Raw genomic sequence first — 71,016 nt, forward strand, 5'->3', positions numbered from 1 at the left:
CAGCCTCTGCAGTTTGCTGGGTGCTACGGTGGCTTTAGGTCTGGGCAGATAGAATTGGGTATGCCTCTCTGAGCAGTTTATGCAGCTCACCAACCATGCTGATTGGCTCTGAGATGGGCATATGACCCAGTGAGGGACCAATGAGTGTCATCCTGGGGCCAGCATAAAGAGAGACCCCAGAGGCTCCAGAAGCAGAGACTGAATCATTTGGGATGCTTGAGAACATCTATTTGTTTTGTGGGTTCTTTGTTTGTTTGTTTGTGTGGTTTAGTTTGAGATGGTCTCACTGTATAGTCCAAGCTGGTCTTGAACTTGGATCTTTGTGCCTGTGATTAAAGACTCTGTCCTCCATCCCCATGACTGGTTTTGCTGAAGTCGGTTTGACTGTGCAACCTAAAGAAATAATTGGGTGACATTGCTGAGGGCCACAGGCCAATGCTTGTGGACAACTTGGGAGGAAGTGCATGATTCCCAAGCTGGCCTAGGATTTCTGGCCTGCCCGAAAGCTCTTGGCTCTCAAAGCAGCCAGCTTGCCCTTCCCATGCCCCAGGCATGCTCCAGGACGCTCCAGCTAACTCTTGGGATAAAGAACAAATCTCCATCCAGTGTTTCCTCTCTTTATTTTTCCAAACACAGCATGCGTTCCCCTGGCAAGCCTTCTTACCTCATGTCCCCTCCCAAAATCTGTTAACAGAGGTCAGCCATGCTGACTAGGGCAAGGTCACTGGTCTGGGACACTGAAGTGGTGAGGACTGAGAGGGAAGTGGCCTGTCACCGAGAGAGGGGCTCCAGGGGTCTCTGGAGCCCATCTATCAGGCCAAAAGACGACAGGGCAAAAGCTGTGGGAAGTGTGGGCAGGAGCCAGGCAAGTTCAGTATTCTGGCACCAGCGTCTTGACCCTATGTACACTCAGCCTGGGACTGGCCAGAGGCACATGGGCCCTGGCTTGGTCACCTGTGCACCTGGCTCTTTAGACAAGGCCTAGTAAAATGAGGCCCTGGCAACGGTTGTGACTTCAGTTTCAAGTTCACCATCTGCTGGGTGGGGGGTGGAGGTCGGCATCTAGATGGCCTCAACTTCACTGTCCGATTCCAAGGTGTCCAGCGGCTGCAGCCTCAGGGAGTCATAGTTGGGAGGCGGGGTGCCCGGAATGGGCACGGTCTGCTGGTCAGGGTAGACCTCGGCATGGGGACTGTGGCTGGTTGTGTCAGGCTGGAAGCCGAAGTTGGTGTGGGCCTCCACCAGCTCAGCCACGGTGGGTGGCGGGCCGGTGTATGATGCTCGAGGGCGCCTGCCGCGCAGGCCTTTGCAGGAGGCCACCAGCTTGATGATGGTGATCCAAATGAAGTCGATAATGATTTCCCCAAACTCAATGAGGCACAGCACCGAGCCCCCCATCCAGAAGCCAAACTGGCCGCCCAGGTTAGAGAGCAGCCACACGATCTGTAGGAAACAGGGAAGTGAGGGCCCAGGCCTGCCAGGCTTTTGGGGCCCTGATTCCCACCAAGGGACCCAGGCACCCTCACACTCACATTGTTAGCCGGCGATTCTTCAATGGTGCGGTAGTTGAACTCTTGGAAGTAGATGTTGAGCTTGACCACACCCTTCCTGCAGGAAGCAGCAAGGCAGGCTGGGACATGGCCCACCCTCCCTCCCAGGATGGGTGTACACACAGTCCCCCGTGGGAAGGGTGCTCCAGGGCACCCTGCCCACCTCCAGTCTGAGTCGCTCCCAGGAGTGGGGAGATTCAAACCAGACCTGGAATTACTGCCCTTGCCACTTGCTGTGGGCCTCTGAGACATGACGGACATCTGTGCTCAGCACCTGACCTGTGGATCTCTTCTCCATCCCCATGTCGGCCATTTTCCTAAAGGGCCTTCTGGCCTAATGGTCCCAAAGGTCCCTCTGCAGCCCTTCTCTGGGCCTAGGGTAGCCCTGCCTATATGCCACACACCCAAGAAGTATGGCAGCCTCAGGCCAGGGCACCTGAGGCCCAGAGGGTGGCAGAGGAAGGGCTCCTCATTACACTGGGAGCCCCTGGAAAGCCTGGGCCATCTCCTTTCTCCAGGCCTTTCCCAAACTCCATCTTTCCCTTGGGTAGCTCCAACTCCTCAACTGTCAACTATTTACAGACCCCCTTGTCTCTCCGATACACTGCAGCTTCTCTCTGTTCCTAAGGGAGACCCCCCTGGCTGGAACGCCCTTCTTTGCATCTCCGCTTAAGGTTCCTGGGGGTGTAGGACTTGCCTGTCCTGTGTTGAATGATGGAGGGAAGGTGGGTGGATGGGTGGATGGTGAAAAATGGAAGGATGGGAGCTGGCGAGACAGCTCAGCATGCAAAGTGCTTCCCACACAAGCCTGATGGCCCGAGTCAGTGTCACAAACCCATATAAAGGTGGACGGAGAGAAGGGACTCCAACAAAGTTGTCTCTGACCTTTGCATGCACACCATGATGTGTGTGCATACCACACACACTATATATATATATATATATATATATATATATATATATATATATATATATATGAATGGAAGATGGAGTTATGGAGATGTGCTGACACATGGAAAATGGGGACCCTCCATTAGACACTGAGTCCTCAGCTGCCTTTTTTCCTCTCTTAGCCTCTCCACCCCTCCTCCTCCAGGCTAAACTGGATTTGAATAGAAGAAGGAAATTGGGAAGCTGTTCCATGTGCAAACCCTGCCCAGGTCCCCGGTTCCCCCCTTTCTGCCTTCACCAGCCCTGGCCACACTCCAGCCTTACCTGCTCACGGTGATATTTGTGCTCTGGTCTCGTTCCTGAGACAGGACATGTAAGATCCAATCCTAGAACCCAAGAAAGCAGCTGAAAGAAGGGAACGTGCGTGCACGCACACACACACACACACACACACACACGCACACACACACACACACGTGCACACACACGACATAGCCTCTGTTGCTCATGGCCAGGGCAAAGAGCAGCCGTGCACCTCCCAGGAGCCTGAGTCTTGAGCTGAGAGCAGAAGAAAAGCCTGGATGTTGTCAGGCGGGGGTGCCTCAGCTCTCCAGCTGTCTTGTCTCCTGGCACATACTGTCTCACTCTCATTTCCCTTCTGGCCAGAGCACTTGCTCTTTCTTCTGCCAAGAAGCCTCCCTGTCCTGCCTGGGCCAGCTCTGCCTCTGGCTATGGCTTGCATGTCCTTAGAGAGGCCTTCAGACCTGTTCTCTGAAGGGTTTTCCCTTGCTCTTTACTCCCATTGTTTCTGTCCCCCACAGCCACGACGATGAATGGATCTTACTTTTGTGTGTATGTTGTCTCTCACTGACTGGGCTGTGGGCTTGGTAAAGGGAAGACCACACCTGTGCCTGGCATGGTGCTTAGGACAGTATTGATGGAGTGGAAAGAAGGGGCGACAGAGGGAGGAAGGGATGTAGAAATGGGTGGAAGGGGATAGGGAAAGAATGGAGGAGGAGGAGAGAAAAAGACCCCCTCTAAAGCCCCAGACTTGTTCTCAGCCCAAAGAGAGGAGAACAGGAGAGAGGCCTTCCAACATCTCACCTCAGAGGCCTCGGAAGGCCAGTCAGCCATGGAGATGGTCATCTTGTACTGGGTGTCACTGGAAGAGAGAAGCCAGCCTTGTTTCTATCCCAATAGACCTGTGCCCTCCTCACCAGCACCTGCAGGTCCCCTGGGCCACACTCACTTGCAGGATTCCTTGCACATGCTGAGGCAGGTCTCTCTCTGGGCCACACTCATCTGTAGGCTTAGGTAGCAGTAGGCTGTATGGGAGAGAGGGGATGGTCAGGAGCCAGGAGGGTCCTTCCTCCCCCACGGAGCTTCCGCTCTCCTCCTAGGTCACCCCGAGGGAGACTCAATCCAAGTCCCCCGTCACTAAAATCATTGCGCCATACCCCAGCCCAGTATGGGATGCTATCCCTGAACATCCTAGATATACCGCTCAGCTGGTGAGAGTGTCTGCTTTGTCCCTCCTCATCCTTACCCAGAAGATGCTTTCAAGGGGTTGTGTACAGAAGGACGAGTGACCAGAAACAAACAAACAAGCCATGTATGTATGTGTGTTTATTCATTCGCATATTGTATTGGTGGTAGAACCCATGACTGCTAAGTGCATCCTTGGACAGACTCCACTACCCCCGAACCCTCAGTCTCAGGCTCCATCTCTCTGGGAACCCATTGGGGGAGGGGGGATTTGTCCTGTGATAAAGCCACCATTACCCTGGCAGCTTCTCCAGTGTCTCTTCCAGCCCGGTTCCCTTCATGTGTGAGGTTAGATCCGTGGTTTTGTGTGCACATTCACACAGGCAAACCCCGGAAGCAAGGTGTCTGCTCACGAGCGCACACGGTACTGCAGTGACACAGCGTTCTGTGCATGGAGACACAGCCATGCCTTTCCTGTGTGCATCTGAAGAGGGGTATATACATACCACACACTCTCCAGCAGCTCCATCCATTCCCTAGCTCATGTCTGTGCAAGGATGTACAAAGCACACACATGCCTCGAAGGACAGTTTGTCCCCACACCTATGTGTCTCAAGCCTGTACTTCGTGGAATCAATATGGGGAGGAAGGTTTTTTTTGAAGGGGTGGGGAGGAGCCCCCAGGACGGAGAAGAGGCCTCCTTGGCTAGAGGCTTTCCCCTTACTCATGTCAGTCTTCCCTGCTCTACTCACCCCAGTCTGGAAAGTCCCTGTTGTTGCAGTATTTCTCCCCAACAGGCAGTGGGTACAAGTAGTGGCCACAGCTGCAGTTACGGATCATGTGGTCTTGGAAACAAGAGTGAAGACAAGCCTGGGGGTGCAGAACAGATTTCAGACATGGTGGGATGGTTCCACTCCAGCATCAGGAAGAAGGAGCCCAGAGAAGTTACAGCCAGGTCAAAGAGCTGGGGGCTAGAAGGCGTGGCCTTTTGGCTAGGAACCTGTGGTGGGCAGACAGCTGCAGCTACAGGCTCTGTGAGTCAGGCCACAGCTGTTCTTGCCCAGTGGACCCCAACAGCAGCTTCTTGGGCCCTGAACAGGCCAGATCCCAGCAGCCCCGAGATGGCACTATCAGGAGTAGCCTGACTCCAAAAGAATGAACTAAAAGCTCCTTCAGTGAAGTGCTAGCACTTTTCTGAGGTCTGTGCACAGAGACAGAGAGAGATGGCAGGCAAGCTGGCCCAGACCTGCTTTCTTATGGCTTGAGGGAAGTGGGGGATTACCCAAGGGAGGCAGAGGGGTGACCTGGATAGATCTGAGGGGAGATGGAGTAGAGGAGACACAAGAGTCCCCAGCCCTGAGCACTGGATGTAGTGAGGATACTTTCAAGGCCCCAATGTCCACGGTGTTTAGGTCATTCTAACCTGGTTCCAGTTCACTCACAGACCAGCTATGTCTCCTGAAGCAAATGATTAACTTGTGAGCCTCAGTTTACTCACGGGGAAACAGGATTCTAGTCACACCTGCCTTCCAAGGTTGGAGGACTCAGTGCAGTGTCAGGCGCTTAGTGATCACACCCATTCCCTCCTTCCTGTGTATGTCTTAAGTGTTCGCTGCTATGGCCTCCTGCCTCTAACGCATCCCTGCTCCTCTTGCCTCTGCCTGCTCCTTCCCTCTCTCCTGGCCCCCTCTTCCAGAACAATGCATCTGACCTCTTCCCACCCCCCCCAAGGGACCCCTAAGGTCCCTACTGCCAGGAGAGGGTGTTAGGTAGCTTATTCAGATGTGTTGTCAAGGGGAGACAGCAGGGATCAGAAAAAGCATCAAGTTAGAGTGGCTCTGGTTCAGGCGAGTGGCTCACGCCAACCCCATTATCTCATCCGGAAAGCAGATGTGCTCCCTGAACCCGTGCCTGAAGGTGGGCAACCCAAGCATCTCCTGGAAGGAAGTAGCAGTAGGAAGAACATCTGACAGAATCTAGGTTTCTACTCTTGCCCTGAAATAGCAGGCACCAAAGTTTCCCGGGAATGTAGCTGGTCCTCCTGGTCCGTGTTCCCTGCCTCGCTGCGCTGCTCTGTCTGTCCATTCCTACGCAGGCTGCAGAGGTGCCCATCCTTATCCTCCCAGGTAGGCTGGGCTGGTGCAATAAGTTAGCAAGCTATCCATTTGGTCCCTTATTCAGGATTCCTTCTCTTGTCCCAAGGCTATAGAGGGAAGGTTACAGATTGACCTCAGAGATCAGGACAAGAGAAAAGTTCCCAGCTACAGCAAGAAAGCTTGAGGGCAGCTGCCTGGCTTTCTGAGGTTAACTGATGAGGTTTCTCAGGTTTAACTGTAAGATGCAGTTTTTCTCATTCCTACACAAGAGCCAGTAAAGCCATGTGCACCTAGGGGCGCCTGGAGGATGTAACACATGTAAATTGCTTTCTAAGCACATGGCCAACCAGCTGCTGTTAGTACATTCATAAATGCTGCTGCTGTTGGCATGCTGATCAGCAGAGGGGCCCGGAGGAGGAAATACACACAGATCATCACCGGATCTCACACACAATGACAATTCCATCCTGAGTGTCCCACTAGGGGCACCCGCTGAAGGGATGTAAGAGTGGCTAGCCCTGGGCCAGGGGTGAGAACCCAGGACCCTTGTCTTTGCAGCACCGTGGCCCCTGAGCTATTTACAAAGATCCAGCCATATCCGCCTGGCGCCGCGTGCCTATAATCCCACTACTGAAAAAGCTAAGGAAAGAGGATTGTGAACTTCAGGCTAGCCTGGGCTAGCCTAGACAGGGAAACCCTGTCTCAAATAAGTAAATAGATAAAAAGAAAAGATTTGCCAGAGCCAGTCCAGCTCCCGTAGAGAGCGGAGGTAAAGGGGACAGGGCCCCGAGGTCGCCAAGCCGGCACAGCCTTCCCACCTGGATGGAGTAGGTAGTGTTGTAGCCGCTGTAGAGGTTCCGAATGGCAACGTCGGAGCCGTTCATGGTGCAGGGACTGTAGGGCTCCCCCTTGCGCTGCAGCTTGTCCTGTGGAGAGAGGTGGCCCCTTCTCTGTGGAGCCAACTAGATGCTGCAGAGCGATGGGAGTTCCAAGACCCAGAAAGCGCCAGAGGGGGCGCCAGAGGACTCGGCGTGTCTAGCGCATGCCCGAGGCTGGGCGGGTGGGGTGGGGTGTCATGGCTGCTACTTTCGGGTGTTGGAGGACAGTCTGGATATCCCTCTCCTTATCCCTCCCGCTCAGGCTGCCTTGGGGACCCTGTCTTTACCACCAGCACCCCGATGGACGTCTCTGTTCCTGCCATGGCGTAGATGCCCTCTTCTCTAATGAAGGGATACGTCCTCTGCTCATGGAGCAGCAGCCTGGCCCCTGCTGTGGACGCCAGGAAGGGGACGTAGTCCTCCTGGCCGATGTCCAGGATTAACTTGAGACCTGTTGGGGTAGGACCGAGAGGACTGTTGAGCTTGTACATCCCCAGGACGGAAGGGAGACCGTCCACGCACGTGTTCAAGCCTTGCTCAGCCAAGGAATGCCCTGGGGCCCATAATGGTCTCCTGGGCTCATGAGCCCCACCTGTCGCCTTCATAGCACACCCTGCCCACCCACGCTGCCCAGCCCAGCCCAGCCCACTCGACATGTGACCTCATTCAGTCCGTTCCAGTGACGTTGCTCCCTTCCTGCTGTGCCTCTAAAGCTTTTCCCTTGCTCTGGAATGCTGTTCACGCCCTCCCCTTTCTTCTGGAACATCCCACTCTTTCTTCAGGCTGCAGCCAGTATCACTTCCTCTTGCAGCTTCCCTGACTGTCCAAAGCCTCAAGAGGCCCCGTGTGCCCTCTCCTCCGTCTGGAACGTTCCTGCCCAATACCTGCATCCTCATTATCAGTCTTCTTCCCCGATAGGCTGCCTGGTTGGGAGGCAAAGGCTTGCTCCACTACACCCAGCCCCGAGTTTGGGGCACTTGGGTGCCCATCTCTGCCTGAGACAACTGGAGCCATCACTCACTGAGCAGGGCTGAGCACTGTGTGCTGGTGAGGTGCTTATTTATTTAAGACAGGATCCGGCTCTGTAGCCGAGGCTGGCCTCAAACTGGTGATCTTCCTGTCTCTGCCTCTTGATTGCTGAGCTTACAGGCTTATGTCACCATACCTGGCTATAAAGTGTTTTATTATAACCCATTCTATTGGATGCTCACAAAAACCCATGAGGTACTATAAGTATGCCCGTTTTACAGGCAAGCAAACTGATGCATGAGGAGGTAACGGGACCTCTTTAAGGTCACACTGGGAGGAAGAGGGTTTGCTGCAGTTCTAACGAGGCCCACCGGCTCCTTATTGTAATGATGCGTCTCTCAAGGGAATAGCCCAGCCGTTTGTCAACTGTTTTCACTAACAAGGGCTGGATGAAAGCAGTCAGCTCCACGGCCCCCTCTTGGCCAGTAGCCATGACAGCCAAGGAAGGCCGTTCTGCCTTTTGACGGCTAGGAGTGCCACAGCCTGAGACTGTCTGCTACCACCCCCCCCCCCCCAAATGTGGATGTTTGGGTGTTTGTCTCTGTCTCTCTGAGGTCTCACTTTGTAGTTGAGGCTAGCCAAGTGATCATCTCACTTCAGCCACCCAAGTGTTGGGATTACAGCTGTGTACCACAGCCAACTCTTACCAGCCTTCTCCTGGAGGACAGGGCAGTGGAATGGCCATCTGTCCCCAGCCATGTTGCACTGCCTCTCTGTTCTTCACTCTTTGCCTATGTTGGGCTACTCTGTGCCCTGTGGTCTGTGCCCTGAGCAATTGTTCAAGAGCTTCTCAGCGTTCCTCAAACACACTGGGTAGCCCTTGTTTCCCGTTCGGATGAGGTGGTCTCCAACACAATGTTATGTGATAGGAGCTGAATGATGTGGTGTGCCCTTCTTAGTTACCATGTACTGTGCTCCTGAGGGAGAAACTGAGGCCTTGAGAATACTGTCATAGCCTTGAGCTGTGTTCCATCACAGTATTCAACAGCAAAATTGGAACACCAGCCTCCTTCCAAGCCTAACCCTTAACCTAACTCTAACTATAACCCCTAGCCCTAACCCATAAAACCCAGCTCTAACCATAACCCCTAACCTAACTCTAACCCCTAACCCTAACCTAACCCCAGGCAGAGGGCTCCCCAGAGCACTGTCCTAATCTGCTGAAGAGAGTGGGCTGCTGCTGCAGAAGCTAAGTCATAGGTCTTTCCTTCCTGTCCATCCCCCTGTGGAAGCAGCCAGCCTTCCGTGCCAGGGTTCTCGGCACTGGGGAGGAGGTCACTGAGATGGCACCTGCTAGGCTTTTCTTGGCACACAGCTGAGGATTGGTGGAGACTTCAGCCTCCCCTGGTTCACAGGGTCTCCACGCTGACCTTTGGCTAACCCTCGGTCCCACAGCTTTCAGCCTCATGCGGTAGCATGTCACAGATCTGCTCCTTGGCAAACCGAAACTCACCGAATTCAGACCCAGGGTTGGTGGAAGGAAGCGCCTTCTCTGTCATGCCCCAGTTGAAGATGTAACAGTTGCCATAATCAGGGTAGAAAATACGAGTGAAGTTCCTGAAAGAAACAGCATAGGCTGGGTTGGGGGGAGCTTCTCCTGGGCAGAGGGCTCCCCCCAGGGCACTGTCCTGCTCTGCTCAGGAGGGGAGTGGGCAGCTGCTGCCTTTCCTACACTTCAGAGAGGCAGCAGAAAGGAAAGGTTAAGCTCTCCTCTTCTGGTCCATCCTCCTGTGGAAGCCAGCAGGGAGACTGCTGGAAGGCTGTGAGGAGGAAAGGAGGGAGTCTTTCCTGGCTAGGGCTGGTTTAGCTTTTGTGGCTTTTTAAAATATTAATTTTTAAATTTATTACAATTTATTCACTTTATATCCCAGCTGTAACCCCCTTCCCTGGTTCTCCCCAATTCCACTCTCCCTCCCTCATCTCCTCCCATGCCCCTCCCCTAGGCAACTGATAGGGGAGGTCCTCCTCCCCTTTCATATGACCCTAGCTTTTCAGGTCTCATCAGGACTGGCTTCCTCTGTGGCCCAGTAAGGCTGCTCCCCCACTCAGGGGGAGGTGATCAAAGAGCCAGCCTCTGAGTTCATGTCAGAGACAACCCCTGTTCTCCTTAATAGGGAATCCACTTAGACACTGAGCTGTCATGGGCTACATCTGTGCAGGGTTTCTAGGTTATCTCCATGCATGGTCCTTGGCTGGAGTATCAGTCTCAGAAAAGACCCCTGTGCCCAGATTTTTTGGTTCTGTTGCTCTCCTTGTGGCACTCCTCTCCCCTCCAGGTCTTTCATCTCCCCCTTCTTTCATAAGATTTCTGCACTCTGCCCAAAGTTTGGCTATGAGTCTCAGCATCTGCTTCGATACAATGAAATCATGAAATTTGCAGGCAAATGGTGGGAACAAGAAAAGATCATCCTGAGTGAGGTATCCCAGAAGCAGTAAGACACACATGATACACACTCACTTAGAAGTGGATATCAGACATATAATATAATATAACATACTAAAATCTGTTCACCTAAAGAAGCTAATCAAGAAGGAGGACCCTAGGTAAGATGATCAGTCCTTACTTAGAAAGGCAAATGAGATGGCCATCAGAAGAGGGAGAAAACATGGAACTGGACAGGAGCCTATCACAGAGGTGCTCTGAAAGATTCTACCCAACTTTTGTGGCTTGTGAGAAAGAAATGTTCCCCAGTACCCGCCTCAGTCATTGCACCTTCAAAAGGATTGTCCTGAGGTGGCCTTCTGCTTTTGGCTTTGATAAGTCTCACTGTGCAGCCCAGGCTGGCTTTGAGACTGGGGAACCTCAGCCTCTGTCTCTTCTCTGGTTCCAGGCTGCACAATTCTGCCTGGCTTTGTGAAGGCTTCCTGTATCCCTCTAAAGGTAAGTGCTCTCTAAAATGGTGCTGTTGCCATGTTCAAAACTATCAGCAAAATCTCTCAATGCTATTGATGAAATATGCAGTTCCAATTTCCATTTGTCTCACAGATATTAAATATATTTTAACTGTAAACACATCTAAGTCAAGACCAAAATAATTGTAATAGTTGTTTGATTGTATTTGGCTAGCAAGCCCTCTAGGTCTCTTTTGACTGTGTCTCTTGGTCTAAACAGAAAAGCCCACACCACACAGCCTGAAACTGATTTCCCCCGACCCGTGGTGGAAAGGAGAAAACCATGTCCCCAAAGCTATCCTCTGACAGCCATGGACATACCACAGCAACCATGCACGCGATGTTCATGCACACACAAATAACAACAAAATCAAGTTAAAATACTGTTCTAGTGTGACCCAGCTACTAACTGAAGATGAGGTAGCCTTGTCCAAAAGCCAGCTCACAGAGGACAGTCTTTACCGTTAGCAAGAGCTGGGGGCTGGAGGAATGCAGACAGTGGGGGCCTTTGACAGTGTTCATCCCTTCAGTAAGTAAATTGTGTGAGAGGAAAGGAAGCCGCCTGTAGATGAACAGAAGCCCAAAAGCCACAGTGTGTGAGATCAGACTCTGCAAGCTCCCTGCGTGGGTACCAGCTGAAAAGCGGATTTCTTAGATGGGCGAAGGGCTGGAAAGGAGGAATAGTGCTGTTGCTGAGGGCTGGGGACAGGCACAGAGGGAGGGTGGGAGACATGTCTCCAGAGGCTGGCAAGCGCAGAGTGGGGTGAGTACAGGAAAAGCACCCCTCAGCAGGAGGGAGGGCAGCTGTTGTGCAGCATAGCAGGGCAGAGGCAGCTCAGGACAGTTTGTTAGACACTTCACATAAAGCTGGAAAGCAGGGCTCTCCTGGCTGCTGGTACACGCCTGTCCAACCACTCAGGAGGCCGAGAAGGAGAGCCTCGAGTTTGAGACCAGCCTGGGCTAGGTGGTGAGACCTTGTTTCAAAGAACAAAACAAACAAACCAACCAACCAGTCTAAGGACAAAAGGTAGAAGTGAGGTTTCCGAATGAAGAACAGATGAATATTTTGGAAGGTAGAGATGTGGGCGCGCGATGCAGATGTCCTCATGGCCCCAGAAGGAGCGGCTGATAAGGCTGACCTCCTGACTTCAGTCTCCACAACCCACACTGTGGAGAGAGAGAGAGAACTGGCTTCCCCAAGTTGCTCTCTTCACATGTGGGCTGTGGCACGTGCCTCCCACAAACAAACAAATGTAGCAAATGTTTTAAAAGTAAAAATAAGAAAATAAAACGAAAGAATCCCCTAAGCAGAGGCAGCCGCGGCCTATGTATCTATACCTTTCTTTTATGTTTATTAAAAACAAGAAGCAACAGGGTAAATCTACCAAATGTGAGAGGTTTAGATATCAACGGATGCTCCGAATCTTAAACCTCACATTCTGTGATGTGTGTCGAGCGATTTCCACAGCCAAGCCTGTGATATTTCCGTGTGCATCATCTCATTTGGTCCTAGGATAACGGAGGATATTCTCCCCTTTCTCTCATAAGGAAACCCTGCTCTCATCTCAGCCCCTGGGCTGTGAGTAGCCTGAGGTGGCCCAGTGCAGGTACAGAAATCCTACCCCTGGGTGCTTTCCCTGGGTTTCCTTGCCACTCTCGGATGGGGCTGTGCTGCTCAAACTTGGGCTTTGGTTTACCTAATGGTATAAGCGGGATGAATAATAATTGGCTTTTCTTGGCTCTACAGACATTTCTAGAGGTGGACACCGGGCTGGAGCAGCAAGGAAAATGGGATGGGGCTGCTCAGCGCAGCTTTCGCCACAGCATAGGCAAAGGATAGGTCCATGTCTCATCTGTCCTCAAACATGGCTCCAGCCTGCCCACTTTGTAAAATAGACTCACTTATTTATCGAGAGGAGGCATGCATGGAGGGGCCAGAAGACAACTTACAGAGGTCATTTCCATCCTGTGGGTCTGAGACATTGAGCTCAGATCATCAGCCTTGTCCGCTTCTATGCCTAAGGCTCAGCCTCTGGCCCAAGCTCCCCGGGGCCCCTGTTCCCCTTGTTCTCTGACCGTCATCCCATGCCAGAATCTCCGCAGAAGCCCTGTCCTCGCCTCTGCTCTTCAATAGTCACTTTCTGCCAGAGTCCTCTCAGAGGACCCGTTCCCACCTTTGCTCCTTCCGTTCTGTTGTGTGTGCAGCCTCAGGGCCACTGTACCATCTGTGAATGAGGCAGGGCACACCCCTCTCAGACCCTCTAGAGGAGCCTCGCTGCTCACAGGCTTCTTTAGCTTGGCAACTCCCACTCATTCAGCAGCGCTCCAAGATGGCTGCACACACAGCCCTCTGTGCACCTGCTGCTTGTGCCTAGAACGTTCTCTCTCCAGCCCATCAAATAGCTGGTTCTTCTGTTTCCTTCAGTGCCTTTTCCTCCGAGACCTCCTCAGTCTCCACCCTACCCCAGGCAAAGGGATGGAACCAGCTGACTATGGCGAGGAGTTAGGGATGGATGACACCCCCTACCCCAGTGGGGTTTGCCTATCTGCTTCTCCTGCTGTGAGCCCAAGGAGAGCCATGACCTTGGATGGCAGCAAGATGACTGCCCAGAGGTCAAGAACACTGGCTCGGAGTAGCCTGCCCCGAACTGACTTCTGGCTCTGTCCTTTCCTAGCCCAGTGAGCTCGAAGATGTTCCTTAATGTCTCTGAGCTTTCGTTCTCCGCATCTGTTAGCACATCCCAAGGGCGAAAGCAGCAGCCACCACCTTCCAGGACTGGGCTGAAGGTGAGATACCTCGCATTCCATGGCGTGAAAGGCACCTTGGCCGGTGCTGCTCATGCCTCTGTTTCCAGGGTTTGGCATACAATGTAGCAGCGCACAGACATTTGGTAAATATTTGTTGAATAAACTGTAACATGTGATAAGGACATTGGAGAGATAAACTGGGGGTGAGGGGCGGGTCAGGGAAGGTAGCTTGGCCAAGGTTGGGCCTGAGAGGAGACTTGGAGTGTCCCAGGTGGGAAGGCACCACAGGGTCTAGGTACTGTGTGGGCCATAGCTGGGACCACAGGAAGAGAGCAGAGCGAACAGGCTGCAGCCAGGCCCTGTTCTGACGGGAGAGACCTCACCCCAGGCCGTGAGGACACAGTGTTCCCAAGTGACCGTCTTGGGCAGATGCAGCCCAGAAGGGAGCAAGGAGGCTGCCAGGGTGTGGCCAGTCCCCAACTCGGGCTGCAGCCCAGGTTGCCATCTGTGCCAGCTAGTCATTTGTTGGTAATGCCTGTCACCCAGAGAGGCTGTGCCCAGCTCCAAGAGCCTCTGGTTCCAGAGCAAGGGTTCCCTCTGTAAACGTCTTCTGGGACAGGAGCCACAGATGTAGGCCAGGGCCAGCAAGCCTTCAGAGGTGACTGGGAGATAGCCAGGGACACTCGTGCTCACGAGTGGTGCCAGATACTCTGGAGACCTGAGCTTAGCGGTTCCATACCAGACTGAGCAAGATATCTAGAAGGGGAGGGAGGGGGAGGGAGTTGGCCAGAGGAGGGGAAAACGAGAAAAGCACAAGCTGCCAAAGCATGAGGACGAAGGCGAGCACCCAGGAGTTTCGATCCCTAGCATCCATGGGTCTACTTGCCCACGCCCCTGTATCATGTGACCACGTGCCCATTCCATCATGTCACTTCCATAGCAAGGGAAGGTGATACTCAAAAAAGCGAGGATGATGATGTCATGGGTGCTGGCCCTGAGCCTGGCCACCGCGCTCCACCAGCTGTGATTTCTTACAGGTGTCAGCTGGCCTCTGGGGCATGCTTCCCCGAGCCCAGGACCCCTGCTAAGATCATACAGGTACTCTCACAGACATCAAGGGCTTCCCATGAGACATCCAGCCAGTGCTCTGAAGCCTGCAAGGTCATCCCCAACAGAGAAGTCTGAGAATCATCTCACCGAGGAGGCTGCGTGTTCAAGACCCCCTGTCCTCCTGGATGGACTCCTCGACAGGAGGATGTCACTGGGGAAATGGATGAAACCACTACAAAGCATGTTGTTTTCTCCCTAGGGGTGTCCTGGTTTGTATCCTTTGCTGTTTGCTTTCGTAGAGCTGGGATCTGGCTCAGGACGCTTACAGGCTAGGCAAGCGCTCTGCCCCTGACCTACATCACACTTATTTTCTTCCCTTTGACCCTTTACAGTTGCAAGACAGATGCTAAGGAAAGTCTACTGGCCAGGGGGTCAAAGATAGTCCTGTGTGCTGTTTTTGGCTGTGGGTGTGTATGCGTGTGTGTGTGTGTGTGTGTGTGTGTGATATATGTGTGTGTGTAGTATATGTGTATATGTGTGTGCATGTGTATATATGGTATGTGTGTATGAGTGTGTGTATGAGAGAGAGAGACAGAGTCAGAAAGACAGAGATAGAGAGAGAGAAGCTAAGTGGTGTGTCTGAACAAACAGGACGCTGGCTGGGGTTCAACTCTAGGCAGCTGGATGGCAGGGTGCAGCTGTGATGCATGCTCCCAGCACTGGGTCTCTCCTTTGAGGAGCATTCATACAACCAAGAGAGGGGACAGAACTAGAGGGTGAGGAGGCAGGGATGAGGTTTCAGGAGCCCAGCATGGCGAAGGAGCAAAGTCCCACTCCTCTCTACTCAGGAAGCTGCTACCCAACGGTGGCGGGCAGGAGGAAGGGACAGCCCAGATATGGGCTGACTACAATTTTGTGGCAAGGTGGCTGGGTGGCCCCTTTTGCCCAGAGGCTTGGCTCAGGAGATTTGAAAGAAGTGGGTAGGGAGCAGTGATGACAGATGCTTCTGTTTTCTTTCTTCCCTATTCTCTCCCTCTCCCCTCCCTTATCCTCCTGTCCCCACCCCGTCTCTCTCTTTCTTTCCAGAGTCTCACCTAGCCAACAGCCTTGAACTCCTGCTCCACCTGTCTCACCTGCTGGGCCTACTGGCATCGGACACCACGCTTGACCTCCATCTTCTATGAATGAAGAGGTCTCTGGCTCTGCCACTCACGAGTGGTGTGACTTAATCTCTCTGGGGGAAGTAGGAAGAATAGCACCCTTTCTTAGGCTTGTTGCCATGATGAATTATAATGTCGTGTATGAAAAGTGCTCAGAATAGAGTTTGGCCCATGAAAGGTCCAGTAAACGTTACCCCATTACTGATTTTGAATTTCTTATGGAGTATGGGTTTAGTAATACAAATAACTAGTTGAAATCCAGCCTGCGTCAAGGCAGGCCTGTCCCATAAGTGGGGTGCCATCTTGTGGTTATTACACCCAGGGTGGCCGCCATTTTTCTGATTTGCATTATGGGGCGTTGGTGCTATCCTATGTGGTGAGTGTGTGTGTGGCCAAGGAATTCTTGGTCTTCCTGTCTCTGCTTCCTGAAAGCTAGGACCACAGGCTTGCTCCATCACATTTGGTTGATTGGCAACTCCTTGCCTCATACGCCTATGCATAGGAGAGGAAAGAGCCTGCAGCCCTCAGCTGATTCTTCACTGAGCCTCTTGGAAGGTTCAAGGTCGAGGCTCCAGTCCCTGGAAGATGAAGCTGGAAGTGTGTCATGTGTCCTCAGGAAGGGGCCCCTGTGCAGCAGCGGAACTGGGGGAACTGAAGTGTGAGAACTCAGACCAGGAGGGCACAAGTCTCCATGCCCAGGTGAAGGACATGGGACTCTGTAGACAAGCTGGGAGGTAGCCCAGCCTTCCTGGGTCGCTGTCGCCCTCACTCTGCCACTCTCACTCTGCCACTTTCTCAACACAAAGGGGCATCACAGGCAAGAGGAAGATTTCGAGCTCCCATAAGCATGCTGCTGTGGGCCTAATAAGCCAGTGTGGACCTAATGTATGCCGTTTATAGTAACCGGAAGAGGTAGGCAAAATGATTGCCTTGTTTTAGAGAAAAGAAAACGAAAGCCAGGCAATGTCAGGTGCCCACCTAGCTAGGCCATCAGGTAGTTGGTTGCACCATCGCCCAGCTGTTGGGAGTTGCAGGCTATTGGCCCAAGGCTGCCCCTGTTCCTGGGGTGGCCAACGGCCAAACCTAGATGATGAGGACATTATAAAAGGCCTTGCTCCTCTGCCAAGGGAGGACGACTCTGATTCTATGCACACACCACAGCACATATTCCCAGGAATCAGGCCAAGCCCACAGTCATCCCATCCTTGCCCACCCTCATCCTCCTTCCTTATCTGCCTTTCTTGCTGACTTATCCCAAAGTGATTCCCTCCAATGTGTCTCGGACGCGCCTCCAGCAAGCTGCAACACGACACCGAGGCGTAGATCAGCCTGTCCGGTGAAGCCAGCCTCTCTCAGCCTCTCTAGAGCCGGGTGGGTCCGAACCCTGGCAGGACAGGCTCCTAATTCACTGTCTTTCAGAGCAGGGGACTGGAGTTGCTCTCACCGATGGCTGCATGGCTCTGTCCCGAACAGGCAGGCTAGGATGATGCGATCGGGGGCATAGCCCATCCCCACCAGGTCCTGGGGGAGCACTTGCGAGAAGATGTTGGTGGCCTGCAGGATGTACCACTCGGTCAGGGCCTGGGTGGCGCTGGTGAAGTTCCGGAAGGTACACGCCGTGCCGTTGGCACTGCACTGCGGAAAGGAAGACACAGGGCCGCTGCTGTGAGGCCCAGGAGGGAAGCGTAGCCCTGTATCAGCCGCCCCGTGGCTTCACCCCAGGTGGGAAGTGTGTTAGAATCCTAGGTCAGGCCTGCTCGGGGGCCACCACCTCAAGCGACTTGAGGCTGGTCAAACACAGCCCCCATTGGTACTGCTAGACATGAACACAGGATACATGTACTGATACATGCCTCCTTTTTGGAGCTGGTAGTGCTGTCAGTTTCATGAGGACCTGAGCAGGGAAGATATACAGACATATTACACATACAGAGACACACAGACACACAAACATACAGATACACACACATATATACTCATACACACAATACACATACAAAGGCATACAAAGACCCACACTCAGACATACAAGGGTACAAGCACATATGAGCACACAAGTATGTACACTCAGGTGCACAAACACAGGTAGACACATGGCTACCTAGACACACAGACATACATGTGTAAACACACATACACGCTAAAGCACCTATGAGTACACACAGAGATGCACACATACAAGTACACACAGACAGAGACACACAGACACACAGACACACAGACACACACACACACACACACACACACACACATGGACACGGGGCTCACCCCAAGAGCTAGTGGATACCTAGGCTTGGGTTAAATTTTCAGATGGGTAACTGTGACCATACCCTAAAGCGTGGCATCCGCTCCTGGGCTCCGGGCCATTTGTAGGTTTGAGTGGGGATGGTGTGGGCTTGGGAGGCTATGACTATCTACCAGTGCAAGGCAGACAGTTGCGCCCCTCCCCCGCCCCCCCGGAAACCGCACACCCCGTCCTTGCCGATGTCTGAGGCTGACCCTCAGAGTAACCAGGGAAACGGCTGACAGTGCAGGCCTCTGGGCCCAGCCCCTGAACAGCCATCATCCTTGGACTTTCCAGGAATGAGGCCTGAATCACCCTCTGGATTGTGACCTGGCTCTGACAGCACCTCAGCCTCAGTGTGGGCCGTGGTTTCTTGGCTGATTGCATCCTCCCTGCTCAGGTCCTCATGAAACTGACATCACTACCAGCTCCAGAGCACATGACCCAGGACTGGCCAGTCATTGGAGGCTGCTTCAGACCTCTAACCCACTGTGATTATTTTAAGGGTGAGATGTGACCAGGTGAGATAGTCTAAGGCGTTTGGCTGGCTCTATTGAGAGAGAGGAACTGTGGGAGAGATTGATGTGATGTCATCGGGGAGAGAACAAGCTATGGCCTGAGACGGAGGGAGGTTGGTCATCATGAGAGCACCTGAGCACCTGGATGCACCCATGCCTGAACATGGATGAGTTCTGGACGGTTACACAAGCCAACGACTCCTTGCTTTCTTTTTGTGAACTAGTTTGAGCTGGACCACTCTCATCTGCGAGTCCTGATTAACAATGCCAGCTGTCTCTGCCTTTGAAGAGGAGCCTGCAAGGCTCGGGGGGCAGTCCAGCTGGCAGAGTGCTTGTAGTATAAGCAGGAGAACCTGAATTGGAGCCTCAGAACCCACATTAAAAACCCAGGTGAGGGCTGGAGAGACTGCTCAGCGCTCAAGAGCTCTTGTTCTTCCGGAAGACCCAGTTTTGATTCTCAGCACTACACGGCGGCTCACACCACCTACACCTCCAGTTCCAGGGGATCCAATGCCCTCTTCAGACCTCTGTAGACACCACGCTCTCACATGGTACAGAGACGTACATGCGAGCAAAAACACTCCTATACATAAAATAAATCTAAAAATAATTAAAATCCAGGGGAAACAGTCTTTGTTTGTAAACTGAGAGCTGGAGAAGTGGAGACAGGCAGATACCCAGGGTTGCTGGCCAGCCAGCCTTGCCTAAGGAGAAATGCCTGAGGCTGTCCCCTAACCAACCCCTGATGGGAACACACGAAAATACACCTGTACACCCCCTCAAACCTTGGCAGATAAATAAAACAGGCACTGGGTCCCCTCAGCAAGTCTTAGGTCATTAATGAAAGCAGATTGGCACCAGCATCTGGCCTGGTGCGTGCTTTGGGGAGCTTACCAGCTTCATGGCCACCTTGCACCCCTGGGCATTGCAGGTGCTTCCTGGGGCTGGGCTGCTGCTGTTGTAGCCGTCCCCAAACAAGCTGAGGACCACCGGGTGGTCAGGGTTCCGTTCATCGATAAAGACCAGAGGTGTGTGGTTCCAGATGCTGAAGTTCAGGGTACCGGTGGTGTTGGGGTGGCTGGGCTCTGGAGCCAGGATCCTGTCCAGGACAGCCTCCATCAGTTCGTCCAGGTCCTTCAGCAGGTGCTTGACCTTGGAGTACCTGAGTGGGGAGAGGTTGGGTCAGGTGGGCGAGAGGCCTCAGCAGAGAGTGCAGAGCCGGGGTCTTCTTGCACCCCAGCGTATTAAGAACTTGTCATCAAAGCAGGTGCTGGTGATGCACACCTGTAATCCCAGCTATTCTGCAGGCCGAGGCAGGAGGAGCACAATTCTATCATCCTCCCCACCTGCAGAGAGGGAAACTGACTCTTGGAAGCCATTTTGACTTCTTGGCTGAGCCTGGGGATAGGGGGCAGGAACTCAGGTTTGGTGGGCTCCAGTAGCAGGAGGGAAGATGTGCCAGAGAGTCTCCCTGGAAGCCACTCTCAGCAGAGACAGAGGAGAGGCAGTCCTGAGGACCAGGACTAATTCAGGATGGAGGGCTGGTGGAACTGGAAGGGTGTCTTCTCTGTTTTCTCCCCAGCACTCCACCACCAGGGGTTCCATGTTGGAAGTGTGACCAGTCCCTGTGAAAGGGCTGGATCCACAGGAGAGAGGGCTACCCATGCCCGGGCACACATGCATCAGGCCAGACAGGCCAGCCTCCGGGAAAGGGCTTTCTGTGGGAGGAGGGCAAACTCAAGAGGAGGTGCAGAACACCCCGGGCTCAGCAGGCCGGCTCTGTCCACAGGACCAGGCTGCTCAAATGCACAGAGAGGGAGGAGAGTTGGGAAGGGTGCTGGTCTCCTGGGTGGTGATGTCATTCCAGGGCAGAAGTCCGCAGGGGCCTCTCAGTTGGCAAATCTCTGTGCGGGCCCTGGGTTCAAATCCTGTCATATCACTTAAAATCCAGAATGGCTTTGGATAGCTTAACCCTTCGAGGCCCGGTTTTCTTATTTAGGAAATGGGGAGTTACTAATAGGTGTGTGCCCCTGTGCATGTGTACACTTGTGGGGTGTGCTCAGGGAGGCTAGAAGAGGGCATTGGATTCCTTGGGACTGGAATTATATACTTGGTTGTGAGCACTCCGTGTGAATGCTGGGAATAGAATGTGGGTCCCCTGCAAGCTTTCGTAAGGCCTGGGCCATCTCTCCAGCCTCTGCTGTTTTTTTTTGACAAGGTCTTGCTTGTAGTCCAGGCTTGCCCTGACCTCAAGGTCCACCTGCCTAAGCCTTGACTGGCCACCCACCCATCCTCAACTCAGATTAGACGGGGTCTATTTGTCTTCACAGCCTGAGGCCTCAGCATTGTGCGAGGAAGAGGCAACATGGCAGAAGATTTAAAAGGCGACCCTTCTGGAGCTGGAGCAGGGCTGGGGATAGGTTCTAGGTTTCCCACCCTGTGTGGCTGAATAGGTATGCTCAGCCCTCTCAACCTGTATCTCCTCACCTGTGAGCTGGAATTACGCCAGTTTACCACAGCATAATCAGCACGGGAGGGGGGGGGGAAGCTTTTTAATCACCAAAGTAATAACTCCATTTTTTTGGAAAAGCCTTTTTTAGGTCTTGAAATTTAAAGAAAATTATTGTTTTATTTCATGTTCATGAGTATTCTGCCTGTATGTGTGTGTGCGCACACCGCATGCCTGCTGGTGCCCGTGGAAATCAGAAGAGGGTTTCAAGTTCTCGGGAACTGGAGTTAGAGATTGCGAATTGCGTATGGATGCTAGGAATGGAACCCGGGTCCTCTGGAAACCCGAGTGCTCTTAACCATTGGCTGAGCTGTCTCTTCAGCACCAATATCTGCCCCCCTTTAATTGTTCTATGATGATGGGCATTTTGCCTGTGTGTATGTCTGTGTATCATGTACAAGCCTGGTTCCTGAAGAGGGCAGAAGAGGACATTGCAGCTGAAGCTACAGGCTGTGGTAAGCTGTCATGTGGATGTTGGGACTTGAACCTAGGTCCTCTGGAAGGGTAGCTGGTGTTCTTAACTGATGAGCCATTTCTCCAGCTCCAATATGGGAGAAAAACCCTAATGTTTGTTTCCTCTGACAGGTTATATAGAGGGCAGGGACTTAGTTCTGTTCATTGATAAGATTTCCAGCACACAGAGCAGTGTCTGGTATACAGTAGATGCTCAATAAACACAAATGCAACATATAAATGCAGCATTGCTGAAAGCAGGAACTGCCACACACACACACACACACACACACACACACACACACACACACACACACACATCTGACTGTGCAACCCAGGCTGGCCTGGAATGCCTCTGCTTCCAGATGCTGGGGTTACAGGTGTGCACAGCTGTACGTGGCTTACAGACATAGATGTAGCTACAGATAGGGCAAGGGCTGGAGAGATGGCTCGGTTGGTAATCTGCTTGATACACAAGCACGAGGACCCGAGTTTGGTCCACTGGTGTGAAAAGGTGTGGAGGAACGAATTTGTAACCCCAGGACTGGGGATCTCGAGAGAGAGAGAGGGATTCCTGGGACTAGAAGTCAACCAGCCTATCCTAAGTAGTGAGCCCAGATCGTAATGATAAACCCTGTGCCCCTCCCACCAAGGCTCAGGGGTCAGCATAGACGAGGGGGTGGAGAGATTATAAGAGCCAGGGGGAGTCGATGTCCAACCGGACAGCATTTGCTGGATGCGACAGCACAGTGGCACACATGGACTCATAGCAAGGACCACACAAGATCAGGCCAAGAGAGCAGCCTGGGTGGGGGAGGGGCTCCGACAGTCTTACCCCTTCTCCTGCTGAGGGGCTATGGGAAACTAATGGCTGCTGGGGGAGGAAGAGTCAGTTTCCTTCAGGGATTTGGACCATGAGGGGGTCCTCATGCTCCAACAAATGTTCCTACATCCATGCACACACAGGCAGCACTCACTAGACTCAGTGGGCTTAAAAGAGAGAGAGAGAGAGTGGGCACATGAAGTTGAGAGGGAGAAGAGGTGGGAGGGGATAAGGGAGGAGCCGGAGAGGAGGAAGTGGATGGATTTTAGCCAAATACATTATATACAGATATGTCATGATATTAGATAAAATATTTTTTAAAAGAAGATGGACAGTGCCCAAGGCACAACGCCAGAGTGCCTTAACTTTTTCTCCACTCCAAAACCACATAGATCTAGCCATCTTGTGGTTCTCTTTGAGCCCAGGAAGCTTAGGACTTTTACATCCTTACATGTTGCAAAGAGTGAAAGCAAAAAGGGAAAGAAATGAAGGAAAGAAAAAAGAAGGAACACAACAAAAGCACTGTGAAAAGGAAGGGGAAAGTAGGGAGGGAAGAGAAGGAAGGGGAGGTTGGAAGAAGAGGGTGGATTAGAACCGGCTTTGCTGCGGGGACCACCTACTGGAAGGGGCTGGAATTGCAGACGGTGACCGCGGGGAAGTTCATGGTCTTGAAGCCCATGGAGAGCGAAACGCTGACGTCCCAGCTCAGGTAGGTCTGGATGAAGACGCCCCACTGCCAGCACACCAGGCAGGCGAAGAGCAGCGTGAGCAGGAACCACACGGCCTTCTTCTTGGGCCCCTCGCAGATGATGCGCTTGGGGCCGTGGGTGTTGGTGTTGCTGCAGTACCACAGGAGCAGCTCCTTGTAGGTGTAGCCTGGGCCCTTCTGCAGCCGGTGCAGGCACTTCAGCAGGTACTTCTTCACCGGCATGGTGGCACCTGCTGGGACACGGGGCGCCGTCAGACAGGGTGCTGTTGAGGAGGTCACCGGCTTGGAGACCAGTCACACAGACCAGCCCTCTCGTGCCCCATCCTTTGGTCCATCATCAGTGGACCTTCTGCCTGTCTCTCCAGCCAACAGAAAAGCACTTAACCGAATGACTATAGCACGATTGAGCGGGTGTTCCTGGAGCTGAGTTTGGAGTCCTAGGCCTGCTAGGCAAGCTCCGTGGGGGAGGGAGGGAGAAAGGCAGCAGCTTTTGGATCTTTAACAACGCCCGGCATGGCACCAGCTCTCCACTGAACAGTCAAATACAGCAAGCCAGCTGTCCCTATCTGCACTGTCCAAGCGTGTTCACACCCTCTCTGGAACACAGTGGCGTCCTCATCTTTCCGTCCATAACAGGAAGGGAACAGAGCACCAGGGACGTTGCCATCTCTATGGCCTTCATTCTCTGTGGCAACCAAACTCCACGGCCTCCCAAGCTATGCGAACTCTACGGTGAGTATTCAAACATCGCTCCCGTCCAGCCCCTCCACCCCCCAACCCCCGAAGCATCCCTCAGCAGGCCTGTCCTCTGCTCTGAACAGTGGCAACTGCAAGAGTGCCCACGTCTGCGTGTCTCCTACCATTTGCAGCTGCTCTAGATGTCACGTTCCTCTCACATAGAAGTCTGTGACTGGCTAAGTGCACAGAGAAGGAGGCTGGCCTGTCTGGAACCCTCCACTACCCCAAGGCTTCGGAAATCGGCACACTAGATGCCGATGAGTTGCTGAACATCTCATCTCAACAGAAAGAAGCCAAGAACATCTCTTGGGTCTTAATCTTTCCCATTCCCATGTAGTCCTTCTGGTTCAGTCAGGAAGAAAGTCCAGGCTGCACAGGTCCCTGATCCTCGATGATCTCCTAGCTCAACAGTGGGGCCTTGGGCTTAGGATACAGTCAGTGACGGCGTCCAGTTAGAATAATTGACATTTGTGTTTTCATTGGGTTTGTTTATGTTCTGAGACAGAACCTGGTAGTTCATGCTGGCCTCAAGCTCCCTATGCACCAGAGAATGGCTTTGAACTCCTGATCCCTCTGCTTCAACTTTCCATAGTGCTGGGATTCCAGGTGTATGTCACCATACCTGTCCTTTAATTTATGCTTAATTTAATATAAATTTTTATGGAGCTAGGGATCAAACCTAGAGCATTCTAGGCATGTGTTTTGTCACTGAGCTTTATCCTCATCTCTTTTACTATTATTATTATTATTATTGATTAGGTGTGCAGATAGCACAATGCTCACTGGATTTGTTTTTAATTCACATTTATTTATGTGTGTGTGTGTGCGCGCATGGACATTTCTGTTTAGGTCTGAGGGAAACCTATTCTTCCTCCAGCACTGTCTACCCTGCTCTTTTGAGGCAGGATCTCCCCCCTGACCTAGAGCTCTCTGAGCAGGCGAGGCTGGCTCCATGAATTTGCAGCCTCTGGATCCCTAGTGCTGAGGCTGTAGGTGTGAGCCACTGACCCTGGTTTCCTTTGTGGGTTCTTGGGATTGAACTCTGGTCTATGCACAGCAGGCACCTGCAGTTCCAGTGCTGCGAAGGGTAGGGACAGGAGGTTCCATGGCCCTCGCTCGTTGCCGGCCTTAGCTCCAGAGTCAGTGAGAGACCCTGTCTCGGAGGGGTACACTAGTCTGACACATCTCCTCTGGCCTTCTCTTGGGTGACCACAAAGGGGCATAATGCATACATACACACACTTGACACACACATGTACACATACACACAATAGTAAGAGACCATAAATGGCAAACGATTAAAAAAACACATCATAAAAATATTATGAACAGAAGAGACACGTTTTAGTGTCTTTACTCGCTGGGAAAACCAAATCAAAACGTCATAGGACACCACTTCCCACCCGTGGAAGAGCCAACAGCTCTGGGCTGGTAAGGATGTGAAACACGCAGGGTGGAAGCTGTGACAGAGTGACGTGGGAAGCAGTTGGGTCCTGCCTTAGCGTTTCTGTTGCTGCGAGGGAGCACCATGGCCACAAGCAAGCTGGGGAGGAAAGGGTTTAATTGGCTTATGTCACCACACCACCACTGTTCATTATTGAGGGAAGTCAGGACAGGAACTCAGACAGGGCAGGAAACTGGAGGCAGGAGCTGATGCAGAGGCCGTGGAGGGGCGCTGCTCACTGGCTTGCTCCTCATGGCCTGCTCAGCCTACTTTCTTATAGACTCACTAATTAAGAAGCCCTAAAGGCTTTTTTTTTTTTTTTTTTTATGAGTCTCACTATGTAGCTCTGGCTGTCCTGGAACTCACTTTATAGACCAGGCTGGCTTAGAATTCACAGAAAGATTTGCCTGCATCTGCCTCCTGAGGGCTGGGATTAAAGCCACCATACCTGGATGGAGACGTATCTTTTTTTTTTAAACTTTTTATTGATTCTTTGTGAGTTTCACATCCTATGCACCACAGTCTCATTCATTTCCCCATCTCCTTATATACACCCTTTGCCCTTGCAACCTTTTCCTAAAATAAAACACACACACACACACACACACACACAGAGAAAACATCTCATCACGGAAGCTGTAGTATGTCACAGTGTGTCCCAGAGTGTCCTCCTCTGTCCACACATCTTCACTTGCAAATGTTCGTTGCAGTGAGTCGTTTGTCTGATCCTAGAACTCTGGCTTCTGTGACACCATCAATATTGGATCCTCACCAGGACTCCTCCCGGTTGTCCTGTTGTTGTCCTGTTGTCATGGAGACCCTGCAGCTTTGGACCGGCAGGATTGGTCCTTCACTCATCCCATCTGTTCTCAGGTGATATAGATTTTGGGGTGGGCCAACTCAAAGCCCTGGATCTCAGTCTGGGTGGTAGCTGAGCAGGTCATCATGCTCGCTCCCTTATCCTCACCACCAGGGCAAGCTCTCCAGCATAGCTCCAGCTAGGCCACCCGCTGCCAGTACAGGCAGGAGCAGGGTCAGCTCTCCTGCTCTCATGCCCTCTAGGCCAGTTCACCAGCATCCATGCCTCTAAGCTCCATTGTTTGGCCCACAGGGCCTACTCACCCAAGCTCTGCAGCCTTTGAGGGGCTGGGCCAGCTCTCCTGTTCTGACACCCCTGGGACTGGCTCACCCATAGCCCCTCATCCAGGGCTAGCACTACTGTGCTGCTCAGGTAAGGCGTAGGGCCCACGTGGAGGCATTTTCCTAATTGGGCTTCCTTCCTCTTAGAGGACTCCATCTTGTGTCAAGTTGACACAAAATAGCTAGCACAGACTAACAAATTTGAATGGCTGGGGAGATGGTTCAGTGAGTAAAGGGTGCCTGTTGTGAAACCCAAAAACCTAAGTTTAATCCTCAGAACCCACATGGTGGAAGAAGATATCTGACTCTTACATGCTGTCCTGTGACCCCCACATACACATACTATGGTGCCCCCTAAACAAACATTAAAAATGAAATAAAATTAAAATAAACAATTCCCTAAAAAATCAAGTTGAATGACATCTCTTGTGATTCAACATTTCCAATTTTATGTATCTGAGAGAACCTAAAGTATGCATGCACACAAAAACATCCATGCCTCAGGGAGTGGACAAGGCCAAAATAAAACAAGCAAACAAACAAACCAAACAACAACAAAAAAACAAACATGCCTCTTCATAGCAGCCTTATTCTTGATAGTCTCAAAGGGGGAAAAAACTGTCCAAACTTCTATCCATTCATAAAAGAAATTGTGGCATATCCATAGTGGAATACTATTTGGTAATCATCAGGAATCAATGATTAATACACAGAACAACATGGATGGCTATGCACAATTATTATGCTGAGTAAAATGAGCCAGTCTCAAAAGAGAACACCCACCCTGTAAGAGTCTGTTCTGGAAAGCCCTGGCCAAGTTGAACTAATTTATTGAGACAGAAAGCAGACTGGAGACTACTATGTCTTAGTGAGGAGAGGGATGGCTAGAAAGTTTCACGGAAGAGTCTTCTGGAGATGATGGACAGTTTTAGATTGGCCCTGGGAGATGGTGACTTATTTGGGTGCATTAATCTATGTATTTATAAAGACTATATTTAATTAATTAATTTACTGTACCTATGGACCTCAGTTTTCCTTTTTTCCTCTCCTCTTAGCCCTTCCCCCATCCACTCCTCCTCTTCTCTTCAGAAAAGAGTAGGCCTCTCATGGATATTAACCATCCCTGACATATCAAGTTGCAGTGATACTAGGCTTGTGTCCTGGCCTACTGAGTCTAGATGAGACAACCCAGTAGGAGGAAAGGGTCCCAGAGGCAGGCAACAGAATCAGGGACAGCCCCTGCTCCTACTGTTACTTGAAGACTAAGTTATACAACTGTAACATATATACGGAGGGCCTAGGTCAGTCCCATGTAGGCTCCCTGACTGGCAATTCAGTGAAGACTATTTTTTTTTAAATTAAAAAGAAATACTAGATAGAGATAGAGATAGATAGGTAGGTAGGTAAGTAGATAGATAGATAGATAGATAGATAGATAGATAGATAGATAGGGAGTGTGTGTGTGTGTGTGTGCGTGTGTGAGTTTAGATGTCAGATCTCCTGGAACTGGAATTACTGACAGTTGTGAGCTTCAACATGGGTTCTGGGAATTGAACCCAGTTCCTCTGGAGGAGCAGCAAGTGATCTTAACCTGTGAGCCATCTCTCCAGCCCCTAAAGACTATATTTTTTTTATTGTATGTAAACTATAGCTCAGCACACTTTGGGCAAAAAAAACCATCCATTGTCATTTCACATGTATGAGATTCTGCATTAAATAAAAAAAAAAAAATCTAGATTTTTTTTTTAACTTTGAAAAAAAAATACTCCAGCATAGACATAGTTGTTAGAAGTGTCTCCCATTCTTCCTAACTCATTCCATTTGTGGGTGTTTTATACCCAGCCCACTGTACTCATCTTCTTAAATAACTGCTTTGCCTAAGTTAACATCTGACTTTGTGATCACAATAAATTTCAGAAATTCTTTCATTCTTATTTTTGTAGCAAAACCTCAGATTATAAAAGGAACAAGGTACCAGCGCCTTGGGCTTGATGCCTAATTGAAGGTTAACCTGAACATAGATTTGACTGTGGTTATTGAGAAAGTTTCCACGGCCATGTCCTTTCTGCAGAGCCGCAGAACATGACTGGGGCTTTGTTCTAGAGAACCAGACAGTACCAGGGCCAGGGGTGGGGTTCACTGTGCTAGGCGAGAGGAGCTGAAGGTGAGGCTTTGTTTCTAAGAGGTGAAGTCTCACTATGCTCCCCAGGCATGTCTGGGACTCCTGGGCTCCTGGGAGCTTTCCACCACAGGCACCTGAGCAATATGATTACAGGTGTGCATGGCCACACTTGGCTTAAGGAAGGGTTTAAAGGGAGGGGCCGGGATCTTTGGGCATCTAATTGATTCTTCAGTCCACCTATTGTATGCCTCCCAGCGCCTGCACCTTGGTGTTCGAGTACCACAGCTGACTGAAGCAATCAGTGCTTCCTAGACCGATGATCGATACTGGCTTTGTTGTAGGAGATACAAGGTGATCTTGAGCTACTGTCATACCAGAAAGAAGGGAGAATATCAAAGCCTGTTGGCATCTGTCAGAAGAGTGCCAGGGAAAGGTTATCACCAGCAACAGTAGGCCACTTTAGGCTCCTTTACAATGTAAAAAAAAAAAATTTATTAGAGCTGAATGGAGACACGTTGGGTACTAAAATTCCATGGGTTCATGAAGACATCAAAACCGGGAGGGTAAGAAAATTGGTAAAGCCATTAGTAAATAAATGCCACCAATAAATGGGCCCCTGGAAACTAGTATTCACCATAAACTCTCCACTCGTAGCACGAGTCTGTAAAGGACACTCCAAGGCCTGCTTTGTTGTCTGTAGTTGTGATGTCCTTATGCTAAGAGGAAAGTCTACATTCTTGTAATGTGTATGTGCTGTGTGTGCGTGGTTGCAACCACCCAAGTGTGCGCCCGTGGAGGACAGAGGATGACACCTGGGCTTTCGCTGAGCCCAGAGCTTGCTGGTTTTGGCTAGACTCGTCCACAGGGCTTTCCTATGTGTCTCCATGCCCTAAGTGCTGGGGTTATAACCACACACCATGATGGTTAGCTTTTACATGGCTGTTCAGAATCCTTATGCTTTCATGAATTATTGATTTTTTTTTTTTTTTTTTGGGGGTAAGGGTTTCACTGTGTAGCCTTGTCTGGTCTGGAACTCACAGAGATCCACCTGTCTCTGCCTCCCTTGCTGGGATTTAAAGGCAAACGCCCAACATGACCCTAGTTTTACAGCCTTACAAGGAAATGAATATGTGATCCTAGTGAGCTGCTGTGCTATTAGGTCGCACCTCATCGAGGCTATGCCCTCCCCAACAGCGTCATCAGCAGAGTTGAGAGCGTGAGCCTGTGGGACGTTTCAGTTGCACCAGAATACTGTGTCATATGTGTGTGCTTGCAGCAAACCGAGGGGAACCTTTGATAGGAGGGTTTCCTGTAAGTGTTTTAAGTTTGATTTGGTCCCCCCAAACAGTTCAATGGTCTCCGAGTCATCCTGCTGCCCGCAGGTCAGCACAACGTCTGCCGAGTCCCTGAGGCGTCTGTGTCTGACTTGTGTTACGTTCAGCAGTGCATTAACTGGCTGTGGTCACTGAAATCACTGCAGCCTCAGCCTGAGAGCTGTGTGAACACGAAGGGGATAGGAATGTGTGTGAAATAGCACGTCTGGAGCACTGGGAAATCCCTAATGCATCTTTCAAACCGTTCAAAAATAGGCTATTCTGTGAGCCATTCAAAATCCCTTTGGCTAGGCATGGCTGTGTATGCTTTTAACCTCTGCACTCCGAAGGCAGAGGCAGGCAGATCTCTGGGGGTCTAAGGTCTACCAAGCAATTTTCAGAGCAGGCCAGGCAACTTAGTAAGAACATTTCTCAAAATAAAAAAGTAAAAGGACAGAGGCCGGGCATGTGGCTCAGGGGTGGAATACTTGCCTAGCGTGTGTGTTTAATGCCCAGAACCATAGGAGAAGCTCATCTTCCCATATTTTCCCATGGGCTGAAGCACCTGCTGTCCAAGGACACAAGATACCCTCCGGGGCATTTTCCCCATGTGTCTCTGTGTGTTTGCATGCCGTCCTTGTAAGAATGCTGGCACAGATATAATTATGCCCATTTCTCAGAGAAGGTAATGGGAACACTGAGGGGTGTGAGCATAGTCTGGAAATAGAAACCGCCATCGCTCATTATCACTCTCAAAGGACACCTGACACCCAGCACCTGTTCCCGTGGGCATCGGGGAAGTAACAAATGTAGCAATGGGGTGGCGGCTTTCGTGTGCAGGTATGTGCCTCCTTCACCCAAGGTCTCCTGTGCCAACCTCTAGATGTTCTCCCGGAGAGCCCAGCTCGGCACTTGTAGGTGGAAACGGTAGTAAAGGTGGCTTCCTGCGTTGCCTTCTGGGAGGGGAGACTCACTGACCACAGCTGAGCTGATGAATGGTGTACAGTTAGTTAAGTGAGAGGAAGGAAGGAAGGAAGGAAGGGAGGGAGGGAAGGAGGGAGGGAGGAAGGAAGGAATGATACAGAGCGCTTGCATGTCAGTGTTCCAGAGGCAGGAGGCAGGAGGATGATTGTAGAGTACTTGGCTAGCACGTATGAGGTCCTGGATTTGATATTTGATGCAGAGAGGTGAGGGGAGGGAGATGGAGATGGAGAAAGACAGACAGAGGGACAAAGAGACAGGAAGAGACAGACAGACAGATGGATAGGCAGAAAAGCAGACACGCAGGCAGGCAGAGCAACACTGAGGAGGGAGAGGAGGCAGGGGAAATGTTTAAGTGCATGTGTTCTACCTCTAAGGGGTTACTTAAGAAGGTGCTAATATGACCAGCCCTCATGGAAGGGAACTGCTGGGCAAATCATGCCTTTCGCATTTGAAGTTTGGGCACATGAGCATCCATCTTTGTACTTACTTCTCCAGCAACTATTTCTTAAATACAATTCTAAACCCTGGGCATTCCTTAGGGCTCAAACCTAGTAACAAATCTGTCTTTATGTCATGTGCATGCCCACAGAAGACAAAAAGTGTGAAAAAGAGCAATTAAAGTTTAAACCTTATGCTCGTCAGAGTCAGGCCAGAGAAACCATGCAGCAGTCATGAAAACGTTTCGTTGGCCAGGCTCTAGGGAAAAGATCTCCTTTATGCACTAATGGGGTTCACATCGACGTACTCTGGAGTCATTACATTTCGGGTGAGACATACCCTGGTATTTGCACTTCTTGTGTTCTCAAGTGGATCTGTGTACAAGTATGTGTGTGCACTCACAACATATGGCTGTTGATTGTGGTACGGATGCCCTCGGCCTAGAGACCACCTGTCCTACTTTCACTTCTGTTGCTGTGGTACAACACAGCTTAGGGGAGGAAGGAATTTATTTGGTTCACGATTCCACGTTACAGTGGGAAGTCAAGGCAGGAACTCAAAGCATCACGTCCCTAGTCAAAAGCCTGCTTGCTCAGGACCCCTTGCTTAGGGAGTGATGCTGCCCACAATGGGCTGGCTCTTCTCACATTAACAATCAAGACAATCCCCAAAGACAAGCCTGCAAGCCAACCTGACCTAGGTAATGCCTCATTAAAATTCTCTTCCCTGGTGATTCTAGCTGACAGTTAATATTAATCAGCGCAGCACCCAAGATGGTTCAGGAAGGGGTGGAAGAGGGTCCTTGAAGAAAAGCAAGAAAAAGAAACTACGTATTTGGGCTTTGAGTGTACTTCTGGGCTTCTGATAGGTCAAGGACATGTTGATGCTTTTGGGGGGGCTGACCCTGACCCCACTGGCATCTATTGGCTTGCGGTTAATTATATTCTGTTACTATGTCTACCCTTATCTATCTGTCTATCTATCTATCTATCTATCTATCTATCTATCTATCTATCTATCTATCTATCTATTTTTGCTCAGGACTCAATCCAACAACTTACATTTCCTCTTTTGGTTCCCACTCTCACTTTCTCTCTCATTGTTTCTCTGTGGGGTAGGGCATGGAACACTGAGCCTTGGGCATGCTAGGCCATGCAGCCCTGAGCCCTGCCCCTGGCCTGCCCTGTGTAGTTACTGTGACTCATGATGCTGTCCCCTCATTCTCTGTGTACCATGGTGGGGAAGAACCCCCCACCCTAATGTTGGCATAGGGTCACTTTAACTGATATTCATCCCAGCTCTAGAATGCTACCATGTGAGGCAAAGCCATGCTGATGTCATTCTCTGTCCTCTGTGGCAGGTCACAGACAGGTCACGCTCCTCTTTGGAGGGACCAAAGCAATGGCCACACTCACGAATGGTATGGGAATGTTCTTTGGGCTTGCTGACCACTTTGTGGGGTGGCCTCTGGGTGGCATTGCACCTGAGAGGCATGCCATCAGTGCTCTCTGGTCTCATCTAGCAATGGCATGATGGTGGAGTCACCCTCTCATCCTCTCATCCTCCATGACAGGAGGCACCCTCAGTGGGCATCAGAGATTTCCATCCACAGCATAGCTATATCCGACGTTATGACCACTGCTCCTGTCCAGAGGCAGGTGGTGCAATTAGAGCCCAGTTATGGGTGATTCTGCTGCATCCTTAGCAAAGGGCTCAGTCCATGATATAAATGAGTTTAGATCTTGAATGTACCCTAAACCCCACGTATTAAAGGATTGGTTTGCAGCCCAAGGTGCTATCAAGAGATGGCAGCCCTTGAAAATAAGGTGAGGCAGAGTGGGAGAAAGTTAGGTCATTGGGGCCACATAAAAGAGATAGCAGAAGCTGGGAGGTGGTGGCACATGCCTTTAACACCAGCACTTGAGAGGCAGAGGCAGGTGATCTCTGTGAGTTCAAGGTCAGCCTGGTCTACAGTCTAGGATGGCTAAGGCTACACGGTGAAATCCTGCCTCAAAAAACCAGAGAGAGAGAAAGAGAGAGAGAGAGAGAGAGAGAGAGAGAGAGAGAGAACAGGGCTCCTGCCCCTCCTTTTCCCTCTCATTGTTCCTGGCCACTAAGCAGGCCTCCTCCATCATACCTTACTGTCAATATCGTACTATACCAGGCAGAAAGCACAACCAAGCAGCCATGGACTGAATGCTCCGAAAGAGGGAGCCCAAGAAAACCCTTCCTTTGTTAACTGTCTCAGGGATTTTTGTCACTGGCTGAGAGTTAACATGACTCTTTCGGTCTTAACTTTCTTTGCAGGTGGGGACAATAGTCTCTCTGCCTTCTGTGTTGTTGTCAGGAGTCAGTGAGCTGCTACCTGGGAACAGCCCGTAGCGTCTTTGACAGGGATGGTGGCTGATGGTGTTTTTATTATCATTCCACACTGGGAACAGAATCTTTCAGAATGACGGCTGCTGCTCACCCTACGCTGTTGAGGAAGGCATTCATGGGAGGATGGTAGGTGGAAAAGAAGGCTCCTGTGAACCTCGGAGCAGACCCTCACCAGACAGGACATGCAAGCATGTTGACCTTACATTTCCAAATTTCAGAACCATAATGAACGGTCTGCTGTTCCTATGCCATCAGCACTCAGGCATGTTATTGCAGGAGCCTGAGCAGAGCAGGGCGGCTGGCAAAGCAGTGATGGGAATTCGTTTCCTGTAAAAGGCTGGCTGCCAGGTGTGCATTATTACCCGCACGTGTGCACTCTCCTCTCTGCACCCTCTCAAAGCCCCGGAACATCCTATAGGTGACTCAGGGCTCAGCACTTTCCTTTCTTCCTGGTCAGATCAAAACTTTCTTCCTGGAGAGATGGCTCTGTGGTTACGTGATGGCTGTGTAAATCTGAAGGCTGAAGTTTGGGTATCCAGAAGCTATGGAAATGCCAAGTGGGCATGGCGGCCCCAGAAGGCAGAAACAGGAGAGTCCTGGAGCAAGCTGTGTATGGAAAGCAGCCTTATCGGTGAATTCTGGGCTTGACTGAGAGACTCTGCCTCACTGAAAAATGTGGAAGAGCGATTGAGGATGACTCCCGACGTCGACCTAAGGTCTCTGCATGCGTGGGCACACTCAGGCACACGCAGAAAGCAGAAGCCACAGGATCCGATGGTTTCACATCCCTCTGGCCTCCATCCAGCTCCTGTGAGGGCCTGCACCTCTCTTTGCAAGGCTTGGTCAAAACCATACATAGAGATGTTCCTGGGGATGAGAAGAACCCAGTCTCTAAACCCTCAAGGATGGATGCTTCCACTTGTTTTTCTCCCTAACTGCCCATATAGGGTGCCTGCTGAGCTGAGACTGAGAGGGAGGGGATGGCACCCCAAGACCAGCATCAGCCCCACTGGTCCAGTTGTAAGTCCTCAGGCATGGCGCCCACTCAAAGGGTGACTTTCTCCTGCCTGCTCTAAGATACCATGAAGGGCCTGGATGTTTCTGCTAAATGCTGGCTTCTGCCAAGAGCCGCTGTCAGCGCTTCTTGGATGAGCGGGGTCATATTTTAAAAACGAGAAAGATTTCCATCCCTTGGTTCCAAGAAGGAGAATAATATAACAAAGACAGAACTTACAAGAAAGGCTTATCCAGAGTCCCTTCCCAGAGCCAAGCTTTGGGTGTGAATCCGGGGAAGCTGTGCAACCCTGGGAAGCTACACGGTGTCTCTGTGCCCCTCCATCCTCTCATCTGAGGTGTGGAGACAATATTACGCCCACATCCAAGGATGCTTAGAACCGTATGTGGCTCGCAGCATGCTGGGCACACCCGTTCCTGCTGGCTTTTATCCTCTCAAGGACCCTGGCAAGTGAAAAGCCATACTCCCTTCCAAACACAAAAAGAAAAGGGCAGTGTTTAAAGTGGACACAGGAGCCAGGGGTGGTGGCTTGTGCCTGCAAATCCCACTGCTCAGGCTGGAGGATCAGGAGCTCAAGATCATTGTTGTCTACAGCCTGAGCAACTTGAGATCTTTTCTCAAGAACAAAACAAACCAACAAACCAAAAAACAGAAAAAACAAGACAAGCAAACAACAACAAACTTCCTAAACCAACCAATCAACCAACCAACCAAACTCAAACCAGACAGACAATTTTTTAAAAAGGGTTAAGCAGATGTCTGGCATCATGCCAACGAGACAAGTGTCCTGTAACTCTGTCGCAGTGACAGGTAGATGACGTTGAATGAAGAGCGAGAGAGAATTTCAGTGTTTGATGGCAGGTGTGGCATGGCCTACAGGTGCAAGCCACAGCCCAGGTTCTAGAGTAGTGTGGAGAGTTGTCCTCCGTGCAAAGGAGCAGGGGTGAATGCCGCCATGTTTTTGTGCTGTTCGTTTTTTTTTTTTTTTATTTCCTGATTTCAAAGTTTGATACCGTCTTTTAGAAATGCTTTTTACCCAAGGACTAGGTTGAAACTAAATTTGGACTCTGAAAAATTTAAATTTATTAAGCTTTTCTTGGGCATGGATTCCCAAGTCATGCACTCAACATTACACCTGTGTCTAATCCCCCAATCCTACCCCCTTTTCTTTCTTCTATTCTCCACCTGCCTGTTTTCCTTTTTCCTCTTCCTCCCTCCTCTTCCTCCTCATCTTAAAAGCAACTTCCTCCTGTCCTGTTATTTTACTTTGTTCTTTCCTAGTTATCACTAAAAGTGCCAGGCAGCTGCCTTGCTAATTGCAGGGTTGTTAGAGAGTAACATTAATTATAATGGAGCTCGCTTTGCTCAACAGTGAAAGTGATGACAAGAGAGGTGATCATGGGCACCGAGCTGCACTTTCCACAGACGGAGGACATCCTGGGGGCCCCGATCCAGTGACCCTCCTTTCTGAAGACCATGTACCATCAGTTTTCTGAGTCATTTTGACCAGATCTAGCCAAGAGCTTAGAGTCAAAAGCCCAGGGGCATTAGAATATTATGAAACCAAATGTCACCATCAACAGCTGGGAGCTGACTTGGACCCCTTCACAGGCCAACATGACAGTCGAACTCTAAAGAAAATCTTAAATATATAGATCTACCTCAAGGACAGACTTGGAGATGTTGACTTGTGATTCTAGCACTTGGGAGGTGGGGACAGGAGGACCAGTCTTGGATACTTAGTGAGTTCAAACAAACCAAACAAATTCCAAACTTCGAACTCGGATGTGGTGTCAGCTGATGTCTACAGTTTTGGCACTCTGGAGGCTGAGGCAGAAGAGTTGTGTTTGAAGCCAGCCTGGGCTATATATCAAGACCTTATCTCAAAAACAAGACAACTCCCTCCACCCCCCGACCCGACCAAACGGAAAGACTATCCAAGCCAGCATGTGAGGGGACAGCTCAGCTCGCAGCTCGGAGGCGTTTGCCCCCCGTTGTGAGGCAAGTTTTGCTAAACTAGAGCAGCTCGAGCAGCGCACCTGACTGCTCATTTCTAGAATCTTCTGGCTTCTGGAGTTCAGCCCACAGAACGGTTGGAGAATTCCATAAGGTTATCTCTGCAGACAGAAGTGGTCCTTTGTGTCATTAACGACAGCTTCCTGTCCTTCTGTCCTTGGCCACTTGGAGTACAAGGCATCCTTTGAGCCCTGTCATTGTGACACGATATGAGCTGCCTTTGGGAGCCCAATTATACTGTCATTTATTTAATATCTTTCTCTCAGTTGACTCACTCTCTCAGTTTTGCTTAAATGCCCACTTTGGCTTTGTCCTAAGCAACAATATCCACTAAATCACAGGTTGGATGTCACTAATTATATACGCGTTCTGATCCACCTTAACATAAATAATTATGAACGGGATGAGAAACAGTGCCGTGTGTGCTATCAGCAGCATCCTCTCCCAGGCAGACACACGCAGCGGGAGCCTTGTCTTCTAAGTCACTAGATTAGATAAACCGCCTCTCGGCCTGACAGCCTGCCACGCTCAGCCCGCCCCCAGAGTGGTCATGCCTGGTGGATCTTAGCCTGACCTGTTCTGTAGGTTTCTCTACTACGCAGCCTAGGATTACATGGGCCTCCGTTCCAGGAACAGCTTGACATGTGCCCAGCCAACCCAGACTGAGGTTCCCAATCTCTAAGACCTCAGGTGGCCACAGCTGTCAGGAAGGCTAACTGGTTGCCCCGCCCAGACCAGGAGTTGTGGGGCTTGAACCCAGGGCCCTGCGTCAGTCATGCTAGACTTTTATTTTTTTTTTTATTTTTTTTTTTAACCACAGAGACACTCTGAGGCCCTTGAATTACCTCTACCTTCCTCTGCCCCCTTCCCCCACCTCGACCACAGGCTGGCCTGCGATACGCCGTCTTCCTTTGCCTCAGACTCTGAAGTACTAGGATTATGGTCATCTATCATATCAAGCTTACACAACGTTTACCTTCTGGAGGTGCTGGGCCGTCCTTGTCTTTCACAGCATGCTGTGGAAGCACTCTATCACTGAGTGACTTCCCAGCCCTTCCTTCCTCCAATGGCCTTTTAAGGAAGCACCTTATTTCCTGGGGAACCTGGTGATTAACTTCCACAACTGGGTCTAGAAAGGAAACCACACCCATGGCCGTCCCACCTTCTCCGTCAAGCCTTTCTGCATCAATATGGATGCTTGGATGCTCGCAGAGAGGAAACTCAAGTGTGTGGTAGGAATGGGAGCGCCTGGCGTGCTATGCACGGTCCAGAGGCCCAGAAAAGTCCCGGAGGCCATTAGAAAGGCTGTTGTGTAAAATATCCTGAGGGGCCTGGGGAGGTGTCTTAGTTGGTAAGGCACTTCCCTTGCAAGGGAGGACCGGGATTCGATACCTAAACTCACGTAAAAAGCTAGGCATTGAAATGCATGCTGGGATCCATGAACAGGCATCTCTACTGCCAGTTCCAGGGGAACCTGATAAGCAGACATCGGGCATCGGTGAGGCCACCTCCAGAATCATAGGGTCCGGCGGACCACCCATGATACAAACACCTGTTCCTTCTGCGCATGCGCTGGGTCACCTTGCAGGTGCACTCCCCCTCCCACCCTCTCTCCACCTCCTTGCCTAGAGACAGTCTCTGTGACCCCTCCCTCCCCCACAAAACCTCCCGCGTGGACCCTGTCTCGAGCGTGATTTATGAACGGGGCTGCTGGATCCTAACAGCGGGTGCTCGTCATTTCCTGTGAGATGTTGCCACCGCGCGTGAATCTCTAGAAACCCCGTGGCCAGCGAGCGAGTCGAGTCTCGTTGTCAAAGTTCCAGGCTGATGAGAGTCTCCATCTTAACCCAAAAGGTAGAGGGGCACGCGAGGAATGATAGACAAAGTGCCCTCTTGTCTCTATATGTATTTGCCACGCATGCAAGCACACTGACGCGCGCGCGCGCGCACACACACACACACACACCTGCAGAGTTGACCATGTTGACATATACTGTAATCGCAGTTCTCAGGAGGCAGATGGAGAGTTCTCAGCCATCCTGGGCTACATGGTGAGACCCGGTGCCCCTATCCCCAGAATAAAACAACCTGGAGGAATATATATGATCACTCATCACGGATGGCATTAACCAGGCTGTCTGTTGTGGTTACCTCCCAGAAGCAGGAGCTTGGGTTTCTAAGGATAATATTTTTGGTTTATCTGTGTTTTTACAACCTTGCCATAACGAACGTATATTGTTTATAGCACAAAAAAGATGTAATAAGCAAGCATGTTCTTAGTCTGTCAGCAGTGTGGGAAAAAGGCTGTAAGGCAACATTTTTACTTGCAAAATTGAGATTGTGAAACAGTTAGGGCCAGCAAGATGACTCAGGAGTGCAGACACTGGCCACACAAACCCCGATGATCAGAAGCCATGTCAAAAAAGCCAGAAGTAGTTGGTAACACATGCCCCAAACCCCAGCACTGCCGCTGCAAAACAGAAAGCACAGAGACAAAGGCATCTTCCTGGAAGCTCCGCCTTTTAGCCTAGAGCTGAACAGCACAGCAGGGGAGAAGAACTGCCCAGAAGGCAGAGGAGAGAACTGCCCAGAGGCTGCCCTCTGACAGCCATGGGGGCATGTTATGGCTTCCTCTCCCTCCCCGTCTCTCTCCAGTATAGATAAATATACAGTCGGTTTCTTGTATCAACGTGTATCATCAAGCAATCTCAGATCTGACTTCTTTTTTTCTTTTTTTAAACTTGTGTCTATCCTGAACATAGACAGATGCCCTTTTCATCATCATTCCCTATCCCTACACTGTAGTGGTCAGGAGAGGTGATCGAGAGATGAGCAAGTCTTCAGGGGACGTACAGAGGTAATGTATGCCCTGAGTCCCTGAGGGGATGAACAGCGGGGCCTTAGGGCCTGCATGCAGTCCCTGGTGGAGTTGAAAGGATGCTGTGAGTGAGAAAATTGGTTGTTAGGGGAAAATGGTGGGAGGTCAGCAGGAAATATAGCTCGGTTGCCGTTGGTGATGTTGGTTTTTAAGATAAAAATCTAGCTATGTAGCCCAGCCTGTTCCGGAACTCACTATGGAGCTCAGGCTAGCCTCAACCTCATGGCAATCCTTCTGCTTCCTGGGTGCTGGCTGGAAGTACTGGCATGAGGCATCAAGCTCAGAAAACTCATTTATTTATTTATTTATTTTTTTATTTATATGTTGGCTTACTAGAGTTGAGAGGCTGGGAAAGTGTTCTAATGAGCATCTCAGTTGCTTGGGGTCAAGCTTCTATTCCTTGGCCAAACGGGTTCACAAAAGAACACGGGACGGGGAGTAGACTTCAACTTTGCGTTCTGACATTTGTCCCCGTTTGCTCCAATTTTCGTTACTTTAGAATTCATTTTCAATTCAAAGACAAACCGAACAAAAGAAATGTTCAGCCAGGTGGTAAGTTCAGAGCCTACATCTCCAGCAAGCTCACACTTAGCCCTACAGTTTCCTGAGGTGACCCTGAAGACAGGGTGGGCCAAAGATGGCGTTCACAGGAGGTGGCTGTGGTGGCCCTCCCTACCCTGATGTCCTCCATCTCCTGCTGTTTGCTCTTCCTATCACCAGGGCGCCCTAGCCTGTGCAGTCCCCGGTGTGGAAGAACGCGTCCTCCGCCAGGCCCAGAGCTGGGAGCCCTGTCATCTGGTCCCAGTGGATGGATGACTTGGGGCATCCATGGCAAGGACCCAAACCCTTGGCCATGCCCTCAGTCATTCAAGTGGCCGCCTGGCCAGGGTGGGTGAACTGTCATGTGCTGGTGGCAGGCTGGGAGGGGAGAATGTGGCTGTTTTTACCTGCCTGCTGCTTCCTTCCCTGTCCAGGCTGGAGGCGACTGCAGAGGAGTAAGATCAGCTAAGCCCGAGAGAGGGTGTGTGTGTGTGTGTGTGTGTGTGTGTGTGTGTGTAGGAAGAGGGTTGGCTAATCTGTGGAATAGATGACTTGCTAACAGTTCAAGGCTCCACGGTGGTAGCTTCTCTCTACCCCACAGACAATCATATATGATTGTATTATTAAAAGTGGAGGTGAAAGTGAAGGCTCACACCTGTAATCCTGAACTGGGGAGACTGAGGCAGGGGGATGGTAAGTTCAAAACCAGACTGGTCTCCACAGTGAAACCTTGCCTCAAATACCAATGAAAAGTGATCTTGAGCGAGAGGTACAACATTGGTGGAACCTGCGTCCATCTGTCTTTTTAAGAAATATGTATTTTTTTACATTTTGCTTCTCTGTGCATGTATGTGTGTGTGGCACACACACACACACACACACACACACACGTGCTTTTATGTAGCACATGTGCATGTGGAGGTCAGTGGACAACTTGCAGGAGTTGGTCTCTTCTTCCACCACGTGGGGTTGAACTCAGATCATCATGCCTAGCAGCAAATGGCTTTACCTACTGAGGCATCCTACCAGCCCCATTTGGTGTTTTGAGATAGGGCCTCATGATGGAGCAGACTGGATTTCAAACACAAGGCAACGTTTGTGCCTCCGCCTTCCAAGTACCAGCTGCATTTTTGCCTTTAATTTTTTTTTAACATTTAATTAATTAATTGTTGTACAGAGGGGTGTTGCAGTGTATGCCTGCCACACGAGGACAGCTTGCAGGAGCTGGTTCTCTCCTTCCACCATGTAAGTCCCAGGGGTGAAACTCAGGTCATCAGTCTTGGCAGCAGGCACCACCGAACCATCTGCCCACCCCATTTTGTCTTTAAACAAGTGATGAGGAAGGGCTCGCAGAGCATGTAGCTTCATATGGGAGTGCATCTGCAGAGGGTTCTGGAGACTTTTGTTTGGAACAAAATGTTATCTCGGCCCCCATCGGGAGTCATCCCCGCTGGGTGTGAGGGACGGGTCCCTGTCCTCCTCTCCCCAGTCCGAGTCAGAAGAGCTCTTCAGCTCTCTCTCTCCCCACCTCTCCTATATACTTGTTGGTCTTTTCTCCCTCACCTCCTTCCGTCAGCCAAGGCTGCCCGAACAAGGCGTCAAGCTTAAACAGCGGAGTGCATTTTCTCATTGTCTGGAGGCTAGAAGTGCAAGGGCAAGGGGTCAGCATCAGGTTGGTTCTATTTATTAGGATGTCCCTGAGTGGCAAGTGGCTGCTGTGCTCTTCTGGCCAGTCCTCTGCCACTGCGCAGGATGGGACCCTGTTCTCTGTCCACCCTGCTTCCTTTTTCACAAGGACACCATTCACATGGGAGGTAAACTCTCCAACTACTTTGTCTTAAATTGAATCACCACTTTAAAGGCCCCATTGCAAATATAGATATCCCAGGGTGGGGAGTTTAGAGGTTCAACCTAGGAATTTGGGGGGGCATAATTTACCCCATGACAGAGCTGCAAGTGGTAGGTGGCTGGAGGGGAACTAGGTAAGCTTCTTCTCCCCTTCTTTATCTCACACCCAGCTCCACACACAAGTGCTGGGAACTTGCAGAAGGTTGAGAGAAAAGGCACCATTCGGGCCGTTGTGTGCACCTGTAACCCCAGCATTACGGAGGTAGAAGCATGATGATTAGAAGTTCAAGGGCATCCTTGGGTAGGTAGTGAGTTTAAGACTATCCTGGACCACATGAATCCTGTCTCAAGAAAACATAAGGGAAAGGGGAGGGAAGAAGGAAAGGAAAGGAGAGACAGAGACAGAGGGACACAGAGAGAAGCAAGATGGTCCAGTAGTTGTCACCAAGCCTGATGATCTAGTATGGTTCCTGGGAGTCACTTAATGAACCAATTCCCACAAATTGTCCTCTGATGTTCGCATGTAGCATAGGCACAAACACACACACACACACACACACACACACACACACACACCCCTTATGGTCTCTATCCCTAAAATCCTCAAAACCTATGTGCCAACCTGTCCCCCAGCCCTGAACCCCACACAATATACTGAATGCTTACTATATACACACAGTCCAGTACCTCTCTCCCAGTAGGGTAGAGACAGGGCAGCCAGACAGCCATGCTGTGAGGCAGATCGAGAAAGTGACAAGAGGAGGGATTGGTCCTCAGAAAGGCCATGGGCACTGAGGAGGAAAGGAGACCATCATTTATGAGGTCTCCTGGAAGAGCTGGCATGAAGATCTGGATGTGGAGAAATGTCAATAATTCCTCAGGAGATGGCATTCCAGGAAAAAAAAAAAAAGCAAGAAAGGGGGCTTGGGCCTTCCTAGAATGCTCTCTCTTTTCTCTCTGTATCTCTTTGTCTCTGTCTCCCTCTCACACATACATCATGTTATATTCTTTTATATGTAGACGCTAATTTTCCATCCAACTCAGTGGCATAGGTACTATTTCTACGTCACTTAATGGGTGGAAAAGCCACTACACAACAGAGAGGATAGGCAAACCATACAAGGTGCTGACCAGCAAGTGGCAGAGCTGGGACTTGAACCTGAGTCCTTCACTGGCTCTCTAAAGAGAAATGAAGGAGACAGAGGACATGCTTGCTGGAAAGCCAGTGAGAGCTTGGCCTTTGCTCTGCAGCCACTGGGAGCTTTAGGAAGCTTTTTTGGGGGTGTTTGTGGGCATTCATTGACAGTCTAGGAAGTGAACCTGACACCTAACCATTCTTTTTTAGAGCTGGGACACTGCCAACAGCTCTCCTTTATTTTTTCTTTTTCTTTCTTTCTTTCTTTCTTTCTTTCTTTCTTTCTTTCTTTCTTTCTTTCTTTCTTTCCCCTTCCTTCCTTCCTTCCTTCCTTCCTTCCTTCCTTCCTTCCTTCCTTTCTTTCTTTTGTGGTTTTTCAAGACAAGGTTTCTCTGTGTAACAACCCTGGCTGTCCTGGAACTTGCTTTCTAAGGCAACCTTGTAGTTAAGAGTGCAAACTTAGCATTTGCTGCATGTATTTTGTCTTCCTTTCCCTCCAGTAATTACAAAAGCCAGCATCTGCTTAGCACAGTGCTAAGGGCTCTCTGAATGCATTACATCATGAAAATAAAGGCAGGGAAGCAGAGACAGCCTCCTTCATCTCTGTCCACAGAAGAGTCTATGGAGGTCTACTAGGATTTTGCCAAAGCCACCAGCAATACAAGACGGAGGAAAGGTCCATGTTCCTACAGTGTCCCAGGTCTCTGTGCCAAGGCCTTCACTCAGACAAGCCTCCCCTGACTCTGATCTGCTTCCTCACTGCCTGTTTCTATTCACTAGAGCCTACCGAACCAAGGTGGCCAGCAGGCAGGACCCAGCTCCTTCTCAGCCTCACTCCGTGAGCAGGGCCTTCAAACCCTTTGAGTACCCCCATCACACAGCAGCCACTGAGCACTGGAGATGCCCTCTGTGGAACTGAGATATGCGTTCATGGGTGTAAGAGACAAACTTGTCTGCAGAGACACAGTGTGAAAACAAAAGACAAGACGCCGAGAGCTCTGGACTTCAGTGTGAACACACTTCACATTCTAGAACCGTGTACTCAAAAGTGGGTTAGAAGGAGCAGGCCGGGGCTCAGTGGGTAAGAGCACTTGCTGCCAAACCTTGCAGTCGGTCGGATCCAGAATGGTAGAGGAGGAGGACTGTCGCCCTAAAGCTGTCTTCTGATACATGGTGTGGTACATATGTGTCCACTCCGAAGAAGCAATGCAATGTGGAAATGAATTTTTGAAAGTGCTTTGCCTGAGGGGTGGCAGAAATGCCTTTAATTCTAGAAATACCTTTAATTAATTCTAGTACTTGGGAGGCAGGCAGTAGATTTCTGCGAGTTTGACGCTATCTAGCCAGGGCTACATTGTAAGAACCTGTCTCCTCCCCACCCCCACCCCCAAAAAATTAAGAGAAAATGATTTAAGGTGGTGGGCTGGGGTTAAGCGGAGCTTTGTTCTGTATGTCTGAGGCCCTGGGTTCCATCCCCAGCACTAAAAATGAAAGAGGTGGCCTGGCATTGTGGTGCACACCTGTAATCCCAGCACTCTGGAAGGCAGAGGCAGGTGGATCGCTATGAGTTCAAGGTCAGCCTCGTCTACGAAGCGAGTCCAGGACAGCCGAGTCAACCCAGTCTCGAAAAACCAAAATCGGGGAGGGAAGAGGTGACCATTTGTGAGTTATGGGTCTTTTGTTTTTAAATCACAACTGAAAATAAGATGTATTTCTTGGTGTAGTGACATAGGCCTTTAACAGCAGTACGAGGGAGGCTGAGGCAGGAAGTTTTACGTGTTCACAGCCAGCTTGGGTTCCATAGCTAGACTTGGGAAGTCAAGGCCTGGCATCGCAGGTCCACTTGGTTAGCACATCGTGGGCTCCGTCCTCAGTATCACCCCACCAAATATTTAATTGCTTCTATGGTTCACGTGTGTGGATCGTATCATATTAGTATAAGCCAGCCTGGAGCTTGAACAACGAGTAAGTGCTTAAATACAGGTTTGCTATAGCAAGGAACACACTTGGGGCCAAATAGGCGCTTTTTGATTAGAAGCCAACTCTTGCCAGCAGAAGGGCACGGAGGCATGAAGTGGGTGTGGGGTGGGGGCTTGGGGTTGGGGTTTGGGGTGGGGATGTGAGGTCAGGGTGTAGGGACCGGGTATAGGGAAGTGGTGTTCAGGCTGTTTGCAGAATGAAATCATAGTTCCTATATGTCCTTCTGTGATGGCAGCAGCAACGCTTGCTGGGTATCTAGTATGTACCAGGGACTAACACATGACACCATCTCACTTAATCCTTGAGTCAAGCCTGGAAGGAACTGTCACCTCTCCAGCACAGAAGGCCACTCAGGGTCACCCAGCTGTGACGAGAGGAGCTGAGTGAAAGGTCCTGCTGCTCCTGCCCTTCTCAAGTGAACAGTGATGCAGTTCTACTGAAAACCCCTACCCATGGACTGGGGCTTCTGGTTACCGTAGCAACAGGTGACATCCCCACCTCCACGCGAAGGTAGCCAGTCCCTGCCCATCCAGGAAGAAAATTACACATTTCTGCTCTCTGGTTTCCAATAGCTCACTCACCCACTCAGACCTGCCTATCAGCCCTCTCAAGTTCAAGGTCTGAGGGAACCAGTTGGGGTCTGGGTGGTCATTCTTGATCAAGGCAGTTGTGGAGAGTGGCATTGGGCCCAGTCTCCTCCCTCCCATGCAGGGCTCCAGGTCTGAAGCTGAGGCCCCCAGAGGTGAGGCTGAAGTGGATACCACAGGCTCAACTGTAGTATCCTCCGAGACCCCTTCTGCAGTGAGCTGCAGAGGCCCCGGAATGGGGAAGAAAGTTGCTTGGCCACAAAAGGTCTGTCTTCTAAGTAACAATCCTATCTTTAAATTGTGGGTTTGAACTTGAGGAAACTGCTCAGGTCTGGTTAAGAAGACACAAGCTTGGCCACAGAAGCTAACCAAGGCCTCAATCTTCTGGGAGACCTGAGCGCCTCAGACTGAATATGACTGTTTTCTGGGGACCTCTGGGGGAACCCAGAGCAGTGAAAGCCACTGGGCTGAATGCCCAGTATATGACTGAGCCAGCTGGTTTTCAGAATGGTTCTCCGTATGGCCGTAGCCACAGCCCCAGGAACACAGCTGCCAAGGCCCATCCTTAGGCCCCGCCCAGCCCTCCTGAATCAAACCCCAGGTTCAGCCACCTTCTGGAGTTCTGGGTCACGCTCAAGCTTAAGAACTACTGGCCTAATGTCTCTGCTTAAAGTACGGTACTAGAGTAGGGTGCAGAAACACATGCCTATAAATCTCAGATGCTCCAGAGTCTGAGGCAGGAGGATGGAGACTTCAGCCTGGGCCTTAAGTAAGTTGGAAACTGTTCTAGTGAGACTCCACATCAGAAAACGAAACAACGAAACAAAAAAAGAAATGAGAGAAAGCAGAGATAGCCTCCTGCGCTGGGATGGCAGGTGTGGGCTACCGTGCAGGGCTCTTGATGTCATTTTAACCACGTAATAACCATGCTTAGCTCACATGCTACACACAGGTAGAGGGTAGAGCCAGCTTGGCTGCAGAGCCCTTGTTCCCACACCCCTGGGCTTGGGCAGCCCTGGGAACTGGCAGCCCAGCCTGCTGGCTGGCTTCTCCTTCTGGCAGTTGCCTGCACAGGGTCCCTGTACCCCACCTCAGCTTCCTGAACTAAGCTCTGAACTAAGACAAAGTCATGTTGAAAAGATAATCTAATGTTGATTGACTCCATCTGGCGCTGGGCCATAGTGCTGAGGCTGGGCCCTGATGTTTTATTTTTTTATTTTATTTTATTTTATTTTATTTTATTTTATTTATTTATTTATTTTTGTCCTCTTTAGGACTTTAGCAACCTGCCTCCAATTGGTGGCTAAGGCCCCACCTCTCCATCTGGGGCACAACCAGGCCTTGAAATAAATGTTCTGTGCAACAAACAGTGATTGGAGTCTCACTACCACACAGGTCCCTTTCTTTCTGTAGTTTACCTCCATGAGAATTATTATATGTCTATATTTTAGATGAAAGTGAGACATAGTGAAGTCAAGTGATTTGCCACAAGTCACACAGAATTACTAGGATTTTTTTTTTCTTTTGGCAGTGCTAGAGATTCAACCCAGGGACTCAAGAGCACATCTAACTCCAGAGCCTGCCTTTGTGATCACTCTGTTCACTGCTTCCTGGTCATCTATCTTAATGACCATCTATAACATGACACCATCCTCGGTCACCACAACACCCACGCACAGACTTCCCAAGGTCAGCCACAAACCTGCTTGGTCTGCTCGGGCAGCAAACCCGGGCTCTTTGGGTCTTGACTGGTATCTAGATGTCGTCCAACCTTCCTCTGCTTTGAGCCTGTGTCGGGAACTGATGAAATCATTCTATCCCACTCGGGAGAAGGAGGCTGCCTTCTGCCTCCCTGTTTGCTTGTCCAGGTGGTGTTCCTCATAACTCCTGGAGGGGGGCACCATTCATAATGGACTTGGTTGGGTGACATCCTGAAGTTGTTTAGCAGGCAACCCATGTGGCTGTGCACGGCAGCCCTGGAGGCTGGCGGGAGGATACTCAGGATTCACAGTAGGAGCCGCCCTGGGCGTCTATCTTTATTTTTTTTCAGAAACAAACCATCCCAAAGAGAACAGCCCAGAAGGAGATGTCTCTGGGTCTGATGGGGGAGGGGGCCACATGCTGATGCTCTGGGGAACCGCTTGGCTTGGGAGCAGGAAGTAGTTGGTCCTGCCTGGGACCTTGGCCTCCAGCTGGAGAAGCGCCCTTCCTGTCTTGCCTCAAACTGGGCAGATTACAACTTCATTGGGAATCTTGGCTCCTGATCTGGGCAGGAGCTCTCTCTCTCTGTCTCCTCCATGCCCATCCCTTGGGTGGTCTTTGCTGGGCTGCCTTCAAGCCACCCTCCCTATTCCAGGCCACTTTCCCCATTGGACTCCACCTGCCTCTGGAAATCCAGAGCTGATGGGAACTGACTCACATCGGGAGCCTCAAGCTATGCCCTTAACTACTGTTCCCCCGGCCTGTGTGTTTTCCTGTATTTGTTTTGCTTTTACAATCCAAGCCAGGCCCTGTGCCAGGGCTGTACTGAATGAGCTTATGTGTCCCTTCCCATGAGCCCAAGAGGTAGGAATTACAATCATTCCATTTTATAGATCAGATCTCTGAAGTTTAGAGAGGCTACGTCAATTCCCCGAAGCCACACAGTTAGAAAGTGAAAGAGCTGGAAATTGAATTGGTGTCTTTTGTACTGGTGAGGTCCGAATCCTTTCTTATCTGTCCAGGGAGCAAGATGCAACTTGTGCTCTGGGTATATCTGTTTGCAGACTGCACCATGACCTTGACTCTGAGAAGCCATGTGGATCATGTTGCTGTTGCTGATGGGGGTGATGGTGGTCCTGATGATAATGGGTGTGAGAGTGGTGCTTAGGGGTCATGATGATGGGGGTTCACATCTCCCCAGTTACGGTGAGGAAATACTGTCTCTCCATGCTGTCTATCCGTTCTGCAGCCATATCTCTTAAGTGTTCCCTGCCTCCTCTGTAAAGGCCTCCAGAGCAGATCCTGCTGCATCAATGCTTACTAGATACCTTCCCCTTCCAACTTGAGATCAGAGACAAGAAGGGGAAAGAAGGAAGGGCTGGGGGTGTGGCTCAGTGTCAGGGTGCTTGCCTAGCATGGGCACAGTCCTGGATTCTGGCCCTAGTACTGCAGAAGAAACAGAGGACAGCACCACTGTCCTACTGAAGTCTAACTTTTCTTTTTTCCCTGCGTGGGGTCCAGGCCATATACCCTCCACTTTGTGCCAGGGGCAGGCTGGCCCAGCAGCTGAAGTCTTGGGAGGTAGGCCCAGCTGCTAGTCTTCTTGCCTGTCTCCTCTTCGAAGCTCTCAGTTCAGATAAAATTGCCACTGTTGGGGAGTTTGGAGGCTGATGCTGGTGCCCCAGATTAGAGGGGCCCCGGGATGGCAGTCACATGCTAACGCTTGCCAGCCTCTTTGTTAGGAGGGACCAAGATCTTAACCCACACAATGACACCGGGTAATTCCCGGCCTAGCCGAAAGCTGAAACCTTACTTTTGGTTGTGGGTGGCTCAAAGGCATTGAGAGGCATGTCCCAGAGGGGAAAGCTTCACTTTCCCTCCACTCTGGTTGCTCAGGTGACAGTGACACCCAGAGGGCAGGGACAGGCAAATAGTGCAGTTGGCAGCCAGACCGCCCAGGTTATGATCCCATCTTCACCACTTGCTAGCCCTCAGTAAGCGGGCAAGCGACTTCGCCTCTCCGATTCCACTTATTATCTGCCAACATGTACAACGCTGCCACCTGTCCCACAGGACTGCTGTGAGGTGCCAATGAATTCACGCAGAGAGAAGACTCCGTTTCCTTGTGAATAAATTACTGTAGTTACTAGAAGAACTCAGTGAAATAAAAAAGCAAGTGCTTACATGTGGTTTACACTCCTGCCCCAGGCTGGGTCTAGAACACATGCTTCATGAGTGCAAAATCTAGGATCCAATCCCCAGCGCGCGCGCGTGCATGCGCGCGCGCACACACAGACACACACAAAAAAATTAAAGTGGGATGAGAGCGTGGGTTGGTGATCTCCTTGTGAGAAGCAGAGGAGGCTCCTGGGAGCTGAGACATGGCTTGGCATTCCAGCTAAATTTTCAGTGTCTATTCCAACCCAAGCATGCACCCATGTCTCTCTATACCTCCTTCCTTCCCTTTTATCATTCTTACTTCCCAGATATTCGCTGAACATCAGCCTGGAGCCTCGTTCCCGAAGTGAACCAAACAGCCCTCCCCCTTTGCCCCCGGTTTCAATACCTACAAAGTAAGTTACGGTGGCCAGCATGTGACGAATCCCTGTTTCCTGCTTGGGGCGTCTCCAACCTCTGAGTGCCTCTGCCACCAACCAGCTCGCATCTCTGTGAGCCAGGGTGGGGTGGGGGATTGGCACCTTCCCTAGCACACCTAGCCCTAACTTGATCTCTCAACCTTCTAAGCATAAGTGACAGTGTTTTGGCTTTGCCCCATGCTCACGCTCTTCCTGAGGGCCCAAAGTCAGCTCGGGGCAGCCCTTGAAAGGCGAGCTCTGCACAGGTCTGCTCTCACACGCACTCCAGTTCAGATTCCAGGGTGCCTCTGGGACCGTGGGTTACAAAGACTTCCTGGAGGAGGCAGAAGTAAGGACTGGGCAGGTTTTACTAAACCTCAGCCTTGACTCTTGGAGGCAGGCCTCCAAGATGGCAAATTCCTTCTTGAAGTTCTCCTTTCTTAGAGTCAGCACTGCCAGCCTCCCTCTCCTTCCCCACTCTTCTCCCTCTAAGGCAGAGGGCTGAGGGATGCAGTTCTCTGCCCTAGCAGTCTCAGGGCTGAGTCTCGAACTTCTGGCCTTGCCTTCTGCCTCCCCTCTTCCTTGTCTCCTCTTCTTCCTCTTCATAGCTCCTCTTCTCTGTCCTTTCCTTTTTTGCCTTCCATTAATGGTGGGGGGGGGCATTTACTACCAGGTGCTAGGCATGCTCCTGCTCTCTGACACATATCACCCCCTAATCTCTAAACAGTCCTTCAAAGGCTGCCCTTAAATTCACAGCTTCAGACCCCCCCCCCACACACGTGCAGACACACTCCCCAGTCTAGGAATTCCAGCAAAGGGAGCTTGTTTGCAGAGTTGCATTCACCCCTGCTGGAAGTGCTAAGAGCAGCCAGATCAAGAGCAGTTTCCAGAGAATGCACACAGCAGCCCTAACCTGGGAACGACTCCCCCCACACAGAGGGAAAGCAAGCAAGCACAGTTGGCTTTGTCCTGAAGTCTGCACCCCACAGTTAGCAAGGAAGGGAACAGCCATGATTGCACAGCTGTTTCCAGCCCTCCCGCCCCCAATCCCACTACTCCTAAGATTTTCCCAGTCAGGGCATGCTGGGGTGAGGGGAGGAGGCATTTGAACTCAGGTTGCTCTTATTGTGTGGCCTTGAGCAGTTTGGGAACCTCTCTGGGACTCTAGAATCCTGCCTGATCACAAATGACCTTCTAGAAAACTCAGAGAATCGTGGCTAGGATAAGGATCTTCAGTGCCAAAATAAATAAATAACCTCTTTGAGGCAGCTTTTTACCTCTGATCCCAGGGCTCAGGCTAGCCTGAACAGCGTAGTGAGAGCTTCATAAACTAAAACAAACAGGGGCCTGTAAGATGGCTCAGCGGGACAGGGGCTTGCAGCCAACCCCTGAGTTCCACCCTCAGGACTCCTCAGGACACAGCACGAGAGAACTGACTCCTTCAAGTTGTCCTCTGACCTCTCTTCACCCGAGGTGGCACATTTATACTCCTAGCCCCTCCCCCTCGCCCCCACAAAGTCAATACATAGCTGTAATAAGCTGAAACCAACAATAACGTGTCTCAAAACACAACTTCTAAGGCTTTCAGGTCGCTTCACATCTAGTCAGATGGCGCCATGCACTCAGGATTCACTGGGGGCCAAGCACTGTGGCACGTGATCCACCCTTTAATGCTCACAGTGTCCATCCTGAGGGGAGAGTCATTCCTTCCAGCTCACGGATGAGAAATCTGAGGCACAGACAGGTTAAGGGACTTACTTGCTTAAGGCTCACAGCCCCTAAGTGGCCGGGCTGGCTGGATTCGAATCTCTGTGATCTGTGGGAAGGCAAGCCAAGGCTGGGAAACTCAGCATCTTTCTGTGTTTCTTACCAGCTGGCAAGAGTTTATCTGATTCAACTGGATCCCCCCAGACCACCCCCCTACCGTGTGTGTGTGTGTGTGTGTGTGTGTGTGTGTGTGTGCATTTAGGCCAGGGTCAGCTTTGGGTAGCATTCATTAGAAGTAGACCCCTTTGCTGTTTTTGAGATTGGGATTTCCAGTCGGGGTTGGGACTTCCGGGGTAGGCCAACAGCATGTTGGCCAGTGAGCTCAGAGATCCTCCTGGCTGCCCTTCCCCAGGGCTGGACTGCGAGTGTGCACCACCATGCCCGGCTTTTTCACTTGGGTTCTCGAGGTCAAACAGGTTCTCACCCTCGTGCAGAACTTAAACCTGAAGTCTGAGGATCTGATTCCAGGTGCTGGTTCCAGCCGCCCTGCTCCCCTGAGCCTAACCCGTGATAGCCCCAGGCAGCAAAGCCCTGTGTGTGCACAGAATGACTTAATGCTTGTCCAGGGCCTGTGAGGCCAGCGTTTTACCTGCGCCGTTTTGTGGATGGAAAAATGAAGCTTGGAAAGAAACTCCCTCAACTGGGTCCACGTAGCTGAGAAGTGTCAGAACCAAAGCTGGAACCCAGGACAGCTGAGTTCGAAGCGCCTCTATTGTTATGGTTGCCTCATGAGCTGTGTGTGTATGTGTGTGTGTGTGTGTGTGTGTGTGTGTGTGTTGCTGAGGATCAAGTCTAGGGTTTTGTGCATGCTAGGCAAGTGTTCTAGCATGGCACTACATGTACCCAGTTCCCTAAGCGCATTTCCTTTTTTGGGGGGAGTGACAAAATATAAACTATAAAGCATTTTAAAATGCACAGTTTAGTGTGATAAAGCACGCTTCTGCCATTGCACCGCTGCCAGCACTGTCTGTTCCCGGAGTCTTTCATCACCACTAACATGACTTTTCATCGTGAACCACCCCCACCCGCCCCATTCTCGAGGACCTCATCTGCGTATCTCTGTGAGCTCGCATAGTTTTGCTCTCTAGTCATCCCAGCCTCTGCTTTAAAACCTAGTACATAGGACCGGAGAGTTAGCTCAGTGAGCGCTTCCCACACAGGCATGAGGATCTGAGTTCAAGAACCCAGTGTTCATGTAAAACGCTGGCCCGGAACTCGCTGAGTGGACCAGGCTGGCGTCAAACTCACAGAGATCCTCTTGCCTCCTCTTTAATCCAGAGTGCTGGGATTAAAGGCCAAGGCCACCGTGCTGAGCTCGCCTCCTGGCTTTTTACAAGGCTGTTTCCGATAGATATGCGGACTTCCTTTGTCACTCTGTCCCTGGAAGCACTCCTTTTCATTCCTCAAAACCTACCTTAGAGATTTCCCTCCTCTTCGTACCTTTCCTTGAAATGTTGTAACAGGGCCTGGCCAGTTGACGACACCGTTATCAGAATACCGAGGAGGCATTTACGGTCACCTAGGAAGCAGTGGAGTGGCTGGAGTGTCACGACTCCTTTAATTCCTGAGACAACCCTTTAAGGCAGGAACTGTGTGCCATCTCTGTTTCCCCCACAAGGAAAGAGGCATAAAAGAGCCAAGTTAGAGGCCTGAAGTGGCATGGTTTATCTAAATCATCTGGGAGACAGAAATGGCTTTGGTGTCTTGCTGTGTCACCCTCGGAGAGGAAGGGGCAGCCTCCAGGGAACTGTGGGATCTTGGAAGTTTCTGCCTGGTCTAAAGAGAAGGTGCCACTGCCTTAAAAATCTCAGGACTAAGCTGCTACAACTTTCAAGATTTCTTTTTCTTTTTTCTTTTTTTAAATTATAGGTGTGGTGTCTGTGTGTGGGTATGTACATGTGAGTACAGACACCCCAGGAAGCCAGAGGCGTCGGCTCCCCTGGAGATGGAGTGACTAGTGTGTGCGCCACCTGACACGGGTGCCAGGAACCAAAGTCAGGCACTCTGCAAGAGCAATACGTGCTTGAAACAGCTGAGCCCTCTCTCCAGGCCAGCTTCCCTACACTTTCCAAAGGAAGTGTGGGGCTGGAGAGAGGGCTCCGTGGATCGGAGGCTTGCGGAGGTTGTGTCCCCAGAGCCTTCATAAAGGCAGAGATGGCGTGGCGGCGATCGGTAATCTCGGTGCTCAGGGGAAGGGGCAGAGCAAGCTCACTGTCTAAACTAGCCGAATCAACGTGAGCCCCTGGCTTCAGTGAGAGACCCTGCCGCAGGAAGCAAAGCAGAGAGGCTGAAGGAAGGCCCCGGATATCAGTTTCTGGCTCTACACACAAACCCATAGGCATGAACACCTCAACAAGAGCATATGAACACACACACACACACACACACACACACACACACACACACACACACGTGCATGCTTGATAAAGGCTGCTCAAAGGCTTTCTTATCTATCTATCTATCTATCTATCTATCTATCTATCTATCTATCTATCTATCTATCCATCCATCCATTTATTTCAAGACAGGGCCTCACTGTGGAGCCTTGGCTGTCTTGGAATTCACTCTGTAGACCAGGCTAGCCTTGAATTCACAGAGATCTGACTGCCCTCTGCCTCCCAAGTGCTGGGATTAGAGGTCTGCACAGCCACCACCCAGCTGTTTAAAGTTTTTAAGATTTCTTTAATTTTTATGTTCATGCATGTTTGCCAACATGTATTCACCAGGTATAATGCCTGGTGTTCACAGAGACCAGAAGAGGGCATGGAATCCCCTGGAGCTGGAGCTATGGAGTTATGGGCATGAGCCACCATGTAGGTGATGGAAATCGAGTCTGGGTCCTTTGCAGGAGCAGCCTACACTCTTAGCCACAGGGCCAACTTTCCAGCCCCTTAACCCCAGGCTTTCTCTGTGACCTCAACAGTCTCCTGGATTCCAAAAGTGGATACTGGAAGTCATTTCTGTATCTTAGCTGAGGGCCGGATGCACCATAGGACCTTTCTTAGTACCACAGCATGTCTAAAGGCTGCTGTGAGCCAGGCCTGGCACTCAGCATGAGAAATATCCCCTTGACTCCTAGCAGGTGCTCAGGACTCCTGCTGACCGTGAGGTTTGTGGAAGAGGTCTTAAGTGGTAGCTCAGCATTGCGTCCACCACAAGACCATCTTAGGGTCTCCCCTGTCCAGAACAAGACTTCCTGAATTTTATTTGCACCACCTTACCGAACACTCAATAGTTTGGAAAGGCTGTTATCCTTAAGCCCATTTGACAGATGTGAATACTGTGCCTCAGAGACAGGCATGGACTTGCCTCACCTGGGAAGTGGCAAAAACTGGAATAGAAACTGAAGTCTCTCTGATTTTAGCGTTTTGCTAGCCTGGCTGTTATCAAACACCCCAACAAGCTTGTCTGTTTTGGTCTTTTGAGACAAGGTCTCTCTATGCAACCCTGGCTGGCCTGGAACCCGCAGCCCACCTATGCCTCTTGAGTACTGGAATTACTGGCATGTAGCGTGCCATGCTCCATCAAATTTTTGATGGTCCCCTCAGGCCCTTGAGGATGGTTATAATCTCCTTACGCTATTATTATCTGGACCCCGAAAGTGTGGGGCACAGGACCAAGAGACTGACTGGGAGCTCAGCTTTGTCAGCCAGTGGTTCTTAAATAGATACGTCTCTCTCTGCTTGTACCCTCTGTGGTGGCTGGTATTTTCAGAGGCAGGAAGAGGGTGTCAGAACCCCCAAAGCTGGAGTTACATGTGGGCCCTGGGAACTGAGCTTGGGTCCTCTCGAAGAGCAGCAAACACTGCTAGCTCCTGAGCCCCCAGCCCATGGTTCTTAATCACTCTATCTCCTATTGGAGGGTGAGAACGACCCGGGCTGCAGTCAGAGAGCGCCTTGATGGGGCCTTTGGTGTCACTCTGTCCACTGGGCGCAGATAGGCAGAGCTTGGTGACTGGCTCTTTCCTGGCCCTCGGCTCAGCAGAAGCTGCAGGTAGATGGGGAATACGTTCATCCTTGACCTCAGATAGCTAGCAGAGTTGGGCTCGCCTATTCATACGTCTGTGTGCTTTGTTGTCTGTTTTATGTCAGTGTGTACTTACAGTTGCATGGCTGTCTATACATGTATGCATGCATGGCTTCCATGTGCAGCGGAAAAGAAGAGACCTTGTAACCCCCCCCCCCCCGCATTCGTAGCCTGTGAAGTTAGTTGAGAACAAAGAATAAGACGTTGAGCTTGATCCCGAAATGGTAATTTGTAAGTTAGCTCCAGGTCCGTGCAGCCATAGAGATGATGGTGGGAGGAAAATGCGGGGTTGAGGGTAAGCCACCGTGCCCCAATGGTGAGGGTGGATTATACAATTAGCCTTACATATCTGCCCACAACCTTACTGTTTTTACAAATTTCCTGTAGGCTTGTATATATGACTGTATAGGTGTTGAGAAAGGTCTAGAAGAAATACTCCGTGTGAAGGTGGTGGTTATCTTTAGGGAACAGGAAGAGCAAGGCTCTGGAAGGTTTGAGAGGAAGATAGACACTTGTATTGGCTTGCTGGCAGATGTCCCATTATGGAACTCTCCAGAGCCTCATCCACGGACCACACCAGACCAAGACGTTTCCAGACCCTTGCTGATGGGGATTCCCTGTGAGGGAAGAAAATTCTGCAGCTTCCTCCCTGAACTCCGTGCCTCAGTTTCTCCCTCTATGTTCTGTTTTCTGCCCCTCATGTCCTGTGTTCGATGCCAGGTGACATTCTCTACACATTAACTTTGTGCTAAAAAAAAATCACTGAATGTCAGTGGAGAGACATGGGACCTGAATCTGTCCCCCTCCCCGTCCCGCCCCTCCCCCTCCAGCACTGCTTCTTACAGCTGCGTCCCCCAGAGGTGGCTGGCCTGGCAGAGGAGGCCACCATCAGGCTCTGGGGTCAGATACCTGGGCTCAGGTCATCACGCAGCACCTTGTCTCTGGGATCCTTGCGGGTGTGTTCTCCTCCCCCCCCCGGTCCCCCCAACACTGATGCTCAGTTTCCTCTCCGTGAAAAGGGACCCCGAGAGCCCCCTCGGAGGGACTGCTTGGCGGCGATGAGGGATGCGCGCTAGTTTTGCTCTAGTCACCTTTTGAACTACAGCTCGCCCCGCCCACTCCGCGTGAGGACTTGACCACAGCCCTTCTCCCCTCCAGGCGCGACAGGAGTGTGACCCTCGCTGGATCCCTCCCGGATTCGCCGAGAGAATCTTTCCCCCATCTTCCCGCGTCCCGGTGGGTCCCCGCCTTGGCGAGCTTCGTGGTGGCCAGACACCCCGACGCCCTCGGATGGGAAACTGAGGCCGGGTGACCGGCTCTCGGCAGCTGTCAGGGACAGGCCAGCAGTCATGCCGGGGTACGCGCGCGCGCGGGGGTCGCTGTCATACCTGATTAGGTGGCGGCTCCAGTCGGCGGTGATGGCAGCTAAGGTGGTGGCGTCCGAGTGGCGGTGGCGCCCGCCGCCGGGTCACCTGTAGAGCCGGGACGCTGTAGGCGGAGGGAGCGCGGAGGGCGGGGAGCGCCGACGGGAGGAGCCAGCCTGCCTGGCTTAGCTGGGGCCACCTGCACCGCCAGGCTCCCGGGCCACCACTCCACACGCTCCAGACCCGCGTCCTCTGTGATCTACACAGGTCGCTTCTCACCTCCCAGTCCAGTTTCTATGCACCGGGGGCGGGGGTGGGGGTGGGGGTGGGGTCGGACGGGGGCGGGAATCCAAACCCTACATAATTGCAGAAATGCCTTCTTTTGTGTCTCCCCCCCACACTTTTGATAACATGATAAGCCACATTGCACACACACGCACACACACACTTTTTGTCTTTCTGTGGCGCTCCCCTCCTTGGAGAACACGGTGACACCTCACTTGTGACTGAAGCTGAGATTTCACTGCACAAATTGGGGATTTCAGGAGAGCCCCCTTTGTTGGTCTCCTCTGAACATTCTCACATCTGGATGATCATGAGATATAGCCTCCAATCTTCAGTGGACAACAGACGGGCCACCTAGAAAGTCTGGGTCTCTGGGTCTTCCCCAGTGAGCCCACCACACCGTGGTGTGGCCTCAAGTAATCCTGCGCTAGGGGCTGGACATGGTTGGTCCCTTCCAAGTGGAAGCTGAACCTCCGTTTTGAGAGGACAAGAGGTGGAGCTTTGAGAGGCCATTAGGAGTCTCCGCTGAGGAGTGAGGTGGCCCATCTACTCAGTTAGCAGATGAACTCATCCAGCTGGTCAGCGGGGTAATGGCCATCACTGGACTGGGTGTGCCTTTGCGGCTGGCTTGACTAGCACCCAACTTCCAGCACTGCTCTGGGACTCCGCCAACAAGGAGGACATCGCTAGATGCAGGACCTAGCGACCATGGTCCAGAGCTGGAGCCAAAGCGTTTTCAACAGATCAAGACCGAGGACGCCTGCCTCCTGTACTCTTCGCAGCCTTCCTTCCTCTCCCAGGTCAAATTACTCTCCTCTTGGTTCAGCTCCTTTCTTTCCAGTAACCACACTGTTTCACTTCCCGAGTCTCTATCCATGGATGCTCCTAACAGAGGAGCTCTTGATGTTTGTATTACAGGCACCTATTGTGCTTTTAAAAGCTATTGAAGACCCCAGAATTTTTATTGACATTGGTGTCTTCTTTTGCTTTCTATTGCTGTGATCATTTTTCACATTCCAGTCCCTCTCAAAGGAAGCCAGGGTTGGAACTTAAGAAGGGCAGGAATCTGGAAGCAAGAACTGAGGCAGAGGCCATGGAGGAGCAATGCTTTCTGGCTTGTGACCCATGGCTTGCTCAGCCCATTTTCTTATACCACCCAGGACCACCTGTCAGGAGGTGGCGGCTCCCACAGTGGGCTCTCCCACATCAATCATTAACCAGACTTGCTTACAGGCCAATCAGATGGAGACATTTTCTCACAAGAGTTTTCCTCTTCCCGGAAGACCCGAGCTTGTATTAAGCTGACAAAAACCAAATCAAACCAAAACCAAAAACCTAATCAACACAAACGGTTATACCTATTTTCTAGATAAGAAAGTAAGATGCCTTCAGTCTTAGCACTTGGGAGGAGAGGCAGGAAGACCCAGAGTCTGAGGTTAGCCTGGGCTACATAGTAAGGATGAGGCCAGCCTGGGTTGCACAGTGAGACCTTGTTAAAATAAAATAAGTAAATAATAAACAAACAAACAAACAAATAAACATTAAATCAACACTAATACTGTAAAAATATTTCCAAAGGTGATATGGGTCAGAGGGTAAAGTGCTTGCTATGCAGTAATAAGGAACTGAGTTCAAGATTAAAAAGGAAATTATATTATATTATATTATATTATATTATACTATACTATACTATACTATACTATATTATATATGTCTCAGGTCACCTTGGGACTCTGTCAGCAAAAAGGCCAGGTGCAGCTTCTTGACCCTGGTGTAGAACTATATAAAATTATATATATATATAAATTTATAATATATAATATATAAATTAATATAATATATAAATTATATATATAATTATATATAAAAATATATATATAAAATTTTATATATATATATAAAAGGAGCTGAGTTCGTATCCCCAGCACCCTCGTAAGTTATATGGTAGCATGTGCCCATAATCTCTGTACTGTGGAGGCCTGACAGGTGGATCCTGGGGCCTGACTGGTTAGCCAGTCTAGCTAAAATGGCAAGTTCTGGATTCAATGAGAGACCCTGTCTCAAAAAAAACATGGTGGCAAATGATAGAGGGAAATACCTGAAATAGTCATGTGAAGTCTACCTCTGACCTCCTGACATGCATTCACAGTCAAGAGTACCAGCACGCTCATTCCTGCACACACACACACACACACACACACACACACACACACACACCACACTTTCTTCCCCACAAAATAAAATATTTTCAAAGCCATTACACAGTAGTAACAAATCCTTTATGCCCTGACATAAGTAAAATACTTTTACAAAGCGTATCTTCCAGGAATGAAAACTTTTAGAGGGCGCTGTGGCACTTCACTGAATCTCTTCGATGCCTGGCTTCCTAACAGGCCCTTGCACCATCCTTTATGCTTCTTCATCCGGTCTGTTGCCCCATGTTGTTTCAGTGGAAGACAATGAAGGAATCCCAGCTTCAAATACTGTGACCCCTCAGCATGCCTTGAAGATGGCCCGTCTCTAGCGGAAGCTCACACTGGGTTTGAATCCCCATTGTGAGAGGTGACAGGGTGCTGTTCCAATTTCTTAATCCAACCATTGCATTTAGAGGTGGGGCCTTTGGGAGGTGATTAGTATTAAGTCATCAGGGTGGAGCCTCATGATTGAGTACTGGTGGCTTTATGAGAAGGAGAAAGGGCCGGGCTTGGTGGTCATACCTGTAATCCTGGTACCCAGGAGCTGAGTCAAGAAGAGCATGAGTTTGAGGCCAGCCTGGGCTATTAGTGATACCCTGTCTCAAGAGCAAGCAAGCAAGCAAACAAGAGAGAGACCATAATATCTGGACACACAGAGTCTGTTCTTCTATTGCTGCGATGCCCAGGTCACCTTGGGACTCTGTCAGCGAGAAGGCCACTTGCAGCTCCTTGACCCTGGTATAGAACTATCTAAAAGCACCAGAAGACAAACTAAGGTACTTGCCAATGCTTCTGTGCTTTGTTTTAAAAATCATACTTGTTTATTCATTTATGTATTTGTTCATTGGTTTATTTCACATGTGTGCGTATCATGTGTACATGCATGCGTGCACATGTAGAGGTCAGAATGCAGCTTGCAGGAATCTGTACTCTCTTTTCCCCAAGAGGGTCCTGGGGGATTGAACTCATGTCCTCAGGATTGAACACATGTCCTCATGTGTCAAGTGCCATCAGCAGCAGAACCACCTTGCCAGCTCTGCTTTTGCACTTTGACTACAGCCATCAGCTTGGTTGAAAAGACACACAGTGTCCTGGTGCCATTATGAAAGGGAATTTCTGGACTTTTTATTCCCTTTGAAAGGGTCTTGAAAACTGCTGCTCTAGAACCTTCAGGCGGGGAATGGTTGCTAGTTGGCTATTATTTGCTTCCCCAAATGGCCATTTCATATGGTTCAACTCGATGTGTTTCTGTGAGGACTTTCCCTTTGGCTGGGCTGACTTATAGATGCCATTAGAATGAGCTCCCCAGGTTGGAAAGAGTGGGCCTGGGTTGCTGTGAGAAGCTTAGTACAGCTGACATTCCTTTTGTGACATGATTTCTAATGAGGGGGGTTTGGAGTCTGGAGGTATCAAAGAACTCCAGATTGCCTGATGGCAGGCTGAGAGTGTGTGTGTGATCATGCAGGTACACATGTGAACACAGGTACATGGAAGCCAGAGATTGATACCATGAGTCTTCTATCACTCTTCACTTTATTTTCTTTGAAATGGGATCCCTCACTGAACCTGGAGTCACTGATTGAGCTTGCTAGTTAGCCAGCGACCTCTAGGGATTCCCCACTGTGCTTTTGTTCCTTTGTTTGCCTGTTTTGTTTCTTTGATGCAAGCTAGGGTCATCTGGGAAGTGGGAACCTCAATCGAGGAAATGCCTCCATCAGATTGGCTTGTAGGCAAACTTGTGGGAGGGCATTTTCTTGATTGATGTGAGGGGTCCCAGCTCACCGTAGGCAGAGCATCCTTGGGTGATGACCCTGGAGGTATAAGAACTCAAACCAGCAAACAGCAAACATCGTTGCTTTCTGTTTCAGGTCCTGCCTTCAGGTTCCTGCTTGAGCTCCTGTCTTGCCTCTTCCCTTTATGATGGGCTTTAATTTGTCCCCTTTCCTCCTCAGGCTAGTTTTGTGGGTACTGTTTATCGCAGCAACAGAAAGCAGACGAGGGCATCCACTTGGCTCCAACTGCCCAGTGCTGGAATTAGGGATTCAAGCTGTCATTCGAGCATTTTACCTAGGTGCTAGGAATCTAAACTCGAGTCTTCACGCTCTCATGAGAGGCCCCTTGCTGACTTAGCCACCTCCCAGTCACCCAGGCTGACATTTTGTTGTTGCTGTCATCATCATCCTTGCTCTTTTTTTTTTTTTTTTTTTTTTTTTGAGACAGGGTCTCATGTAGCCCAGGCTGGTCTCAAAACCACTATGCATTGAGGCTGACTTTGAACTATCGATCCTCCTGCCTCCACTTCTCTAGTGCTGGGATCACAGTACCACCATGCCCAGCAAGCCTGATAAATTTTCAGGCTGTGATTTAAATCACTGTGAACAAAGAGCACTGTGTTCTCAAAGACAGCTTGAGCAAACCTGCTTCCTTCTACTTCTCGGGTAGGGATGTCACTCTGGGCACACAGAGCACCTGCCTCGACTGAGGTCAGGCCTTTATGTCTATGGATCTAGTAGCTAGTTTTTTGTTTGTTTAGAATACCTTTTCCCCCCCTTTCCCTCTAGAGGAATGTATGTGGGCTGAATTATAGAGTGACTTCATTTCTGGATGGAACCGTGACAAGTCCTGGAAGGTGGCTTTCTGCCAATAGAAGCTCCATTGAACATCTAACACTATTGCAGAAGCATGCTCCTCCTGCTTTAAAAATAATAAAATAATTCAAGGAGATGATGACGACAGGAAAGGATCCGAGGTTAGCTAAGCCAGCTCTGGTAAGCAATGCAAGGCTGGATGCTGAAACCCTGGTTCCCTTGACAGACAGAAACAATTTGAAGACTGTTTTGCATAGGCGCAAGGTAAATACCTGGGGAGGAGGTAGCGTTGGCATCGTTCATGCTGCTCAGGCACCTGATTTACCTCTGTTAGGTCCCACAAGATGGCTTGGCAGGTAAAGGCACTTGCCCTTTGAGCCCTATGACCTCAGTGCAGTCCCTGGAACACACATGAAGGAAGGGGAGAGCTGATACCTATTAGTTGCCCTCAGATCTCCACACACGTAAACACATGTATCACATACGTATATACACATATGTGTATATACATACATGTGTATGAAATATAAGAATAAATGCTGGCGTTGGGGTGTGGCTCAGCACTAGAATACTTTGACCAGCAAGTACAAGGCCTGGCGTTCAAGGCCTGGCGTTCAAGGCCTGGCACCTCAAAACAAAACCCCAAGGAGAAAAGGGAGAGCTTACCCAGAAAAATGCAAAGAGAAACAGGATTGCAGTATTCTGGTTTGACCCACTCACAGCCGTACCACGAGTTAGCCCTGCCCTCTGGACACGTCAAGCCCATGGGGCTAGATATTTCCTTTGGGCCAGGCTACCTTGGAAATTCTGTTGCTTGCAACCAAAAAAATACTCCTAGTTATGTAGTTTGATGTTATATCGTTTGTTTGTTTGTTTGTTTGTTTTTTAAACTACAAAAGAGTGAAGTCAGAGGGGCAGCTAAGATTTATATTCTTTAAAACCTGTATTTGTAAAATCGTGACAGACTTGAAGGTTTGGCTCCAAAGAATGGCGCCTGTGATGGTCGGAGCACAGAGATGCAAGCCCTGGTTTTGAGAAAGGCCTCCCAGAGACGCAGCGTTACCTGCAGGGCCGGAGGCCCCACAGTGTGTGTGTGTGTGTGTGTGTGTGTGTGTGTGTGTGTCCAGTTCTGCAATCTCACACTACTGATTACAGGCAGGTGCCTGGGTAATGTCACGGCAATTACATGGCGCTCCCCCTGCCTCTGAACTTACAACACCAGCAGATGTTGTACCCACTTCCCTTTATTATCCTCACTCATTCTCTCACATCCCCTAGGCCTCTACTCATGCCCCCGTCTCTACTACAGTTGAAATGCTAAGTCTTCTTTATCCAGAGAATCTTCCGAGGTTGCGCTATAATTTGGTTCTGGTTGCCACATGAAGAAACTGACCTGGAGGTGTCAAGGAACTCCCCGACGCAATGGCAAAGCCCCTGCGTGGAGACGCAGCCTGCCGTCCCGAGGCGAAGAATGTGGGGTTGGAGGAGGTCCAGGTTTCAGACATTTTGTCAGGTCACCTGTTGTCACTGTTGCTTTAGAACCACGGTTTAAAAATCAGGAAATATGATACAAAGCCTCAGCCTGAGCGCGGTGTCATCTTAACCCAGAGGATAATCTCTTGTCAGTGCCTTGGGGGCATTTGGATGTTCAGCTTCCTCCATCTGATTTTTTTTTTTTTTTTTTTTCCTAGCAGTGGCCTCGAAGGCCTCCAGTCCCTGCCAAGCCCAGCAGTCCTTCCCCACCCCTGGTTCCCAGAAATGCAACCAGAAGCCCCAAGATCCCACAGGACATAGCCAGACCGGTACTGGTGCTTACCTGGCCACTCAACACTCTCTCTCTGCCCGCTGGCTGGGCTCCCAGGCCTTGGCCTGGGAAAGAGGGCTCTTTAGAACAGACTCAGCAATGTTACTCCGGAAGTTTTTGGTTTGCATCTGGGAACCTTGAGAAAGACCAGGCTGGGCTTCGGTGACCTTGAAATGGCTGTGAGACAGTGCTGAGAAGGTCTTACGTGAGGGGGTGGGGTGGGCCAGAGTGCTGAGGCAAAAGGAACGACATGTTCCGTGGTTTTCTTTTTACACTTTATTTTATTTATTATTACTATTATTTATCGAGAACCGCATTGCCACAGCATTTGTGTGGAGGTGGGAGCATAAAGCGGAGGGACTTGTTCTCTCTTCTTCTGGCACGTGGGACCTGGGATCTAATTCAGAACAGTCGGGCTTGGTAGCAAGTACCTTCTCCATCTTGCTTGCCTGGCTCTGTGGTTTTTCAAACTAGTGAATGCTGCGTGTGGGATGAGAGGAGATAGAGCCATAGTTTAGCTGCGTAGGAAAAGCCAGATGACACTGTGCTGAGTCATTCAACAAATATTGTTGAGCTCCCATTAGGTATATACCAGTAAGTAAGATAATGAATCTCCCAGAAAGTAGGAACTGATAAGGAGAAAAATGAATGCCGGCCGAAAGAGATGGTGAGAGGGCCGGATTTGAACTTAGAGGAGGTCCAGGGGTAAGGTGATAATGGGTGAAAGGGAGCCAGCTCTGCAGATTGTCTGGGAGAAGAATGGCCCCTGCTGAAACCAGCAAGTGCAATGGCTCCTGAGGTGGGGCTGTGTTTGGTGAGCTTGGCCAGCAGGAGGAGACCAGCATGTTTGGAGAGGGCCAGAAGGAATGGGAGCTGTCTCATGTCTCAGTGTCCCGAAACCACCGGATTTGTCTTGGTCTGCTGCAAGAGAGAAAACGTCTAGTGAGGGGAGGACTCACAGGTCATGCTAGGCCAGGCAGCCTGGGAGGAGAAGTCTACAGCCACGGAGTTTTAGACTGGCGTCACAGGCTTGAGCTTTGTCTTCTTGTACTGGCTGGGCTATTATCTATGAAAGAAGACTTTCCCAAATCAGTGCTACGGTTTTCCTGACGCCCACGATGCAGACACGTGTGTATCAGTTTCCCTTTATGTACATGTTTTCAAAAACACTGAGTTCAGCCCCGGGTTGCGTTTGTCACCCATGACTTGGAGGATCTGGGGGATGATCATGTGTCTATCAGTACGTTACACAGAGCAAGCAAAGATGGTGGATCTCCCAGTGGAGGCATCCATGTCCTCTGATGTGTCCTTGGCAGAAGAAAACCGTAACCCCAAACAAAACTCCCAAAACAATCCTCAGGCAAGATGTCCACCTGAATCTGATGGTGTGTCTAGATGTAACTGAACATTTACAGTAAGTGCAAGGACAGAGGGCCAAGCCGAGGAAATGCTAAGTGACACATGGGGATGTAAACAGCAAACCAAAATTCCTTCCTCCCTCCTTTCCTGTTTCCCCTTCCTTCCTTCCTTCCTTCCTTCCTTCCTTCCTTCCTTCCTTTCTTTCTTTCTTTCTTTCTTTCTTTCTTTCTTTCCTTCTTTCTAAACATGTGTATGGTATATGTATACATGTATCTGGAGCCTGAGGTTGACATCAGTTTCTTCTGTTTATCTCTATCTTATTTTATGAGACAGGATCTTGCACGGAATCCAGCACTCATTGATCAACTAGACTGGCTGGCTAGCAAGCGCTGGGGACCCTCCTGTCTCCTTCTCGTAAGTGCTAGGATTACAGACACACGCTGATGTTCCTGGCTTTTAAAAATATATATTATTTTCTATGTCTGGGTGTAGTACTGAGTGGTAGAGGAAGCCAGAAGATGTCATTGGATTTCCTGGAAGTGGAGTTATAGGGGATTGTGAGCTGCCATGTTGGTGCTAGGACCCAAACCCAGGACCCTTAGCAGTACAGCAAGTGCTCTTAGCTGCTGAGCCGTTTCTCCAGCACCACCTATGCTTGGCTCCCCCACCCCCAGCATTTTTCTTGTTTGCACAGTGTATATTTATTGAAAAGGGTTACTGAGTGGTTGATTAATTGGTTGGTTGTGTGTGGTTATACTTGTAGAGGTCTTAAGGCAGTTCTCAGGGGCTGGCCCTCCCCTTTTTACCCTGTGGTACTGGGGACTAAGCTTAGGTCATCAGGTTAGTGGTGGGTACCTCAACCTGCTGACGCATCTGGCCAGCCATCTCCCGAAACATTATGGTTCAAACCAGGACCCAGAGTTCACAAGTTGATCCTATGCCTTCAGTCTCTTTAAGCCTCAGCCTTCTCTCTCATTTCCCCCTTCTTTCCCAGGTCATTGACTTGTTACAACCTCCAGTGGCATTGTCTTGATGGTAGAATAGTCCTTCCTCCCCTCCCCTTTTTTCACTGCCTCCTCGGGGTCTATTTCCCTAGTCCCTTTGTGTTTCTTGGAAGTGAGACTCATCCCATGGTTTGATCACATCTAGCTAAACACTGCCAGTGACAATTCCTCTCAGGGAGTGTTGTGAGTTGCATCTTACACCAGGGTATAGTGGTGGATGTATGCCAGTGCAGTTGAGATGAACCTGTGGGTTCTTGTGGTGACAACCCGATCCCTCCATTGTCAGGCTATTGCTTCTCTTATAATCAGCCTGTCCCCTGCGAGCTGACAGTTCGGCAACGCTGACTATGCAGCCAGCCTTTCCTGAACCTTTCACCCCATTGCTCTGCAGCCATCCGTGATCCTCGCCTGATTCAATGGTTTCATTCCTGGTTGCAAAATCTGAAAGCTCACCTTCCTCCAACTTGATGAGCAATCGTCCCTTCATTGTCTAGGGTAGTAGATTCTTTCTGTTCGGTTACTACTGTTTTCAGAGGGAGGATTTGGGGCCGTGGCTGGTTAAACCAGTGACAAGTCTATTTTTTTATCTCTTGAATATCATCATGACTACTCGCTAATCTTTAAAAATAGATTTAAAGGATAGAGAGGTGTCGCAGTGCTTAAGAGTCCTAACTGTTTTTGCAGAGGACTAAAGTTTGGTTCCCAGAACCCATAAAAGGCTGCTTGCAACTGGCTGCAACTCCAGCTTCGGGGGCCCCAATGTCTGGCTCCATGAGCACCTGCGCTCCTGTGTTTACACATGCACACATGCACACACACACTCAGAAGTAAAAACTGTTTTAAACAAAACAAAACACAATCTCTTAAGACACTCCAACAAGCCTTTCTTAAATTACCCCCATGTTCATGCATCTTTGACAAAACTGAGAGACCAGTATTGCTCCATTACTATCAGCCTTCACTGATTTTTCCAGAGTGCTGAGGGTCCTATGCAGAGCCCGTTGCATGCTGGGAAGGCAGCTCTACCAACAGAGCTATACCCGCAGCCCATTACTTCTGATGCTCCAATGTGGTCCAACCTCAGCAAGTGGGAATGCCAGGCTAGCTTTGTGCTGCGCACATGGCTGTGAGCCCCCCGTCATCTCTGACAAGTTTCTTTGCTTTCTGACCCAAACGAGACACCCTTCACTTATTTGATTTTGACTTCCATATATTTCCAGTTAGATCCCTTTGCCAACATTTAAAAAGTGGTGGAATTAGCCGGACATGATGGCACAAGCCTGTCATCCTAGTACTTGGGCATGCCGAGACAGGCAGATCTCTGTGAGTTTGAGGCCAGCATGGTCTACGAAGAGAGTCCAGGACAGCCAAGGCTACTCAGAGAAACCCTGTCTTAAAAAAACAAAAACAACAAACAAACAAAACAAAACAAAACAAAACAAAAAATAAGCAACAACAACAACAACAACAACAAAAAAACAACCCAAAACCAAACCAAACCAAAACAAAATGGTGGAATTAATTTGACAATCAGGATTTTCTTTCTTTATGTACATGTTTGTGGGAGCGTACATGGCCAGAGTTCCTCAATCACCCTCCATCTTATTTTAAATAAATCTTCTTCTCCTCCTCCGCCCCCTCCTTTTCTAGTGTGTGTGCATTCCATAGTGTGGAAGTCAGAGGAGAACTTTTGGAAGTCAGTTCTCTCCTTCCACCATGTGGGTTATTTGGATTGAACTCAGGTTGTAAGGTGTGGCAGCAAGCACCTTTACCCTCTGAGCCATCTTGCAGGTCCTCCATCTTGGTTTTTGAGATAACACGGTTCCTTGCTGAACCTGGAACTCAGAGGTTCAGCTAGGCCGACCTGGCGGGCAAGCTCCATGGATCCTCCTGTTGCTACGGCCACAGCTCCAGGATTCTAGGTTTGTGCACCAAACTCAGATTCTTATGTGGTGCTGGGAATCCCAGCTCAGGTCCTTATGCTTACACAGGTAAGTGTTTTAGCGACTGAACCATCTCCTCAACCCTGACAATCAAGATTTTCCATTTTTCCTGAGAAGTCAGCACTCTTTTTTATTTTATTTCCTTTTCTTTTTAAAAAATTATTTTTATTAATTACAGTTTATTCACTTTGTATCCCAGCTGTAGCTCCCTCCTCCATCCCCTCTCAATCCCACCCTCCCTCCCTCTTCTTCTCCTATGCCTCTCTCCCAGTCCAATGATAGGGTAGGTCCGCCTCCCCTTCGACCTTAGACTATTAGGTCTCATCAGGACTGGCTTCTTTGTCTTCCTCTGTGAACAGGTAAGGCTTCTCCCCCCTCAGGTGGAGGTGATCAAAGAGCCAGCCACTGAGTTCATGTCAGAGATGGTCCCTGTTCCTATTACTGGGGAACCCTCTTGGACTCTGAGCTGCCATGGTCAGCTCTCTTGACAGCAGCTTTCTTTACTTTATTTTATTACTTTTGAGACAAGGTCCACTGTGCAGGCCAGACTGGCCTTGAACTTGTAACCCTCCTGCTTGTGCTGGGATTTCCATAGCTTCCATCAGGACAACCAGATAGCTTCACAGTCCATTCCTTCTGGCTGACTCTCGTGCTGCTTAGCAGGGCTGCCCCAGTTAGACAGATGCGGTTCCTTGTTCTTCCTTCTAACCGGTTTACTCCAGGCCTTGGTAGAAACTGCCTGGATGCCGAGGCCACCTGGCCCTGTCTGCTCAATCCTCTCCCTTCCATCCTTCCTTCCCAAATATAAAGGGACTTCCCCGTCCCTACCTGCTGTCTTGGCTTCATTTTTCATTCTTCTTCAGCAGACTACATTCCCCAGGTGTTCCTGCAAGCTGGCCAATAGGCTTTCGACATATCGAGCTCCAAAGTACTCACAGGAGTCTGGCTGGAAGGCACAGGGGGTTAGGGGGAACCGGGCCCCTTTTCTCTATCCTCACACCGTGAACCCCGTTCAACAGGCTGCAACTCCTCTGTCCTGCAGCTCCTCCCAGGATGGCCATACCCTGGTTCTACTCCTTCTGCATAGCCATGCTCTGGGCACCCAGATACCCTGCCCTGTGCCCCTGAGCCCCAGCAATAGGGGCAGTTCTGGCTCTGGCTAGCCCTAGGTTGTTTTTCCATTATTTGTCGGCTCCCAAGCTGTTGTATCCTTTGCATACTCAATTCGATTATTTTTTTTTTTAAGTAAATGTTTCCTTTTTAAAATGCCTAGTGCACTTTCATCTTTCTGATGTAACAGTCATGACCCTGACCACATAGAATATACCCTGGTTGCCTTTCTCCCTCCCTCCCTCCCTCCCTCCCTCCCTCCCTCCCTCCCTCCCTCCCTCCCTCCCTCCTTCCCTCCCTCCCTCCCTCCCTTTATCCCTCTCTCCCTCCCTTTCTTTCTTTCTTTCTTTCTTTCTTTCTTTCTTTCTTTCTTTCTTTCTTTCTTTCTTTCTTCTTCTCCCCTTTTAAATTTATCTTGATGTTTTGAAACAAGATTTCATGTATCTCAGAGTGGTGTCAAACTTGCTTAGTGACTTAAGATAATGAGTTTTCGGATAAGATATCAGAGCACAGAGAGGTGCTCACAGACTTTTTTCAAAGTCACTCAGCTGGTAGAGAAGAGGAGGTGTGATTTGAACCACCGGTAGCTAATATTCTGAATGTTTTCACTGGTGAACTTCATCGTTAAAGTGTAAAGGCCTTTCTCTTCCATTAGCTCTTAGCAGGAGAGAAGGACTCACAGATCACTAAACATGATACCATGATACCATGTGCTAATTGTTCCTTGGTGTGCTTCCATTCACTTCATTCAGCAAACTCTAGGCACCAGTTATGCACCAATTACACACCAACCCCAGGAGTAAGGACCGGTAAGGAGACCCATGGCCATCTGCAGGGTCCTGGACCACATGTTCTCAAGCTACAAAGGATAGAGTGGTGAAATGGGGAGTTTACTCCTCTAAAGCAGAAGGCTTTCGGTTAGGACATACTTGAGTTTGCTTCTTGCTTCATTAATTCCTTGCTGTGTGTTCTTTGGCAGCTCACTTAACCCCTCTGTGCTTGTTCAAACTCTGGGTTCATAGCTGTAATGCCTACATAGGGCCATCATGTGGGAGCAGAATTGGATGTGGAAAGCAAACATCCTGGGAGCAGATTAGAGTTTAGTAATGAGAGATTACTGTTATTTATTGGTAGTGGGTATTCATTTTCCATGAACAGCAGTGACGCAAGATTGTTCTAAACTCTGTGTTCCTTCTTTGGTAAAGTTTTTCTCTGCCCACCAACCAGACATGGGTGTTTCAAATCAACAAGTCTCAGCAGATCAAATCAGTGCTAAGGGGCCCAGATCTGTTAGAAGACCAAAGATAGCTCTTGGGTTCCAGGGCCTTTGGGAAGGCAGAGGCGGCCCTGGTTCGCTGGCTCCTGTCAGTCTTCTGCCCTTCTGATGTCCCAGCCCTGCCTGGCTCCAGATCTGTCACTCCTGGGTAGTTTTAAAGAGCTGCAGCGCTTTCTAATGTAGAAAGTGTGATCTGTCGGTCCACAAACTCCTGTGAGCCTCACGTAAAGCTGTTTGCTTTTCTCTAACGGTGTCACTCAGTTTCTTTCCATTTCCCTCAGGAAGTATAAAGATGAGCTCCTGAGGAGCCCCAGTGTTTTTCTTGAAATCGCAGCGTATCTGTGTGTGGCTGGCCTGCTGGGCTGCTCATTGGTGATGAGCCAGCA

General features: G+C 50.2%; 1 protein-coding gene across 2 annotated transcripts; it reads right to left on the bottom strand.

Moving 5' to 3' along the window:
• Nucleotides 1-603: 603 nt before the first annotated feature.
• On the bottom strand, nucleotides 604-57,306 carry Scnn1b (sodium channel epithelial 1 subunit beta). 2 transcript variants are annotated; one of them, XM_021640634.2, is made up of 13 exons: nucleotides 57,091-57,306; nucleotides 22,987-23,305; nucleotides 19,476-19,743; nucleotides 17,224-17,414; nucleotides 9,383-9,486; nucleotides 7,188-7,351; nucleotides 6,841-6,948; nucleotides 4,679-4,796; nucleotides 3,691-3,766; nucleotides 3,546-3,603; nucleotides 2,766-2,827; nucleotides 1,533-1,608; nucleotides 604-1,443 (listed from the first exon to the last, which is right to left on the bottom strand). In XM_021640634.2, exons 2-13 carry the CDS (start codon nucleotides 23,295-23,297, stop codon nucleotides 1,063-1,065), a joined length of 1,917 nt encoding a protein of 638 aa, XP_021496309.1. In that variant the 5' UTR covers nucleotides 23,298-23,305; nucleotides 57,091-57,306; the 3' UTR covers nucleotides 604-1,062. The 2 variants fall into 2 exon arrangements, with proteins under 2 accessions (XP_021496309.1, XP_021496310.1); XM_021640635.2 differs by having other exon boundaries at nucleotides 22,987-23,308.
• Between the last annotated feature and the right edge of the window lie 13,710 nt (nucleotides 57,307-71,016).

This window comes from Meriones unguiculatus, chromosome 14 (genome assembly GCF_030254825.1).
Source record: "Meriones unguiculatus strain TT.TT164.6M chromosome 14, Bangor_MerUng_6.1, whole genome shotgun sequence".
NCBI lineage: Eukaryota > Metazoa > Chordata > Mammalia > Rodentia > Muridae > Meriones > Meriones unguiculatus.

Coding starts and splice junctions, on each gene's coding strand:
- Scnn1b (XM_021640634.2), bottom strand. CDS start 23,297: ATGCCGGTGAAGAAGTACCTGCTGAAGTGCCTGCACCGGCTGCAGAAG. Junction 3,767..4,678: donor CAGGGACTTTCCAGACTGGG/GTGAGTAGAGCA, acceptor TCTCCCATACAG/CCTACTGCTACCTAAGCCTA. Junction 1,609..2,765: donor ACAAATATCACCGTGAGCAG/GTAAGGCTGGAG, acceptor TGCTTCCTGCAG/GAAGGGTGTGGTCAAGCTCA.